Source organism: Capsicum annuum, chromosome 11 (assembly GCF_002878395.1).
Source record: "Capsicum annuum cultivar UCD-10X-F1 chromosome 11, UCD10Xv1.1, whole genome shotgun sequence".
Lineage (NCBI taxonomy): Eukaryota > Viridiplantae > Streptophyta > Magnoliopsida > Solanales > Solanaceae > Capsicum > Capsicum annuum.
In genome coordinates this window covers 233,253,987-233,316,610 of record NC_061121.1, presented here as the reverse complement: position 1 = coordinate 233,316,610, position 62,624 = coordinate 233,253,987, and the positions used below count along the sequence as shown (strand labels likewise).

The 62,624-nt window shown below is 36.1% G+C and overlaps 1 pseudogene; it reads right to left on the bottom strand.

Moving 5' to 3' along the window:
• Positions 1-13,271: 13,271 nt before the first annotated feature.
• Positions 13,272-54,510, bottom strand: LOC107846083 (annotated as a pseudogene).
• Between the last annotated feature and the right edge of the window lie 8,114 nt (positions 54,511-62,624).

Here is a 62,624-nt window from a genome sequence, read left to right as displayed (position 1 = left end):
TATGTAGAGTGAAGATTGGTAGTGATCACAATTTGGAAGGAGTTGGACAGTTTAAGGCAACGCAAACATCAGAAGGAATATCTGAAAAAAAAGAAAAACAACAATTAGGCTACCAATCTTAGCCACTCTGCATAATGTCAAGGCTGTAGTAGTGCTTAAAGAGTCCCTTTCTTCCTTTTCTCTCCATTCATTCAAGAGAAACAAACTTGCAAAATTATGAATCTTCAGTTAACTCTCTTAATCCTACGTATAGGCTAAAAACCAGTCATTATTTTGTTACAAATGTAATTTACCAAGAAATCTAACACACCTGATGTGAGGCAATTTCAGACATCCTAAAACGTTGCAGAAGAAATTACTCTCTCACCAAACACCATATATCACTGTACAAGGTATACAAATGTTGTAGGTTTTATATTTCATCAAGGGCTCATAGTTTCCTCATAGCTTGCGCAAATTGTAGACATGTTGAATAATGAAGCTATTCGGCCTTGATCCACTTGGTTGAGGGGAATCATGGTGTAAGACCCCGAAAAATACATTCATTATTTCACAACTTCTAAGGAACAAGAAACCCTAGGTGATTAATTCCAAGTCAAGAATCCAAGCTCTCCTTCCCCAATCTTCAAGAAATCATCCACACAGGTATAGAAAGTGTTCATCCAAGGATTCCTTTCATCCGTGGAGCTCAAGAAACCTTTTTCAAAATTCAAATCTTTGAATTCCATGTTGTGGGTTTGCTTGTACACTTGCCTATGTTGTGATACGATTTCCAAGTTTGAAACCTTATTGAATTCTCATAACATTATGTTAGTATGTGGATTGAAATCCTTAAAAATTAAAGTATTTGATATAGCCATCATGTGTATTAGTTGTCAAGTTATGCCCTAGAAAAGGGTTATGCCTTCCATGTGTTTGTTAAAATGCCTAAGTGAATAAGAATTGTGTTCTATGACCTATTTATGATCTACATGATGAACTCATGATGTAACCACATATTCAAATTAACTCCCATGCTAAAGCTATGACTTGTAATGATTTAGTGGAACACTCATAAGTATGGATTCGTGAAATTACGTTATGATAACATGCATTCCTATTCATGTGTAAGCTTATGACATGCAGATACTTTATGGAAATCCCCAATGATTGTACTATGAATTATTGACTATGGTTATGTGTCATGAAGTGTCATGTCTTGTCAGTTTCATGCTATTGAATCCTAGGGGTACTTGTACCCAACAATTTAGCTGTGTGCCTAGAGCCAGTGTCTTTTTTGCAGACACTTTCAATAAAGCCATGATCAGTAGAATTCAGTTAGTCATGTGACTCAGGAAAACTCAGTAAATTTAGTATCAGTTCAGTAATCTCAGTCATGTTAACAGATCCAGTAGTATTTCGTTAGTCAACAGAACTTAGTGAACTTAGTCCAGTCAATTTAGTATAATCTGTTCAGTATCTAATCAGATGGGAGTACGATTCAGCATCGGGTGAGCCGAAGGATGGGAACTCACATGCTAGTAGAGGGTGTGATTCTTAGAAGCGATCCTTCTGTTCCAGAACTACATAGCCAGCATAGGTTGAGACATCAAACCTGCTAGATGAGGGTTGATGAGGTGTCTTAACCTGTTAGATGAGGGCCCCACTTTTTTCCTTAGAGTACCTGTTAGATGAGGGATCACTCATAGCTTGTCTTTACTAGTGGCGCGGTATTGACACCCTTCTAATTAGGGTTACAGATTGGACCCCAACTTGGTTATCTTATTTGGGGCATGCCGGTTAGATAAATTCTCCTACAATTTTAGTTACAAAATCAGGACTATCAGATACAGTCACTCAGCTTAATAAAGAACTCAATAGTTCTTCAGATTCAGGACTATCAGATACAGTCATTCTGTTCAGTATAGAACTCAGCTTGTTCTATTAGAATCATGAGTGTCAGATATAATCACTCAGTTATCAGTTATGTTAGTTATTAGAAATCCATGATGTCATTATTTAGACTCAGTGTTCCAAATTCTCATATTTCAGTTATAGCCATATGTTGTCATGCATGTATTCTCATGCAGTCATATTCATATCTTCAGTCAGTTATTATTGTTCATGCATATAAACCCTTGCATTCAGCCTACCTTACTTGCATACCTGTACATTCAATCATACTGACGTATTTGCACTGTAGTGTATTATACTATAGGTTCAGAAGTACGAGCTTTAGAGCATCCTTAGTAGACTATACATTCAGTAGATAGACTAGCAGTGAGTCCTCATCATTCGAGGATATTCTATCATTTCAGTATTTTCAGTACTTAGTTATTTCAGTAATTGGAGTTAGTTGGGGACATGTCCTATCAACTCTTTATTCAGATAGTTTAGAGGCTTTTAGACTATATTATGTACAAACAGTTTTATTTCAGTTTTGGGGATTTTATACCCCATTCAAACATTGTTTGTTTTATCAGTTATGTTTTAGTATTGAACCTTATGGCAATTTCAGGCCATCTTTTGTATTATACAATCTTATGTTACAGTTTTTTTCAGCAGGTACCAGTCATGGGTTAGTTAGTGGTCCTTCAGGATTATTAGTATCGTGTAGCATTCGAGGCACCAAGATCGGGGTGTTACAAACTTGGTACCAGAGACTAAGGTTTAACAGTGTCCTAGGAAGTTTGAAAAGCCGCATCTAGTAGAGTCTTGTGCATGGGTGTATTGTGCGCCACATTTATGTACATGAGGCTATAAGATATTTTAGGAATAGTTTCCCTTCTTTCAGTATTCATGTCGTGCCAGTGAGCATGAGCTAAATTTAATCTCTCAGTCTACTTTATTTCTCCCTTATTGTTACAGAACATGCCTTTCAAAAGAAGAAACGAGAATCAGTCAGCCCCCCAGCCTGTCCAAGCAAATCCCTTGGATGAACATGTCTCTCATGCAGAGTTCAGAGCTACATTCACAACTCTTGCTAATTCAGTTTTTGCCTATAACGAACGTCCAGCTGTTATTTCGTCCAACCCGGTGGCCAACACTATAACAGCTAGAATTCGGGACTTCACCCGAATGAATTCTCTATTTTTTTTGGGTCTAAGTTAGACGAGGACCCTCAGGAATTCTTAAATCAGGTGCATAAGGTTATAGACATCATGGGGGTAACTTCTAGTGAGAATGCTGAGCTAGCATCATATCAGTTGTAGGATGAGGCTCACACTTGGTTTAAGCAGCAGAAATCAGAGAGGGTCGCAGATGCATGTCCCATAGAATGGGAGGAGTTCACTACTATTTTTATGGATAGATTATTTTCCCTAGATCTTAGATAAGCTAAGGTGTTAGAATTCATCAACCTCAGGCAGGGAAACATAACAGTGAAAGAGTATTCTTCTAAGTTTACTCAATTAGCTAGATATCCTCCTCATGTGGCGACAAATAACAAGGCTAAGATGAATAAGTTTGTTTCTAGGGTGAATGATAATATGGTCAAAGAGTGAAGGACCGCCATATTGATTAGTGAGATATACATAGCCTTATCCATGCTCAGCAGATTGAAGAGCAGAAGAATAAGAGAAAAAAGAAGCATAATAAGAGAGCAAAGATAGGTAGTTTCAACTTTGCTTATTATAAGTAAGAGGGTGGGAATCATTCTCAGTTTCACCCAAAGTCTTCAGTTTCAGCTCCTTCCTCAGCCAGTGCCCCAATGCCAAAATTCAGAGACGGCAACAGAGATAGGGCTCCAGGCCCTAAGTCTTAGGGTAGTGTTAGCAGTGCCCAAACCTATCCCCTTTGTCAAACTTGTGGCAAGAACCATTAGGGTACTTGTAGAGATGACAGTGATGTTTGCTTTGGATGTGGCAAATTAGGACGCAAAGTCAAAGATTGTCCCCAGGATCAGCGTAATTGCCCTCCAGCTCAGTTCGATCGCCCGAATCAGTAGGGTGCCTCTTCCAGTGCTACTAGTGGGAAACACCCAAATAGACTTTATGCTCTTCAGTCTTGATAGGATCAGGAAAATTCTTCTGATTTGGTCACTAGTACGTTATAGATCTTTCACTTGTATATTTATGCATTGCTAGATCCAGGAGCATTCTTGTCTTTTGTTACTCCTTATATAGCAGTTGATTTTGGAGTCAGTCCTGAAATTCTAGCGAAACCCTTTTCAGTATCTACTCCAGCGAGTAAAACTATCATATCCATATGGGAATATTAGAACTGTCCGATTATGATATCTCAGAAAGTCACTTCAGCAGACTTAGTCGAATTAGAGATGACTAATTTTATGTCATTATCGGCATAGATTGGCTTTATTCCTTCTATGCCACAGTCGACTGAAAAAACAGAATAATCCAGTTTCAATTTTTGAATGAACCTGTCCTAGAATAAAAGGGTAGCACTTCAGTGTTTAGAGGTCAGCTTGTTTTCTACCTACGGACTAGGAAAATGATATCTAAGGGATATATATATATTATCTTATTCATGTTAGGGGCTCTAGTTTCGAAACTCCCAGTATTGAATTAGTCCCAGTAGTAAATGAATATTTAGATATCTTTCCCGAAGATCTTCCAGGGATTCCTCCCAGTAGGGAACTAGACTTTGGCATTGATCTTCTTCTAGATACTCAGCCCATATCTATTCCTCCATATAGAATGGCACCAACCGAACTCAGAGAATTGAAATAGCAGTTGAAGGATCTCTTAGATAAGAGATTCATCAAACCCAGCGTGTCTCCGTAGGGTGCACCAATTCTATTCGTGCAAAAGAAAGATGGTTCTCTCATAATGTGCATAGACTATCATCAACTCAATAAGGTCATAGTTAAGATAAAGTATCCACTTCCCAGAATTGATGACTTGTTCGACCAAATTCAGGGTGCTAGCTATTTCTCTAAGATAGATCTCAAATTGGGCTATCATTATCTCAGAGTCAGAGAATGTGACATCCTGAAAACAACCTTCAGAACTCGAGATGGTCACTTCAAATTCTTAGTCATATCTTTTGGTCTTACCAATGCCCCAACAACTTTCACGGACTTGATGAATTTTGTGTTCAAGCAGTACTTAGACATGTTCATCATAGTCTTCATAGATGACATTCTTGTCTATTCTTACAGTGAGCATGATTATGCAGACCATCTCAAAATGGTATTATAAACTCTCAGAAATCATCAGTTATTTGCCAAATTCAGTAAGTGCAAATTTTGGCTAAGGTCAGTAGCATTTCTTGGTCATATTGTTTTCGGTGATGGCATTAAGATTGACCCTCAAAAGACTGAAGTAGTAAAAAACTGGCCCAGACTATCTCTCCATCAGATATCAGGAGTTTCTTGGGTTTGGCTGGCTATTATAGATAGTTTATTGAGGGATTTTCGTCTATTATATCCCCTATGTCCAGATTGACTCAGAAGAAAGTCAAATTCCAGTGGTCAGATTTATGCGAGAAGAGTTTTCAGGAGTTTAAGACTCGACTCACCTCAGTTCTAGTTCTGACTTTTCCAGAGGGTTCAGATAGGTTTGTCGTGTACTGTGATACATATAGAGTAGGTTTGGGTTGTGTACTCATGCATCATGGTAATATCATAGCCTACGCCTCCAGAAAACTTAATCCCCATAAGAAGAATTATCTGAATCATGATCATGAGTTAGCAGCCATAGTTTTTGCCTTAAAGATTTGGAGACATTACTTGTATGGGGTGCATGTAGATGTGTTCACAGATCACAAAAGCCTTCAGTATGTATTCTCTCAGAAAGATCTCAATCTTCATCAGAGAAGTTGGTTAGAGCTCTTGAAAGATTATGGCATATGTGTCCTTTATCATCCGGGCAAGGCCAATGTAGTGGCCGACGCTCTCGGTAGACTATCTATGGGAAGTGTTGCTCATATTGAGAAAGATAAACAGATGTTACCTGATTAGGTGTCCGCTTATTCAATTTAGCGAAAGGTAGTATATGGATTCAGAACTATTCAGAATCATCTCTAGTTTCTGAGGTGAGAGAGAAACAAGATAGAGATCCCAGCCTTATTAAGTTGAAAAAGTCAATTAGAGATCAAAAAGTAGAGGTTTTCTCCCAAGGGGAAGTGGTGTATTGCGTTGTTAGGGTCATTTGTATGTCCCAGGTGTAGATGACTTAAGGCAATAAATTCTTGTAGAAGCATATGGTGAAAATACTCTATTCATCCAGGGGACACTAAGATGTACTACGACTTGCGGGAGATCTATTGGTGGAGTGGGATGAGAAGAGATGTTGCAGAGTTTGTTGCTAAGTGCTGTATATGTCAGTATGTTAAGATAGAGCATCAGAAGCCTAGTGGGTCTATACAGGAGTTCAGTATTCCTACTTAGAAGTGGGAAGAAGTGAACATGGACATCGTGATGGGTTTACCTTGTACTCGTCGTCAGCGTGATTCAGTTTGGGTCATTATAGATAGAATGACCAAATCAGCCATTTCCTTCCAGTCCATACCTCTTATTCAGCCGAGGATTACGCCAAACTCTATATCAGTGAGTTGGTCAGATTACACGGTGTTTCGTTATCTATTATTACAGACAAAGGTACCCAGTTCACCTCTTATTTCTGGAAAGCATTCCAAAAGGGTCTTGGTACCCGAGTTCACCTCAGTACAACTTTTCATCCTCAGACAGATGGTTCAGTATAAAGGACTATTTAGACCTTGGAATATATGCTAAGGGCGTATGTAATTGATTTCAAGGGAAGTTGGGATGACCACTTGCCTTTAATTGAGTTTACATACAACAGCAACTATCATTTCAGTATTCAGATAGCTCTATTCGAAGCTCTTTATGGTAGGAGTTACAGACTCCTATAGGGTGGTTCGAAGTTAGTGAGGCTACATTAGTAGGGCATGACTTGGTTTTCAACACAATAGAGAAGGTTTAGCTAATCAGAGAAAGTCTTAAGACAGCTCAGAGTAGTCAAAAATCATACGCAGATGTGTGCGAAAAGGATCTTGAGTTTGATATAGGTGATTATGTGTACTTGAAAATCTCTCCCATGAAGGGAGTGAAGAGGTTCAGCAAGAAGGGAAAGCTTAATCCTCATATGTCGGTCCCTTCAAAATTCTAAGCCGCTTAAAAAAAGTAGCTTATGAGCTCGAATTGCCTTTTGATTTAGCTTCAGTCTATCCAGTCTTTCATGTCTCCTTGATTAAGAGGTGCATAGGTTATCCAACATTTATAGTCCCTATTGAGGGCATAGATATTCAGAACTTTCTCTCCTATGAGAAAATTCCAATCGGAATCCTTGACTATCAGATTCGTACACTGAGGAACAAAGAAATCCCTCTAGTCAAAGTTCTTTGGCAGAATTAGTCCATTGAGGGAGCTACTTGGGAAGTATAAATAGACATGCGAACCAAGTACCCTCACCTCTTCTCTGCTAATTCAGACTCAGCCCAAATGCCCTTGCATGTTCAGTCATATGTTTATGCATCATGTCAGTCACGCAATCATGCATCAGATATGCATTCTCACTATAAGAAACTCAGCTTATTAATAATTCCAGTCATGTATTCATGATTCAGTTACTCATTAATCAGATATGAACGTTCAGTATGATACATTCGGTTTATTAGTCATGATAGTCATGAAATTATGTTTCAGTTGTTCATGTTCAATATATACTTTGGTTTATCATTTCTCCCATATCAGCCAGTCTCATTCGAGGATGAATTCTCAAGGGGGAGATATTGTAAGACCCTACAAAATACTAAGCTTATATCAGTCCATTTATGCTCGTTAAGGGGTCCTATCTTAGAAAATTCTAGCTAAGTTTCCAGACTTAGTTTATTTTAGCCTTCGAAAGTTTGCAATCTTATTTTGCGACCTTAATATTCTTAAATATTCTATATTTTCCTAAATTCATAACCAGTAATGTCAGTAGGTGTTCCCGAACAAGTTTCAAATTTTTTGGAACTCATTTAGACCATGTTTGGAAGTCCAAAACAGTGGACCAAAGCGATCTTAGCGTGCCGCGTCGCCCATCGTGCACAATTATGGCATGACGCGTTGGGTATCACATCGATGCCATTGACGCACCGCGTCTCTTAATATGTCGGTGCCCAGTTTTTAGTCATTAAATGACCGCGTCCTTAAGGATAATTAGGTCATTTTCCCAGATCTTCATCCCTCTTTAAAAAAACATTTAACCTCTTTTTGCTAAATACATTCATTATTTCACAACTTCTCAAGAACAAGAAACCCTAGGTGATTAATTCCAAGTCAAGAATCCAAGCTCTCCTTCCCCAATCTTCAAGAAATCATCCAACCAGGTATGTAAAGTGTTCATCCAAGGAATCCTTTCTTCCTTGGAGCTCAAGAAACCTTTTTCAAAATTCAAATCTTTGAATTCCATGTTGTGGGTTTACTTGTACACTTGCCTATGTTGTGATACAATTTCCAAGTTTGAATCTTTATTGAATTCTCATGACATCATGTTAGTATGTGGATTGAAATCCTTAAAAATTGAAGTATTTGATATAGCCATCATGTATTAGTTGTCAAGTTATGCCCTAAAAAAGGGTTATGCCTTCCATGTGTTTGTTAAAAGGCCTAAGTGAATAAGAATTGTGTTCTATGACCTATTTATGATCTATATGATGAACTCGTGATGTAACCACTTGTACAAATTGACTCCTATGCTAAAGCTATGACTTGTAATAATTTAGTGGAAAGCTCATAAGTATGGATTCGTGAAATTACATTATGATAGAATGCGTTCCTATTCATGTGTAAGCTTATGACATGCAAATACTTTATGGAAATCCCCAATGATTGTACTATGAATTGTTTACTATGGTCATGTGTCATGAACTATCATGCCTTTTCAGTTTCATGCTATTGAGTCCTGGGGGTACTTGTACCCAAAAATTTAGCTGTGTGCCTAGAGCCAGTGTTAATTTTCCAGACACTCTCAGTCAATCCATGATCAGTAGAATTCAGTCAGTCATGTGACTCAGGAAAACTCAGTAAATTCAGTATCAGTTCAGTAATCTCAGTCATGTTAACAGATCGCAGTAGTATTCCGTCAGTCAACGGAACTCAGTGAACTCAGTCCAGTCAATTCGGTATAATCAGTTCAGTATCTAATCAGATGGGAGTAGGATTCAGCACCGGGTGAGCTGAAGGATGGGAACTCACCTGCTAGTAAAGGGTGTGATTCTTATAAGCGATCCTCCTATTTTATAACTACGTAGCAAGCTAGGTTGAGACATCAAACCTGTTAGATAAAGGATGATGAGGTGGCTTAACCTGTTAGATGAGGGTCTCACCATTCTCTTTGGAGTACCTATTAGATAAGGGATCACTCACGGCTTGTCCTTACCATTGACGCGGTATTGACACCTTTCTAATTGGGGTTACAAATTGGACCCTAACTCGGTTATCTTATTCGGGGCATGTCTTTTAGATGAATTCTCCCACAATTTCAGATACAGAATCAGAATTGTCAGATACAATCACTCATCTCAGTAAAGAACTCAGATAGTTCTTCAGATCTAGGACTGTCAAATACAGTTATTCAGTTCAGTACGAAACTCATCTAGTTCCATTAGAATTATGACTGTCAGATACAGTCACTCAGTTATCAGTTATGTCAGTTATCATAAATCCATGAGATCAATATTTAGACTCAATATTCTGAATTCTCATGTTTATGGTTACAGTGATATGTTCTCATGCAAGTATTCTCATGCAGTCATGTTCATATCCTCAGTCAGTTATTATTGTTCATACATATGAACCCTTGCATTCAGCCTACTTCACTTGTATACAAGTACATTCAATTGTACTGACATATTTTTGCTATGGTATTTTTATAATACCTTAAAATTCCATACTGAGACGTCACATGGTGCTTAGGGCTACACGTAGCCCCAAGATAACCCTCGGATCCAGACACTACCTCAAGGAACTTAATTCAATAATAGTCATGCATAATAAAGAGATATATCATATCGGGTTCAAGAGAGATATTGGAGAATACTAGACTGTAAAACCAAAATTTATTGAATGGCTGTACATACCAACTCACTAATCTGACAAAGGACCTATACATCAAAATCAAGGAGTCATTGGGACAAACCCCCAACTGACTCAAACAGTACTAAATTCCATAACAACCAAACAATATCACAAAAATATAGATACGGTCCTCGAACCATGAGGACCACCACTGAGGAAACATAGTTGAGGCACTCGAATATCTCTAACGCGGCTGCGGCTGAGTACCTGAACCTAAATTATGAGACAATGTAGCCCATAAGAAAATATGTGGGTCAGCACTTTGGAATGTATTGAGTATGTGAGGGTTTATGTAACAAAGTAAATATCATCATCAATTTTATGAAAACATGCATATGTACAATGATGGCTCACTTGTCTTGAGTTAGATTGACACATATTTTTCATGATCTCATAGTAAATAAATCATATGATAAAAATCTCAAAAAAATCATCATAAGTAACTCAACTCTTCAACTAAAGACTCGGAGTGACTCGGTAACTCAAGAAACTCAACTCTTATGGACATGGAAGGTTCTTATAACCGACATAAACCATGTGAGTACATGGAGTCTAACGTTTTTCCCTTCTAAGGATAGAAACCCACATTGGCGGAGCGTCGTACTCTTGCCAGGGAGTACAACCTTAATTTAGTGATCACAATCTCATACTCGGCCTCTGGCCCACAAATATCAATATCAATCCTATGGTGGCACGCAGTTTCGTGGGAAATACCATATTTCTCGCTCGGTGCTAAATACTACTCCCAAAACCAAGCTCATAACGCGTTAGAAAATCCACCACAACCATCACAAGGGTCTATCATGAAGACCAAATCAAATTTCTTTCTCATTTATCAAATCGTAATCAATTTGTGGATTCCTAACTTGACTCAAATCAAATCCATCTTTCTCAATATCAAAATGTATCAATTAATTAAATCATGACAACATCAATAACTTTGAGGAAATATCAAGACTCATTGTAACAACTCAATTTCATGAATCAATATACTCAATAATCCAATTTGTCATAAGGAAACTTAAAGCTTGACACAAATCTTGAAAGCACTTAAAACATCAACTCATGGTAGAAATATGAAATTCACAATATTAAATATCAAGTCGTAACTTGGGAATAGTAAAATAATCATGTATAAAAAAGCTTGAACAATTTATATTCTCATAATCTCATGATAAAGTAATTTGGGTATAAACCCACTTGCAAAATCATATGAATCCATAATAGAAATCAAAGCTTTGGGCACAAAAACGAAAGGATTACTCTTATTCAAAACCACACATACCCAAATCTTTGAAATTGGATGAATTATAGTGCTTGAGATACTATCCGCACTTGTAATAAGTGATTCTCGAACCCCACACTATGAGGAACTTGATTCTTGAAGAAATCTTGAAGATTTATGGATGATTTTTGGAAGATTAATGTTCTTGAATGAAACCCTAGATATTTTTCTTAAGAGAATTGGAAGAGAGAATGAAGAAATTAGGGTTTGAATAGGGATTCTCATATATATAGGGGCCTTCCAAAAGATGAAAAAAGACCAAAATACCCTTGCAAAAACGTCCATAAATTGCTGGAAAAAAATAGCTGACGACATTTGTGATAAGTCATCACGAAATGTCGTCACAAAAGGGTGGAATTTATGATTTTCTGCCTAAGGCTAACGAACTTTTGTGACAAGCCATCAGACTTGTGACAAGTCGTCACAAAATGTCATCACACAGCTTCCAGGCTGACACGCTGGAGTAAAATATACATAACTTTTTGCTCCAATATCGGATTTGGGTGAAATTGGTACCATTGGAAAGATAATTCAATTATCTATCTGTTGGTGGGTCATGAGCTTAAAACTCTCAGTGTAACAAGACATATGCTCATTTGAAGTTGACTATGCGAAAATGCTTCTCAAGAATTCAATCGGTAAGGGATGTTTTGATTCACCTAATCACTAGGACATCTTTGAGGCCTTAATACACACCACCCTTGTTCAGAAAACAACCAAAGCACTATAATTTATTTCTCATAAGCTTGAGTCGTGGTTGTACTATCGGTTAGAGTTCTCGGGGTATTACAGTTTTATACCATAGGTTTCAAAGGACGAGCTCCAGAGCATTCTTAGCAGACTAGACGTTCAACAGATAGACTAGTAGTGAGTCCTCATCATTCAAGGATATTCTATCATTTTAGTATCTTTAATACGTAGTTATTTCAGTAGTTTGAGTTAGTTGGGGATATTTCCCATCAACTTCTTATTCTGACAGTTTAGAGGCTTTTAGACTATATTATGTTCAGACAGTTTTATTTTAGTTTTGGGGATTTTATACCCCATTCAGACATTGTTTGTTTTATCAGTTATGTTTCAGTATTGAACCTTGCCATCTTTTGTATTATACAATCATATGTTACAATTTTTTTTTCAGCAGGTACCAGTCATGGGTTAGCTAATGGTCCTTCGAGATTGTTAGCACTATGTAGCATTCGGGGCACTAGGCTCGGGGCATTACACATGGGAACTCATAGTTGAACCTCTAGGGAACATCCCTAAGACAATTTGGTGTATGTCCCAAATCATAATTGGTTTATTTAAAATAAATTTGGTAGCCTCAAAGAGTTTGTAACAAAAAGTAAAACAAGGGTTAACAACACCAACAAAATACCAGTGTAGTGGGGGTCTGGGAAGGTAAATTATACACGGACCTTACCCATACCTCATAGAGGTAAAGAGGCCGTTTCCAATTAAAAAAAGGTTAATCAATTACAAATATGTGATTTTCAGTAACACTATCACTCGCAGAAAATGAAAAAATCTCTAACCCACTCCTAACAGTAGCAAAGTTTATCCAAATTATTGTCCACTTTTGACATCTCAACTCATGCCCATTGCTTTATTTCGACTAAAGAATACAACTCTAGAATGATAGAGATGTTTGAAAAGACCTTTGTTTTTATGCATCCATTGCTTCCAATTAATTCCATTCACACTGTTCCGAGAACAGTTTCTTCTTCTCCCTATGTATACTAGAAGCTATATTTGAATATGAAAGCAATCTAGTGTATGAACTGACATAAAAAAAGTTAAAACAACAATCAAAATAGTACGATGATCAATTATCGGGTTTCAACATTTAGTTTAAAATAGGAGCTTAATCTAGTACACAAAACAAATTTTGCATTTGATTAAAGACAACACAGGATAGGACAGGAAACTAACCAAAGTATGGATGATAAGTTTGTATGTACATAGTTAGTATGTAGGGAACTTTGGATCCACATTGTGAGCCCATGAATTTAAGTCCCCTATCATATCCTTAGCTGAACTGAACTCCAATTTGTAAAGCAGTTCAATAACCCTTTGTAAATCATTGCCTCTTCTGCATATTACAAACAGAGAAGCACTTGAATAACTTTTGGGTGTATTTTTCTTTGCCTCTTTTTCCAAGGCGACAGATATTTCAGGAAATCTATCTTTCCACGTGGATAGAGGTATGTTCATAGAGTTGGGAAGTAAACCAATCTTATAGTGATGAGCAGGTTGAACATCCACTGATACATATTCTTCTCCCTTCATCACTTTCTCGCTGTACTCTGTGCTGCTGATTTGAGCATCAGATGAAAGATAGTTCAATTTCAATGGACCCTGAAATAATAGATAGTTAGATGATGAGCCACACGTGAATACTTTCACTATGTCTTTAGTTATGTAAAGAAAAAAAGGACAACAAATATCAGATACGATTGAAATATTGTGAAGACGAAATGCACCGTCTATAGTGGAGTTTGAGTAAACTTTTCATAGTGGAAATTTAGAATGTCCTTGTTAATATTGCATAATCTCCACAAGCTTCGCATTGCAATGACCTTTCACGAAGTTTCACCTAAATTTATAAGTGATATGATGATTTGAGATGATGACTATACCAAAAGAATTGAGCAATGAATAAGATATGTTGTGGAACATAGGAAAACAGATATTTTTTTTGATAAATATTAAATTTTATTAAATAAAAGGCAAAATCTTGCCCGTATACAAAAAGCATATGAAAATAAAATGTTGAAAGTAGATATTCCACATAAGTTGTCGATACATGCAAGAGATTTTGGAAGTCCTGATTGAATAAAATATTTTAGGCTCCTTTATGTACAAGGCATGTTGCACAAAATAGATTAGATCAGTAGATATATGATATGGTAGTCTTTAAGAGTTTTAAGTGGAGAAAGACATGTATGGAAAGCATTTATAGACTATCAACTTCAAAAAATCTCTTTATTTTAATGTTTTGAGATATATTTTTTGCATTGAGTTATGAAGTTTAACTGTTTTCCAATCCGAAATACTATCCACAAAAAATAGTTGTCTACTCCAAAAAAATTAATTTTCAAGCCCATCTAAGTGTTACCTAAATTTGTTTTTAGCTAACAACGTAATTGGATGCAAAAAATGAAACCCGCAATTTTACAAAGAATAAAAGTGACAGTTAGTATGAGAAATTAGAATATCAAACATACAGTACGAAATCAACCTGACAAGGCATCCAAAAGAAACATTCTCCCAGAGAGTGATTCTCTAACCAAGCTAGCAACCTATATGGTCTCTAAGGCTTGAAGATATCCAATAACACCTGGAACTGAAGTAACGGGGAAAAGTAAAACTGAGAGAAGGATCTGAAGTAAATATTAAACTGGCAACACCTTATGTTTAAGACAATGTAAATCCTATAAATAATACACAAACATTAGTTCCACTCCAAAAAAATTTTCCAGGCTTGGCATGGCATCGATACATTCTTCTCCAAGTCTCTAAGGAAATTTCACACATAAGAGATATAATATGAGATAATCTAGGAATCCAGACACTTCTTGGAAAAGCAAAAGACATTATATGGTTATTTGGAGAGAACAACAACATACCAACTCCCAGTACATTACTGTCAGCACATCTCTAACAAGCATTTGTGGGTGGAGGACTTGGAAATAGGCACCGATAGCATGGACCTCCATTGTAACTGTAGGCTCTCAGCTATATAAACAATTCAGAACATAGAGTTACTAATCAATTTGAAGTTTTAGGGAAACACAACCATGGGAAAAGTATCTATAAGCATGAATAACAGCACATATATAGGGGAAATACGAAATAATCTGTAATACCCCATAAAATCCTAAGTCCAAAATTCAGCCCATTAGACTTTATAAGCTCCAAGACTTAGGAAATTTTGCTAAGTGTTCAACACTTAGTCTCATTTTAGAACTCCGAACTTCGAGAATTTATTTGACGACCTTTCCAACCTCTATTTTGGATTTTCAAGTTGCGTTGTGATCGGGGAAGTCAAGAGTACATCTCGGCAAAGTTTCAAAATTTCTTAGATAGCATAAGGGAAAGTTTGGATGTGCAAAACAGTAGCACCAAGCGATAAACCCGCGTCGCCCCAGCTAGAGCACTGCTCTAAGCCAGGCGTCGCCTAGTATATAGCGGTGGACTAAGTCAGGCATCGCTTGCTAACTCCGATGGGTGCCCAGTTTTCAGCATTTTAATTCCAAGCCTTGAGGGGTATTTTGGTCAATCCCCCACCCCTGTATATACTCTTAAACACGAGATTTGGCCATAATTCAGCAATATATACTCCTTTTCTTCAATTTCTCTTGAGAACTAAAGCTAGGGTTTTCATAGAAGCTCCAAGAATCAAGAGATTTCACCGTAGAACAACAATTCTCAGTCCAAAGTATGTATATTGTTCATCCACAGATTCCTTTCATCCGTGGAGTTCAAGAATAAATTTTTAAATATCATATTATGATTACTTATGTTGTTGGGTGTTGATGATCATGTTATTGGTGTTGAATGATTCCCAAGTTGGAATCTTTATGTGTTATGATGAATCTATAATATCATATGAGTTGAGAGCATGTAAATTTGGTTGTGCATAATGTCAACTTTGATGATTTACACCTATGACTAAGTAGTGCATGCAAGGTGTTTGATAAAATGCCTAGGATGATAGAATTCATATTTTATGTCTTAATAGTGCTAAATTGACAAGTCCATGCTCTATGCCTTATGATTTTACATATATTCCATGTTATGGGTATGCGTTGTTGTGATATGGAATGACTATGATATTAAGGCCATGCAAGTATACATACGTTGTATGCATTCCCTTCTATGTGATAGATTGTTGAGAAACATGCTTAGTATGAAATCCCCTACTTATGATATTGTGAATTGTGGACTCAAACCTTATGATCAAGTTAGTCATGTGTGCCAGTTTCCTTTTATCGAGTCCTGGGGGTACTTGTACCTGAAAAATATAACTTTATGCCTAGAGCTTATGTCATGCTTCACGATACTCTCAGTCAAGCTATGATCAATAGAACTCAGTTAGTTACATGACTTAGGAAAACTCAGTATGTTCAGTATCAATCTAGTCTTACTCAGTATGTTCAGTATCAATCTAGTCTTACTCAGTAATATCAGTAATCCCATGATATCAGTGCTCAGTCATAGCTCAGTAATACTCAATTCAGAACTCAGTAGCATTCTGTCAGCTAACAGAATTCAGTACTAATTTCAGCATTCGGCGAAACTCAGAAATCTCATCTCAGTTAATCAGTATTATCAGTACAGTTTAGATAATTAGTTTAGTGTCATTCAGTTGGAAGTAGGATTCAGCACCGAGTAAACCTAGGGAGGGGGGCACAGCCGTTCGATAGGACTGTGATCCCTAAAAGCAATCCCTATGTTCTAGAACTACGTAGCAAGAGTAGGTTATGAGATGTCACCCATTATATAAGGACTGATCTAAAGGATTACCTACTCGATAGGACTGACATCTTCAGGGGTCACCCATTCATTAGGACTGACTCCACAGCAGTTGTCTTTACCAGTGGCGCGGTACTGACACCCTTCTAGCTGGGGTATAGGTTGGACCCCGCACTAGTTCAGATTCGAGGCATGTCAGTTAGATAAATTCTCCCACAGTTACAGTCTCAGTAATAAAAAATCAGTCTCAGTCTCAGCTTATACTTCAGTTCGGTTATACAGAATTATGACCGTTAGATACAATCACCCAATTCAGTAAGGAACTTAGATAGTCCCATAGATTCAGAGATCACCCGCTATGTAGGAATGATCTCAGATACAGTTAACCATTAGCATCAGAACTAGTAGATTCAGAGATCACCCATTTGAAAGGACTGATCTCAGATATAATCAATTCAGATACAGTACGGAACTCAGATAGTTCCATTAGATTCAGGACCGTCAGATACGATTACTCATGTCATTAGTTATTTTAGTTATCAGAACTCATTTATCAATCATATTAGATATCAGTAAACTCATGTTGTTAGTATTCAGATTCAGAAGTTAGAATTACCACGAGTTTAGTTGCAGTTACATGTACATGTATGTATTCTCACGTTTATATCAGTTAGCATAGTTCATGCATTTAACCTTTTGCATTTAGCCAACCTCACTCGTATACTCAGTACATTCAGTCGTACTAACACATTTGCGCTATGGTGCTTTTTTTTATGTTACACCACAGGTTCATAGGCATAATTTCCAGAGCAACAATAGCGTGGCAGTAGTTTTTCCAGTATTCAGGGTTGCAGTGAGTCTTCTTCATTCGAGGGCGATATGACTATTAGTTAATTTCAGTTCAGTTTGTTAGACGGAGTTAGTTGGGGACATGTCTCATTAACTACTTATTTAGAGTATTCAGACAGTAGAGGCTTTCAGACGATTACAGTATTATCAGACTTAGACTTCAGTATTTCAGTATGGTTTGCGTATTGTGATACCACTCTATTCAGACGTTATTATTATTTAGACTATATTCAGTATTGAACCTTATGGCCTTTATGTTCATGTTTTCGCATTTTATGAGATATTATACAGTATACTGGTACAAATATCAGTCATGGGTTAGCTGGTGGTCCTTCGAGATTGCTAGCACCATGTAGCATTTCGGTTCAAAAAATCGGGGCGTTACATAATCAATTTGACGTCCTAACCTCCTTCTAGAAGAGAAGAAGATCAACAAAAATATCAAATTAAGTTGACTAACATATATTGGTTCAAAGGGATTTAAAGAGTGTATATTTTAAAGAAAATGCTTAGCTGTAGCCTTTTTTTTTCAGAGGCCGTTGTAGCATAAGTGCATTTTTTCCAATTGTGGGATACTAATATAATTACTTTTTTTGTTGGTGATGATTATAAGATTGGAAACTCATCCAAGTTAAAACTGGTGAAAATTGGGTTTAAAATTATAGAGTACAATTTTTAGGCTTTCCAAGACAAAATCCCCATTTACCTACTTTTTAATTTGCATTTAAACAAGAAATAAATGATAGAAATTGATGAAAAAGGTTAAAATAGGTGTTTAGCAGCTTACCCAAGCTTAAAACTGGAAAAAAATTCTCATAATCATGAAATTATAGAGTACAATTTTTAGGCTTTCCAAGACAAATCCCCATTTACCTACTTTTTAATTCGCATTTAAACAAGAAATAAATGATAGAAATTGATGAAAAAGGTTAAAATAGGTGTTTAGTAGCTTACCCAAGCTTAAAACTGGAAAAAATTTCTCATAATCATGAAACCCTATGCTACAAGTCTCAAAAATAGTGAAAGATGTAGAAAACAAGGTATCTATATTATCCAGACATCGTAGACATGACCACGTGTTGTATACGTGGTGCCTGACCTGATGGAAGGTAGAACGGTCACGATCTTATTACTACTTACATGAGTGTCGCGCACATGATGCTGATGTCATATATGTGACATTTTGGGCTGTACTGTTGAGTTATGAAAGCAACATTTGGTTTGCATAAGCGAGTACACTAGCTAAGAATTGTACACCATCTTACGTCGCAGACCCCTCAGGATTCATTCAAAATTCTATAAACACCAATGGAATATATGACCCCATAAAATTCGATGCTCCAGACTCAATAATGTTATCAAATTTCCAACAAATGTTGTTTTCAAAAAGTTGACCCCCGAAACCTAATTTCTCAACTTTCTAAACCGATGGTAGAAAGGAGATTTAATAGTCATAAAACCAAACCACCATGTTAACAACCTAAAATCAACATTCTGTATCTACTGGCATAGTCTGTTTTGCCATCTGACAAACATCAATGAATGTTGATCGAAGATAACTATGAGGATTTCCAAGCCACCAAAGCCCTAATTTTACATAAATCACACTAAAATGCATTGCGAACTATGCCAAGAATCCCCATACCCCATATATACCATAACGCAACCACTATGAGAGCTAAAATGGTCAAATCATAAAGGAATGACTATTTTTCATAAATCATCAAAAATCAGGTTGTTATATCATCTACTACTGAAAATTTAGTTCATCCTCAAACTAAAGGCAAGGGAAAATACCTAAATCAATAAAAAGTTGGGGGTAAAAACCATGCATGTCATACTCAACCTCCCAAATAGCCTCACCTACAAGTCGATGCTTTCACTGGACTTTAACTACTGGAATAACTCTAGAATGCAACCGCCTGATATCTCTAGCTATGATGGAGACAGAATCCTCAACAAAAGAAAATATCTTATCTAACTGGACTGAATCCCAATGAATTACATGAGACTCATTCAGAATGTAACGGTGAAGCATAAAAATATGAAAACAGAATAAGCAGCTAATAAAGATATGGGAAAATCCATCTCATATACCACATCACCTATAGTCCAAAGAATCTAAAATAGTCCAATATACCCGGGATAAAGCTTCACCCTCTTCCCAAACCTCACCGCACCCTTCATGCATGAAACTCAACGGAAAACACGATCACCCATAAAAACTTTAGGCATAAAGTCTATTATTTGTGGTGCACTTTTGCCTACTCTGAGTTTCTTGAAGTCTATCCTGAATAATCCAAACTATATCCAAAGACATAAAGAAAGTTTGTACCTCGAGGTCTAACCCAAAAACCTCCAACCACCCAAATAGATCCATATCAATACTGAAGTCTTAGCTATTATTATACGTAAACTCTAATGAGGCTAGATGTTGCTCCCATTGACCAATAAAGTCTGTCACACAAGTGTGGAGCATATCCTTCAAGAGCTGTATAGTCTGCTCGGACAGACCATTAGTCTAGGGGTGAAATGTTATTCTAATATCAACTTAAGTACCTAACTCATCCTGAAAGGTCTTCCAAAAGTGAGATGTGAACACCGAACGTTGGTCTGAGATGATACACCCTGGAATACCATAAAGACGCAAAATCTCATCAATATAACTATAAGCCAACTCTCAGCACTAAAAAAGACTTGAATTGGGATGAATTGGGTAGATATGGTCAACCAATCCATGATGACCCAAACTCTATTAGAATAATAAGAAGTACAAAGTAAACCAGTTACAAGGTGTATGGTAATCTATTCCCACTTCTACTCGAGAATAGATAACCTCTAAAGTGATTTGCTAGACCTCAAATTCTCATCTTTTACCTGATGGAAACATAGGCCACAAGCTACAAAATCTGCTAGATATCTCGTCAAACCACCCCACCAGTAATGCTGCCTCAAATAATGATATATTTTAGTCATTCCTACATGGATTGAATACCTAGAACAATAGGTCTCTTCAAAATCAATTTAATCTAATAACACACTCTCAATACACAAACTCGACCTTCAATCCTCAAAATGACATTTGAATCAAGTAAGTCTTACTTAGCCTCATTGCTCTACACCTAATCTCGTATCGATATCAAACTTGAATCATCAAATAGATGAGCCTGAATTTACTCCATTAAAGAAGACCTAGCCTCCACGAATGCCAAAACACACACACACATTAAAATATCAAGCCTAACTATCTGGTTAGCCAAAGACCGAACATCCAAGGCCAAAGTCCTCTCATGGGACAAAAGATATGCAAAAGTACCTATGCTATTAAACTTTCAGCTCAGGGTATCTGCAACTACATTAGCCTTTCCTGAATGATAGAGAATAGTCAAGCCATAATCCTTAAGCAACTCAAGCAAAAGAAGCTGCCTCAGATTAAAATCTCACTGGGTGAAAAACTACTGAAGTCCTTGAGGATCCAAGAAAATCTGACAATGGACTCCATACAAGAAGTTCCTCTACAACTTTAAAGAAAAAACAACCATGCTCACCTCCAAATCTTGGGTAAGGTAATTCTTTTCATGGGGCATCAACTGACAAGAAGCATACGTGATTATCTTACCCTCTTCCATTAACACATCACTTAATCTAATGCCTATAATATCACAAAATTTGGTAAAATCGATGCCTTCCTTAGTCAAAGTCAATATAGTAGAGGATGTCAATAGATCCTTGAGATTTTGAAAGCTTGCCTCACAAGAATCAGACCATTTAAATGAAATCTTTTTATAAGTCTACTTGGTCAACAGAGCTACAAAAGATAAAAAAACCCTTAACAAAACATTAGTGGTAAATTGACATGCTAATAAAACTCTGACTCTCAGTAGGCGAAGTAGGCCAAGCCTAATCACGAACCACCACAATATTCGTTGGATCAACAATAATACCTTTCTTAGTCACCACATGACCTAAGAAAGAGATAGACTGCAATAAAAACTCACACTCAGAGAACTTAGTATACAACTTCTCATCCCTTAATGTCTGAAGCATAAAAAGCAAATGCTCCTTATGATAGGTAGCACTCTTGGAATAAAACAAGATACCATATAAAAATACTACAATGAAGGGGTTGAGATATGGTCGAAATACTTGGTTCATCAACTCCATGAACGTGACTAGGGTTTGGTCAACCTAAACGACACACTAAGAATCATGAGAATTATACCAAGTCCAAAAGCCTATCTTCAAAATTTCCAAAGATCTAATCCTTGACTGGTGATACCCGAATCTCATATCAATTTTCAAAAACACTGAAACGCCTTGATGCTAGTCAAAAAAATTATCAATACGAGGAAGAGCATGTTTATTCTTGACCTTTACCTTATTTAATTGTCAATAATCAAGACACATACATATAAAACCATACTTTTTCTTTACAAATAATATAACCACACCCCAAAGTGATATACTAGGTTGAATAAATTCCTTATCCAATAACTCTTGCAATTGATCCTTAAATTCATTCAACTTTATTAGGGCTATCCTATAGGGATATAGAAATGGTCTTGGTGCATGATTCAACATTAATAGTAAAGTCAATATCATGATTCAGTGGAATAGTAGGCAAGTTCATGGGAAAGTCATTCACGAACTTATGAGCCATACGCTTAGAATCCCAAGTAAGAGGTATGGCAACTCTACTATCACGAATATGAGACAAATAAAATAAACATGCCCACTCAGCCAAACGACAAGGTGATATATATGATATAACTCTTTTGAAACCCAAATGAAGTGAACCACACCCTTCTAAGCTATAGAACACTCGGTGAAACTAAAGTCATGGTCTTTGTATAACAATCTAGGACAACATAGTAAGGAGCCAATTAATCCATACCCAAAATAATGTCTAAAACAACCATATCTAAAAAAATTAAATCTACCTAAGTCTCACATCTCACAAAAGTTACAACATAGGATTGGTACACGCGATCTAGTACTAAAGTGTCTTCTACCGAGTTAGATACATAAATAGGCATGGCAAGAGGCTCACAAGCATAATCAAAACCCAAACAAAAATATGCAAACACATAGGAGAAAGTCAATATAGAATTAAATTACACACATGCTAATTTGAAAAAAATAAGGACGATATCTGTGATAAAACCTTTGGAGGCCTCTGCCTCTAGTCTGAAGGGTATAACATAGCATTATATATGACCACAACCTAGCTAAACATCCCCACGGCTACTGTTATGGGCTCCACTACCTCTACCTCATTCACCTTTAGTAGAGCTCTCACCTCTCATAGCTGAAATAGAAGTAGCTCTGAACACATAACAAGGATGGTCCTTGGATAAGTGGCTAGTCTCATTACTCACATAACAACCTCAATGGCCTGAATTAGTTGAGAGAGGTATGACTAGACCGGAGTAGCCACTCGGTACTATTAAACTACAAAACCCACTCCCTGAACTCTAAGCTTAGGTGTATTTATATGACTAAGTACCATAATTTACCTATATTTTAGCTAATTTTTTAGAACAAAGTGCCTAGTTCTTATGTTTTTACTCTACTTTGATGTAATTGAGCTAACCAATGTATTAGCATGATTTTAGGTATTAATAAGGTAGATGGAGACATAATGGCACTATGAAATACAGTTGGCATATGACACAAGAGAAAGTAGTGGTCTGGGCCAAATGTGATGCTTAAAAACTATGTCCATGACTAATTTGTCATTAGAGTTAGTCCAGGGATTTAGAAGGCAATTATGAGAAAATAGAGTATTAAAAGACTTGATGCTGAATTTTTATTCATTTTATTGAATTCTGTATCATTATGAGGTAGAGGAGTGGCGACTTAGAGAGAAAGGAGGAGCAACTTGATCTTGTTCACGTACTATTCCACCAAGACAATTTTTTTTACGTTTTGGTATGACGAACACTATTATTTTGACTCCTTCTTTGTTCATGAGTAGCTAAGATTATTTGTTAGGGTTATGGAAATCTTGTAGTATATTATCTATTTCTATGGGTTTTGAATTCATTATGTGTTGATTTACTTACATCATACTCTCTTTGTTATGATTGAATTCTCGTAGTTGCAAACATAGAGGATGTGCCTTAAAATACAACTTATTCGAAAGAAAGGTTGATGTTCAGAAAAGAGAGTAGTGACAAGAAAATAGGATTTCCAACCCCTATTTCATATGTTAGTGCCTTAACAGGATTAACTACTTAGAGATTTCATATTGTTTTCGTAAACACTTTTGATTCGAGAGAATTGAAGTGAATTAATCCTTGATAGTTGAGAAACACTAGGATTATGTTATTGAAAAAAATATGTTTCTCTATAAGCATGAAGCATGTATGAATTCATAAAGCCCATAGTTAGATAGTATTGAAAACTACAAGGTGGACATAACCCTAGCTTGCTATTTCTCTGGATTCAAATACTACACATATCTCATCTTGTTAATCTAAAACTACAAATTTGTTAATTACCAAAACCCCCATTTTATCTGTTTGTATCATTTGTTTGAATTCAACTTGTAGCTATAGTTTCGAACTAGTTTAATCGCCACTCACATTGTTCCCTGTGGATTCAACCCCGACTCCAAAGTTGGGTAAATATATTGATGACGACCACCTTTCACTAATTTGAGGTGTAAGTTAAGCGTTTTTAAAAATGGTGTCATTGTCGGAGAAAAAATTGGCATATTAAGTTTGTTTGGAATTTTAACTTACTTGCTTGAATTCAAACTAGTAAATATTAGTCTAGTTTATTTATTTTTATTTTTATTTTCTTTTATTGTTATTGTTCTCACACCTTTCTTGAGATGACAACCTAGATAGATGATTTTTGGCGTAATGATGATTGTTATGACGATTCTTGTAATTATTGTGAGGGATCACATTATGAGGCATATTGTCCATATTTTGATGGAGCTTTTACATGGTGTTCATCTTGTGGTCAAACTGATTATTCTAAGGAAATGTGTGCTGCCACGATTTAAGTAGACAAATTGATGAAATACATTTTAGAGAATCAAGAACAGTTGTGGGCAGAGCTGAAAGAGTTACCACTGCCATCATGTCAATAATGGCTAAACGAAGAAGAATATGATGAGCACATTTGCCAATTTATGGACAAAACACAAGAATCGTAGCCACTCGATTGTCATCTTGAACTTGAGACTAATATTAAAAAGGTGAATAAAAGTGAGTGTGTAGCAGATAGTGTAAATTTTGAAGTAGAATCAGTTGGACCTCACTCGAAGCATTTTTCCACATTATCTTTAGATGATATCTTGTCTGTGGAATCATCTAAAATAGTGGAAGATTGTGAAGATTAGGAACAAAAACCCTACATTCTTTATTTTACACTTGATAAGCAACATAAAAACACACCTCACTTTAAGGCTAAATTGTTTACCATGCTAAATCCATTATTTGGCTTCTTAATCTTTATACCACCACCCTATGAGCGAGGTAAAAAGATAGATGCTAAGTTGGGGGTGAAATTCATATCCTCAAGGTGAAGGAAAAAGTTGATTTGGGTCGTGCCGCGATATTAAATCAGGCGTTGCATGGGAGGCAACCCATGATTTTATTTTCATCTTATCATGTTAAATAAAAATGAAAAATAAGAGTCGAGCCACGACCAAAACTATGGCGCTTGGTGGGACGCAACCTATCCTTCTAATCATTTTTAGTTGTTTTTGGTTAAGTGTAGGTTCATGAAGTGCTAAGGAGATGAATGGTACCAAATTTGGTTTGGAATTGAGCTATGTCAACGGTGGTAAGTTTAGGAGTACTAGGAGCATTACAGGTAAGTTGGAGTAGCCAATTGTTAAGGCTCGAGTCATGATTCATATTAGAGTTGTGCCCCAAACTATATTAATCCGACCCCAAAAGTTTCACTGTGCGACTTACTTTTTGTGACTTTTATGGAGGTCTGTGGTGGTAGCGTAATGATCGGGCCTATAGGCTCGATCCTAGAGCCCACTACTGACCTCGATGGGGGTGTAGGGGTGAAGCCCCCATGATATGGACCTTTCCCACTACCTCATATGAAAAATGTTATGCATAGTGCTGGATTTTAAGTGTATTATTGGGTGTGGCGCTCAATTTCACTTGAATCTTGCTTGATAAGGGCATTATTTTGCACTTAGCATAGGTGCATTGCTTCATACCAGGAAAAACGAAGGCATGTGTGCGTCATACACCCTTATGTGTGCGACCAAGAGTACGCCGCACATCCCATCACACATGCTCACTGGACCAACTAGGCGATGAACAATGTGCCACACACCTTGACGTGTGCGATATGTAGTGCATCTCCCACTTCTCCGCATAGGCTCACTGTCCCAACTGTGCGACAACATATGTGATGCACACTTTGAAGTGTGTGATAAGATATGCATCGCACACCTTTAAAATGTTAGCCTTAAATCCGACTTTAAATTGGGTCCACCCAACCCAAATTTCATCCTTTAAATAGCCATAGCACCCTAAATCCCCAAATTTTCTCTTACTTCACCACAAAACTATGCCTTCAACATACTCTTTGTCCCACAAGCTCCTTCACCACTTTTAAAACCCAAGAACATCCACTCACTTTCTTCAATTTTTATCTTCAAGGTAAGTGTTCTTTTCTTAATCCTTAGGTGTTGTGACTTTATGTTGTAGTTATTAATTGATCTCTTGAGGATTATGAATTAAATTCTTGCCATGGCTATGTTGTGAAAGTGATGGTGTTTTGTATATCTTGATATGGTTGAAAGTATAGGCTATGATTTTATTCAAAAAGTGTTTCATTGAAATAGAATTGGGGAAATTGAAATGATTGAATTGTATTGTGACTAATGTGGTGTATTATGTTATAGTGTACATCGGCGAAGTCGAGTACCCGATAAAAACACTTAATTAGTTTATACTAACAAATTTAATATAGGGGTGGTGACTTCACCCACCCCATCTTAATTATAGTTAGTTTGATGATGTGTGGCTGACATAGATGGTATGGACGATATGATGAATACAGGAAACATGGCTCCGAGGATGATCTCAATGCAGGTGGCATGACTCCTAATATGTATAACGAGTACTACTAGCCAGGTTCTTTATCTTGTTATTTACACTGGGGACAGTGTTTTGCTTAAGTGTGGGGTGGCTAGTTGCTTTACTACTTATTTTGTAAGAAAATAGTACCTTCTCCTCAGTATACTTCTGTGATAGGATTAGTTATTTTGTTTCTTGCTAGATACGTGTTTAATTTAGTCATAGTTAGGTGTTTTTCTCAATGATGGATGAATGAAGACCGTCTTAAGGGAAAATTAGTCATTTGTTGCATGTAACTGGTCTTGTGGATCACATGACATTATAACATAAGTATTTGATGGATCAATACATCTGAAACACCTAGGCTCTAGTTGTGACTCTTGTTGTGATGATTGGTTTTATTTGAATTCATTTAATTATTGGGTCGAGAATCTATAAGGATCCTAATTAAGTTGACCATGTGCAATGAGTATGTAAGATTTTTGTATATTTCTTGTTGTAATTGATGCTAGAACTTGCCTGGTGTGTGTGTAAAGCCAAATAAAGATTGTGAGTTTAGGAGATGATTTAGGCATTTCTTTGATAGCCACTGTTCATACCTTCTTTTTACCTACCTTTGCATATTATCTTAGCTAGCCCCGTTGAGCCTTTAGCTTGTTCTTTATTAGCCTCATATGTATCCTAATCCATTCTTTAATTTCTCGTAATTTGATCCAAAATCTCCTAAGCGCTGTAATATAAAATGAGTTTGAAAAAAAGGGTGAAATTGATGCCCCAAAGTCTAGTTATTGGCATGCGAAATTGGTGTGGATGGGAGTAGCGAGATTTGTTGAAAAAGTTTCAAATTTTAGCCCGGGCGTGTTACAATGAACCTAGTTTGGCCCTGGTCCTTCTTGGACATTGCACACTTTAACTAAGACAAATAGCTTAAGTTGAGGGTGGCTATCATAGGGATGTGTAACGTAAAATGGGTATAAAAAAAAAAATTTTGAAAGAGTTGCATACTCCCACCATAGTGTATCAATTGAGTTTAATGAGATGGGGTGAAAATGAAAGATTTGGGTAGATAAAAGTAGTGTAAATCAGTTGTTAGAAATTGGTCATTAGTTGCATGATGTAGTGTATTAAAGCGCTTAGGGAAGATAGTCACTATTTCTGGCCAAAATAGTCCTACCTATTCCTTTAGCCTGCATTAGAACCCATAAAAGACCTATTTTATCCTAATCTTAGCATTATGATATTAGTGGAGCATTACACTAAGGGCAAGCATATGGTCATCAGTTGTACTTTGAGAATTCTTTGTGAGAGTGAGTGCAACTTCTTATACCCATATTGTTAGGAATTGCCTGATTGTGAGTGATTATGGGTAATTTTCTTGTTGTGAGGGCACATGGTTGATGAAGGTTTGGTAATTTATATGATTTCTTTGCTTAAACGGTATGTATGAATTTGCCAACTTAATGAGTCTATTCTTGAGGGTAGATTGTCTCTAGTAATGATTCATGAATCTACTTCTTGTTCATAATTATTGTGTGAGCCTATTTGAGCAATTTTTTTATCTGTAGGTGTTAAGACTTGTGTAGTATGCATAAATGAATAAGTTGTTTGAGGACGAACAAAGCTTTAAGTGTGGGGTGGTGATCTTGGGTGTATTTATACACCTAAGCACCATAATTTACCCATATTTTAGTTAATTTTTTAGAATAAAGTGCCTAGTTCTTATGTTTTTACTCTACTTTGATGTAATTAAGCTAACCAATGTATTAGCATGATTTCAGGTATTAATGAGATAGATGGAGACATAATGGCACTATGAAATACAGTTGGCATATGACACAAGAGAAAGTAGTGGTCTGGGCCAAATGTGATGCTTAAAAACTATGTTCATGACTAATTTGTCATTTAGAGTTAGTCCAGGGATTTAGAAGGCAATTATGAGAAAATAGATTATTAAAAGACTTGATGCTGAATTTTTATTCATTTTATTGAATTCTGTATTATTTTGAGAGAGAGGAGTGGCGGCTTAGAGAGAAAGGAGGAGCAACTTCATCTCGTTCACGTACTATTCCATCAAGACGATTTTTTTGACGTTTTGGTATGATGAACACTATTATTTTGACTCCTTCTTTGTTCATGAGTAGCTAAGCTTATTTGTTAGGGTTATGGAAATCTTGTAGTATATTATCTATTTCTATGGGTTTTGAATTCATTATGTGTTGATTTACTTATATCATACTCTCTTTGTTATGATTGAATTTTCGTGGTTGCAAACATTGAGGATGTGCCTTAAAACACAACTTATTCGAAAGAAAGGTTGATGTTCGAAAAAGAGAGTAGTGACAAGAAAATAGGATTTCCAACCCCTATTTAATATGTTAGTGCCTTAACAGGATTAACTACTTGGAGTTTTCATATTGTTTTCGTAAACACTTTTGATTCGAGAGAACTGAAGTGAATTAATCCTTGATAGTTGAGAAACACTAGGATTATGTTATTGAAAAAAATATGTTTCTCTATAAGCATGATGCATGTATGAATTCGTAAAGCCCATAGTTAGATAGTATTGAAAACTACAAGGTGGACATAACCCCAGCTTGCTATTTCTCTGGATTCAAATACTACACATATCTCATCTTGTTAATCTGAAACTACAAATTTGTTAATTACCAAAACCCCTATTTTATCTGTTTGCATCATTTGTTTGAATTCAACTTGTATCTATAGTTTCGAACTAGTTTAATCGCCACTCACATTGTTCCCTATGGATTAGACCCCTACTCCAAAGTTGGGTAAATATATTGAAGACGACCGCCTTACACTAATTTGAGGTGTAAGTTAAGCGTTATCAAACTCTACAAGGCTACATAAATAAGTCTACCATGATATCTACAGAAACCTCTAGAATCCCTGCTTTGAGAAGTGTAACCTCTAAACTCTCCCAGACGTTGCAACCCTTTGGTTTACTCCTTGATATGCTCAAATAATACCATCAATCATCTTAGAATGATCCACTATACTTTGAAATAATACTTCAAACACTACCATTTGAGATGTAGCCAGCTGAAGAGAAATATTCACCCCTTTCATGAAATTTTGAATCTTCTCAAGTTTTATGGCAATGTTGGCATAAGAATATATAAACAAGGAATGGAAGTACACCTCGTAATCTGTAACTAACATGGAGCCCTGCTCCAGGTGATCAAACTCAACCTTTTTCTAATATCTTAGAGTGTGAGGCACAAACTTCTCCAAAAAAGACTTAGAAAATTGATCCTTAGTTATCTCAGGAGAATTGAGAGGTTTACAACTAATAAGTGACCTCCACTAATCTCTAGTGGCATCCCTTAATTGATAAGTGGTATACGTAACACCATGCTACTCAAGAGAACCCAGGTTATACAACTTTTCATGATAGTCGATCAAGAACTCATAGGCATCTTTTCATATAGCTCTACTGAACCTAGGAGGACCTAAATGAGTGAACCTCATAAACCTTTTTTAATCCTCAAAAGACATAATTACACTCATAATAAGATAAGGTATAATGAATCTAGCTGGTGAGATTCTACCTAAAAAGGCAACATAGATAAAGGAGGAACTCCCTACCTCAGAATATCGTACTCAAACACTTGTTATAAGGGAGGAATAACACTCAGAATCTATCTAGTATCACAAGAATAATTAGGTATTATAGGAGGATCCACTCTCGAGAATAGAGGAACACCATAAGTAGACCCTGGCATAGATGGAGGTACAATACTCAGAGCTAGGGGAATACAACACACACTCAAAAGAGCATCCTCTAAATGGGTAAATAAGTAAATTAATAGCCCCTCAAAGACTGGGTAGAAGAACTTGGTATAACCAAAGTAGGACCCATGTCTCTTATATTCTCAAACAAAGCTTAGGGAAGAGTCATTTAGCTCTATTTCTATATGGGGAAGATCCACATGTCTATCTACTAACTCAAGCCCATCCAAGATTTGCAACTCGCTCTCTAGATGGGCTATCTCCTCAGATAAAGGCTCAAAATCTCTAACCTCATGAGATCTAGTCCTCACCATTTGCCCAAAAAGAGTGAAATATGACTTAGAACATAAGGTATGAATAAAATCCATATGATAGAGAAAAAAATAATAGAAATATCCTAAAGACATCTTAAAGCCTCTTGAAGATAGATACAAACATCTATGTACCGATCTGCGAGACAATATTAGACACCCAATTCTTATACTATTAAGACCAATTAACCTAGATCTGATATAAATTTTTCATGACCCAAATACAAAGGGTCATGATGGCAATTGTCGCAACAAGCCTTGACAAGTAAGCTTATCACCCAAACTGCTATGGAAAAGAAAGAAATACCAAAACCTAAGGTAAGGCTTTTAGAATAAAACCAAACAACACATATACAATAATAGAGTAAAGATACGTGACTAAGATACTATAAATATCCTAAATTATGGTGTCATAGTGTTAGAACAAACTAAATATATCTCAAAATAAAATATATAACTGAAGTGACCCATTTGGGATATTTTTTTATTCTAGATGATGTGCCTATAATGTGTATTTATATGCTTTATTTTCTGCTTTCCTCAAGTATCCTATGTTACATAATGATTACAAATGAATCATACTTTCTGTGTAGATCCAGGCATGAGTGGGCCATATGATAGTTGATTCGGGTAGTGTTTGGAAAATTTTTGAAATAGCGGTCATCCTATGCTTGCAGAGTTGATCTACCACTTCTTCTTGTTTAGTTTATGTATTATTTTTATATTCAGAGCTATATTATATTCCTTTTGGACTATCGGTTATATATTTTGATTTTGAGATATATTTAGTCAGTTCTTACACTATGACACAAGAATTTAGGATATTTATAGTATCTTTGTCATGTATATTTATGCTATTATTGTATATGTATGGTTTGGCTTTATTTTAGAAGCCTTACCTTAGGTTTTGGTATTTTTCCCTGTTTATAACAATTTGGGTGAAAGGATTACTTGTCAAAAGCATAATGCGATATGTGCCATCATAACCCTTGATTTTTGGGTATTGAAAAATTACCATTAGTTCAACAAAGTTCATTGGTTTTATCAGTGTAACAATAGGATGTTTAGTAGAGTATCATGGATCGATACGTAGACATCTATTTCCATCTTCTAAAGACTAGAATAAACTCCCTTATTTTTTCCTTATTATGAGGATTCTTTCTTACCTGATGTTTTAAATCATATTTCACACTATTCTATGTAGATGGTGTGACTAGATCCTATGAGGTTACAAACTTTAAGCCATTATTTAAGGAGAGAGCTCAGTCTATAGTGCGAGTTATGTGTCACAAACTATCCCAAGGTAGTGGACATGCATGAGGATCTACCCAATTGGGGGCTTTCCCCTAATCCACAGGTTGATTGTACTAGAGATATGAGAACTACTCAAGTTATGTATAGTTCTTCTACCCTAGTCTTGGAGGTGTTATTAATTTGTTTGCTGACCTATTAGGAGGGTTATTCCTTTGGGTGCACCTAGTGTTCCTCCATCTTTGAGTATTATACCTCTATTTATGATATAGTCTGCCTTTAGTGTTCCTCTAGTTCTGAGTATGTATCCTTTAATGGCACTTATATCTATATATGGTGCTCGACAGACTCTGAGTGTGGTTCTTTCTTTTGTGCCAACAACTGAGTGTGGTATTTTGAGATCAGGATTTCAGCCTTTATATATGTTACCCCCTCAGGTGGTAGCTCAACCATCAAGATTCACTATACCTCCTATTATTATGAGTGCAGTTATGTCTTCTGAGGATTAGAGAAGGTTTAAAAGATTTATTTATTTGGGTCAATTCAAATTTAGTGATGTTGTAGGAGAGGATGCCCTTGATTTCTTGATTGATTATTGTGAGAAGTTGCATAAACTTGGTTTATTTAAGTTTCATAGGGTTGCATACACTACTTAAAAGAGTTAGATGTAATTAGGGATTGGTGGAGGTAAATTTTTTGTTCCAGACCTCTTGGTTTGTTAGAGATGTCATGGGATCAATTTTCTAAGACCCTTTGGACATGTTTGCAGAATATAGTTTAAGGAATCAGATGAGAGATAAGTTTGATCACTTGGAGAGGGATCCATGACTGTTTAAAAGTATGAAACATACTTTATTTCCTTGCCTAGATCTTTTTATTCTTTTATTACAACTAAGTTTAATTAGATTCAGTAGTTTGTGAAAGGGTTGGATATTTTTCTTGAGATTGATAATACTTAGATGGTAGTTCTAAGGGCATCGTTTTAGAGTATAGTGTATTATGCTAAGATAATTGAGTTTATTGTTTGAGTGTCTAAGGGAGGTGCTAAGAGTGTGTGGCGTCAGGGCGAGTTTAGAGGTCACATTCCTCAAGAAAGAGATTCTATAGGTTTCCATGGGTATCATGTAGACCTATACAAGAAGACTTATAGGATTTAGGTTGTGTGTTTTCAGGTTCAGCAACTTTGGGTGGTCATTCTTGCTCAGTCGTACCTCCCCTACTGAGTTAGGCGACAAGGTTTGCTTTATCTATGATAAGGCTTGCCATTTGGCCAAAAAATGTCCCTATTGTGTCTTCAGGCCTAATTTTATATAGGTGGTGATAGGTAGAGGTAGTATTTCCTGTAGTGGTGATTGCAGGGATACTTAGTCAGGTGGTGGACATGGATAGAGCTATGCTATACCTACAAGACCAGCGATAGAGGATTCTAACGTTGTTATCACATATATCATCCTAATTTATTTTAGATCTGTATTGGTGTTCTGTGATCCATGATCAACTTTATCCTATGTGTCTGCATATTTTACTTCAGGTTTGATTCTACTAGTGCGACTATTCCCATGACTATTTGTGTATTTTTTCCTATAATAGACTATCTAGTGCTGGATTGGGTGTATCGATCTTGTGTTGTGACCCTTGCTTGGTGTGATACTTAGGTTAATATGATATCATAGATATGGTAGATTTTGATGTCATCTTTGGTATGGGTTGGTTAGCTCCTTACCATATTGTACTAGACTTTTATGCTAAGACCATGATCATAGCTTTGTCGGGTGCACCAAGGATAGATTTTAAGGGAGTTCTTTATTCGGGTCCCAATAGAGTTATAACTTTCCCTCAACCTCATAATTTGTTGAGAGAGGACATTTGTCGTATTTGGCCCATATCCATGACACTTGTATTTCTTCACCTCCTTTATTGGATTTTATTCATATTGTCCATTAGTTCATGAATGTTTGACCTATGTATATGCCAGGTATGCCTCTGAATCAGGATATTTACTTTCCTATATATATTGAGTAGGGCACCAAGCCTATTGTTATTCTTCCTTATAAGATGGCCCCTATAGAGTTAAAAAAATAAATGATTAGGTATAAAAGTTATTGGATAAGGTATTTATTATACCTAGTATATTACCTTGGGGTGCGCCTGTCTTGTTTGTAAAGACAAACAATGGGCCTAAGCATTAATGTATGGATTATTTGCAGTTGAACAAGGTAGATGTTAAGAATAATTATCATCTTCCTCATATTATTGATTTATTCTATCATCTTTAGGGTGCTTTGGTGTTTTTGAAGATTCATTTGAGATTTGGGTATCACTAGTTGAGGATTAGAGCTTCATGTATCCCAAAGACAATATTTAAAACTTGGTACAATTATTCTTATTTCTTCATTATGTCCTTTAGGACGACCAATGCCCCAGCTACATTCATGGAGTTGATGAATCATGTATTTTAATAGTATCTAAACTCTTTTGTCATTGCTTATATGGATGATATCTTGGTTTATTAAATGAGTAAGGCGGATCATTAGGATTATATGTGGATTGTACTCCAAAGATTGAGGGATAAAAAGTTGTATGCTAAGTTCTCCAAGTGAGAGTTTTTGTTGGAGTATATTTCTTTTGTTGGGTCCTGTGGTAACCAAAGAGGGTATTATGATCGATTTATACAAGTTTACAGAGGTTTGTGATTGGGCTATTCCTACTTATCCTATTGAGGATGGGATTTTTGTTTAGTTTAGTAGGTTATTATTGATTCTTTGTTAAGGGTTTTTCATCTATTGCAGCTCTGTTGACCAAGTTGACTTAGAAGAAGATTTCCTTTTAATAGTTTGATACTTGCTAGGAGAGCTTTTATAAGCTCAAGGATTTATTAGCATCAGCTCATATCTTGACTTTGCAACAGAGAACGTGGATTTTACCAAATTTTGTGATACTTCTTGTGTTGTGTTAGGTATTGTGTTAATGTAGAAGTGTAAGGTGATTATGTATGTTTCTCATTAGTTGAAGCCCCATGAGAGGAATTACCCTACCCATGTTTTGGAGTTTTGTACGGTTGTATTTGCTTTGAAGTTGTGGAGGCACAACTTGTATGGACTCCATTGTGAAATTTTCTAAGATCACCGTAGCCTTCAATATTTTTTAACCATGCAAGATATTGATATGAGAAAGTATCATTGGTTTGAGTTTCTTAAGGACTATGACCTGACTATTCTCTATCATCCAAGAAAGGCTAATGGGGTTATGGATGCCTTGAGCCAAAAGTCGTCTAGTATGGGTAGCTTGGTTCATCTTTTGACCTTGGAGAGGCCTTTGGCCTTAAAGGTTTAGTCTTTGGCTATCCAGATAGTTAGGCTTGATATTTTGACACGTGAGTATGTTTTGGATTTTGTGGAGGCTAGGTCATTCTTGATGGAACGGATTTGGGCTCATAAGTTTGATGATGTTGGGTTGAGAGTAACCCAAACTTCTTCTACTCCTCCATCTCCAGAAGAGCTAAGAAGAAGAATAACCTCATCTTCAAAACTATCTATTAATGCTACTGAGCAAGATCTAAAAAGTGCAGTGAAATTGTTGGCTCATATAGTTACTGGATGATATGCCCAAATTATACCTATCTTACGAAAGAGTAAGTGGTCGTTGTCAAATATATAACCTAACTAGGTAGGGGTCGAAACCCACAGGGAATATGGTGCTAATCAAGTCTATTTGTGAATAAACTGACTAATAGGTAGTGGTTTCCTTTAATTAAGGGGTTTGTATTAATCAAACAATTGTTAAAGTTTTGACTTACTTTAGAACTCAAAGCTAAAATTTCAATGGTTCAAATCAATGATAGCGAGGAACTAGAGTTATGATCACTATAATCATTAACCTTTCATTGAATAATAGTTGTAGTATTGGATTGTCTGGATTTGTGGGAAACACCAAATTATCAGTATCGAAAGTCCATTTAAGTGTTTCTCAACCTACCTAGATGTTGTGTTCCCTAATTCTCTCGAACTTAGGAAAACCTTATATTCATACTTATTTTATCTCTAGTTTATTAATCTTGTTACAGCATTAATCATTAGATGGAAAATTAACCTTCCCAATTCCTCATTGATAATTCACTACCTTTAGTTTATTTGTCAGTTCGAGCAAACAAACATAAGGCTAGACTATTGTTTGCAACCAATAGAAAATAATCATTACAAAGAAATTATCAAGATGTTCCCACAAACCCTAACCAACTATTAAATCAATGAAGGAATAATTATAGATCCTACAACTCTAGTTGTGGGTTTTAGTTCCACATGAGAAAGAAAGAGATACAAACAACTGTATTCATAATTCATAGCAATTAAACTTACAAAATATGAAGTCTGAGGTTGATGCCCTTCCAAGTTCAAGAGGAATATCCCACAACTCAATCAAGAATTGAAAATTGAATACAAAGTTAAGATACCCAAAGAAGTAAACTATCCTTTTGAATAAGTTCAAGATACTCCATAAAATCCTAAAAGCTGCAATATATATTTGTAACTTAAAGGAAGTTTAAAATTAAAAATTCAAATTTTCACTTCTTTAGCTAACGACATTTGTGACGGCTTATCAGGAGTCTCATGACTTGTCAGGAAATATCATCAACACCTCTTCAAATTCCATGTTTGCTGCCTTCGGCTGAAGACAAATCCAGACATCTTATCAGGAAGTTGACGACATATCAGACGATGTCGTCAACTCTTCACTATAGCTTCTACACACTGCCTTAGGCTGATGGTATTGTTGACGACTTATCTATATATTGACGGCTTATCAGAAAATGTCATCCATTCTACACTCTAAATCCTATGCACTGTCATTGGCGGATCATATTCCTGACAACTATTCACAAAGTTGATGACTTATCAGACAAGTTATCAGTTGTTCTCTTCAAAATCAACTGCTTTCACCAAAAATAAGGACAAAATCACATCAAACATAATTAATAACAACACTAGTTACTTAAGAACTTACAATTATTTCAAGTTAAAAGTCGTAAATGTGCTAACAGAAGGCTAGCACATCAACACCCTCAACTTAAAACCATTGCTTGTCCTCAAGAAACTATATAACACCATACTACAATGCTTAACCAAGAGAAACATAAGATACCTACGACAATTGATTATCAATTTTAGCTCAAAACACATTACCCTTTCTAATTTCAATCACTTTCAAACTAACTTTTGTATATTAATAAAGATCAACAACGTGACACAAAGGAATTAAGATATGGGATCAGATTATCAACAATAACTATGCATATGTACAAGTTATACTACCCAAACAAGTAAGCAGCTATCAATGCAACCGACGTGCCCTTACAACCAAGAAGTACCTCTTTACTCATATAGGAACTCAAGCACATAAATGCTGGTGACGGTTAATAGAAACTCACTCTCGAAAAGAAGTTCCAGTCAATGTATGCCAAATACCATAAGCTTTACCTTATTTTCATTACCGAGGCTTTCAGACAGTTAAGATAGGATCACTATAGGACTTTTCTTCAATTTGTAATGTAGGCTTAGGCATGGTATGATATGCAAGGATATTTAAAGTGACTAAGCCTCCTTAGCACTATACTATTTTTGGGGTCTCACTTAAAAACCTTTAACTTATTTCTCCTTTTCTTTATAAATGCAAATTCAGGCTGAATGCGGTTCTTTAGTCTTTTATTTTACCATTTTCATCAGTCAGGCTAAATGTGGTCCTTTAGTCATTCATTTTCTCTTTTTCACAATTTCTCTTTTCTTATTCTTTTTCTACCACACCCAACCTTGCATTTTTTTCTTATTTTACCCTTTTTCATACTTACTTTTTATCATGCAACCCTATGATATCCACCCTCAACTTAGGCAATTTGCCTAAGTCAAAGTGCACAATGCCCAAGGAGGACCAGGGCCAAAACAGGTTGATTATGATACAAGTGGGAAGGTGATAGGTATAAAAAAGAATAAAGGCATTCAGGCTCAAATCGAGGATCAAGGGATATTATTCAAACATGGAAGGTCATTTAGGCTAAAAGTAGACTAATATAAAAAATAGCCGGTGATCCTTGCCTAACCACATTACTATAACCAAGGAAAGACCAACTCGGCAAGTTTTAGATTTAACACACAACAGAAACTAGGAAGTATCTCACAAACACATGGCACAAAGGTACAACACAAGCTACTACATATCCAGTTTATGCTATTGTTAGTAATGATTATCATGTCCCTAATACCAATGCCATAAAAAGATTACAGTAGTCGCATATAGATACATATCACGCAGTTACAAAATAGACAATTGGAGAGCTATTTATCATTCTCAAAAATAAACAAAAAGTATGTCAACTACCCCAGATTCTTATTTTTCTCCCAATTAACCACAACACATCACAAAACATAACATAGTGTGCCTAAAAATACTAGCTCTACTAGGAACAAGACTCCAAAAAAAAGAAACACGACAACAAAAACCCCAAGAGGACATCAACACCCACAAGTAGTCTCACCCTCAACTTAAAATCATGTATTGCCCTCAATGCATCAAACAAAAACAAGAGAGTTAGAAACATACCTATGGCACCATAGGTGCAGAGATCTGACATCAATCATATAATACAAATACAAATAATAAAATGCCTTGGGTTGCCTCCCAAGCAGCGCCTGATTTAATGTCGCGGCACGACTAGGTTATCTTAACCACTCAAAATTAATCAAGATACCTTAAAAGTGATTCATCCCTAATCTTGCTGGTGCATCTTTCCCATCTTCATATAATACATCAATAATTGAGAAAACACTTATCGTTTTTTTCTATTTCATAGATAGATGCATTTCAAAACTAACTTCTTTCTCGTTAAGCCTAAACTTTAACTTATTCAGCTCTATGACAACTAACACTCTCCCTGTTTTTTAGAACGGTCTGCCCAAACTTATGGGCACTTCGAAGTCTACATCCCAATCAAGGATCACAAAGTCAGATGGGAATTTAAAATTAGCCACCTTTACAAGTACATCAAGTAGCATACCAATCGGCCTTTTCTCAGACCTGTCTACCAAAACTAGTCTCATGTTGGTGGGTGTGGGGTTTCCCAAGCCCAAATTTTTATAAATAGCTAGCAGCATCAGATTAATGCTCGCTCCCAGATCACATAGGGCCTTAAAAATTTTTAGCAATCCAATCATTCAAGGAATAGTAAATGCTCCTGGGTCTTCCTTCTTTTACACCAAGGACCGTGTAGAAATAACACTACAACGATTGAGATTATCCACCGGTTCATAGCTCACTATTCTTTTCTTAGTCAAAAGATCCTTCATAAATTTAGCATATCCAGGCATTTGCTCAAGTGCCTCTACCAAAGGCGCATTTACTGTCAACTGCTTCCACATTGCCATGAATTTACTAAACTTCTTGTCATCGGCCTTCTTCTTCAATCTCTGAGGAAAAAGAGGTGGTGGTTTTGGAAGAGTGTTCAGCACTACTTCATTTTTTTTCTTTCCCATTTTCTAACTCATCACTATATTGATGATTAGAACGGGTATCAAAGTCATCCATCTTTTCAGACTCCGCTGGATTACTTTCCTCTGTCTCACAATCTTCTCCAACCACATATTGGCTCACAGTTTTGCCCACAGAAGGTCCTGGTAATATCTTACCAATCCAAGTGGTAATTTCCATAGAAGTACCATCATTCTGAGGATTCTAAACTGTGTCACTAGGCAATACTCCACTTTTTCTTTAATTCAATGCTTCTAAAAGTTGGCTCATCTGCTGCTGCTGCTCTAACTATTTGATTGAAGTTGAGTGTGATTTTACAAACTGACTTAATGATGAAAAGTCACTTTTCATTATTGTCATACCTATATTAGTGGCCTCTACTCCTTTTAGCAACCTCTCTTTTATGTCCTTCATGGATATTTTGTCTGAGCTAGTAGCAGAATTGTCTCGATTACCAGGGGGCACATAAAGTCAACTCCGGTCAGTCTTATTCTTCCAAGTCCATTGGTCACGATCACCATAACATGACTTATCCTGATAAGTCCGACCTTGATTCCCTTAGCTACTACCTCTAAAACTAACCTGGTTATTGAGATAGTTTGTTTCTCTTCAAAATCAGAATCAACCCGTCCTTGGGACTTAATGGCATTGCTCAGGAGTCATACCAACAGAAATAGTAGGGGTTGCTACCACAGAATCCCTGGTTTGCCAAGCTCTACTCTGTTTGGTCATTCGATCAAGCATCTCAGAAGCCTCTTCAAAAGTAAGATCGACAAATAATCCCCCTGCAGTATTGTCAACAACTGGCTTCATAATAGTGTTCAACGCTTGATAAAGAGTCTCCATCAGATAAATATTCATCATATTATGGTTCGGGCACTGCATCAGCTTTTTTTTAAATCTCTCCTATATTTTATAAAAGGCTTCAGTTGGGAGCTATCTAAATTGGCAAATATCAACCCTCAGTTGTACCCTCTTGGAGGGAAGGAAGAACCTTGTAGAACCTTTCTAGGAAAGTATCTTTCAACTTCCTCCAGTTGGTTATAGAATCGAGCTTCAGCTCGTTAAGCCACAATGTTGCCTCCCCATACAGAGACAATGGAAATAAATGCAGGTGGATATCATTCTATCCCACTCTCGAGTTATTAAAGGACTTGCGTATAGTAATAAAGTTCACTAAATGCATATTGGGATCATCTCCCGGGGGTCTACCGAACAACCCCTTTAGATGAAGAAGTTGAATCATTGTACTGGTAATATTTAACTTTGCTCCTAGTGCCAGAGGTGGAGAAATAATAACTCTTGTTGTACTTGATCCATCCATTTCATCCCCATGATCATCAATTTTATACTGCACCAGTTGGTGGTCTTGTCTTTCTTTGAATGGGCGATTCTTGTTTAAATTTCTATTAACTGGTGCCAGTATATCTTCTGCACACCTACGATTTCCCAGCCCCAATAGTTCATCATCTCCCAGGTCCTCTCCATCATGATTAGGTACCCAACCTAGGTTATCTATATTTTGTTGATTTAACTGAGTTCTAGCAGAGACGGCTAGTCTTCCTGCTTCTTCCACATCTGCTATTCTACCAATCAACTGAGGTTCCATATGTATAGGTAATAATGGTTCACCTAAACTCCGTGTACTTGGAATGCGCAATAACTACCCTGCAAAGAAAAAAAACAACAAATAAACATAAAACCAGGAAACTTACTACGAGTCAATTATCACAGATATACTGAATTTACAATCGTATTCCCCAGCAATGGCACCAAAATTTTATATGCCAAAATTATAGCTCTCTTATGAGAGAGTAAGCTATCATTGTCAAATATATATAACCCAACTAGGCTAGTGTCGAATCCCACAGAGAATATGGTTTTTGAGGTCCTCTTCATCAAGATTAGGTACCCGAACTAGGTTATCTATATTTTGTTGATTTAACTAAGTTCTAGCTAAGGCGGCTAGTCATCCTGCTTCTTGCGAGTCTACCATTCTACCGATCAACTGAGGTTCTGAATGTATAGGTAATAATGGTTCACCCAAACTCCAAGTACTTGGCATGCTCAATAACTACTCTGCAAAGAACAAATACAATAAATAAACATAAAACTAGGAACTTACTATGAGTCAATTATCACAGATATGCTCAATTTATAATGGTATTCCCTAGCAACGGCTCTAAAATTTAATATGCCCAAATTACACCTCTCTTACGAGAGAGTAAGCGGTCGTTGTAAAATATATAACCCAACTAGTTTGGGGTCGAATTCCACAGGGAATATAGTGTTAATCAAGTCTATTCTTGAATAAACTGACTAATAGGTAATGGTTTCCTTTAATTTTGGGGGTTTGTATCAATCAAACAATTGTTAAAGTTTTGACTTACTTTAGAACTCAAAGCTAATATTTCAATGGTTCAATTAAATGATAGAGAGGAACTAGAGTTATGATCACAATGAATATCAACCTCTCATTGAATAATATTTGTAGTATTGGATTGTCATGACTTGTAGGAAACACCAAATTATCAATATCGACAGTCCATCTAAGTGTTTCTCAACCTACCTAGATGTTGAGTTCCCTAATTCTCTCTAACTTAGGAAAACCTTTATTTCATATTGATTTTTTCTCGAGTAGATTAATCTTGTTACAACATTAATCATTAGATGGAAAATTAAATTTTCCAAATCCTCATTGATAATTCACTTCCTTTAGTTTATTTCACAATTCGAGCAAACAAACATAAGGTTAGATCTATTATTTGCAACCAATAGAAAACAATCATTACAAAGGAATTATCAAGATATTCCCACAATCACTCAAACCCTAACCAACTATTAAATCAATGAAGGAATAATCATAGATCCCACAACTCAAGTCGTGGGTTTTTGTTCCGTATGAGAAAGAAAGAGATAGCAACAATTATATTCATCATTCAAAGCAATTTAACTTACAAAAGACGAAGTCTGAGGTTGATGCTCTTCCAAGTTAAGAAGAATATCCCACAACTCAATCAAGAATCTAAAATTGAATTTAAAGTTAAGAGACCCAAATAAGTAAACTTGCCTTTTGAATAAGTTTAAGATACTCCATAAAACCCTAAAAGCTCCTATATATATCCGTAACTTAAAGGAATTTCGAAATTAAAAATTTGGATTTTTGTTCCTTTAGCTGACGACATTTGTGATGGCTTATCAGGAGTTTGATGACTTATCAAAAAATATCATCAACTCCTCTTCAAATTCCATGTTTGCTGCCTTCAGCTGATGGCAAGGACTGATAACTTATTAGGAAGTTGACAATATATCAGACAATGTCGTCAACTCTTTACTATAGCTTCTACATAATATCTTAGGCTGACGGTATTCTTGATGGCTTATTAGTATTTTTATGGCGTATCAAAAAATGTTGTCACTTCTCCACTCTAAATCCTATGCACTGTCTTTGTCGAATGATATTCCTGATGGCTATTCACAAATTTGATGACTCATCAAACAAGTTGTCAACTGTGCTCTTCAAAACTCAACTGTTTTTACGAAAAATCATCCTTCTTGACATAGCTTTTATATATTTCCATGCATATCGACTTCTTCACAAAATCACATGAAATATAATAAAAAAACAACACTATTTACTTAAGAACATACAATTATTTCAAGTTAAAAGTCTTAAATGTGCTAACAAAAGGCTAGCACATCACTGGAAAGGCTCAAGGACAAGCTATTCCTACTGCAGTTTCTAGTGGTGTAGATAGGGCAGCTAGCCTTCGAACACAAAATTTTCTTAAATTAGATCCTCCCACATTCACCGGATTAGATCTTAATGATGACCCATAGGATTTTATTGTTCAAATCCAAAGGACTATAGATATTATGCATGTGTTAGGTAAAGAGACATTTGAGCTAGCAACATATAAATTCAGAGGGGAGGACATATTTTGGTATGAAGAATGGAAGCGATCTAGGGATATCGATGCATCTTCAACTACTTAAAAGATTTCAAAGAAGAATTTATTAATAATTATCTTTCATCCATTCTGAAATTATTTCCAAGGGAATATAAGTATGAAGGAGTACAACCTCTGGTTTAACTCTTTGTCTTGGTATGCTCCTAATGTAGAAGCTACTATTGATAATAAAGTTCAACGATAAGTGGATATACTAGATCCATATCTGGTTAGATATTATACTATTATATCCATGAATAAAGACATAGATATATCAAGGATACAAGTTTTTACATAACAAATGGAGGATCAGAGGCTAAGAAAAAGAACACAAGAATTGGAAAAAGGGTATTCCAAGAGGGCCAGATCTATGGGGCAGTTTATGGAATACCAAGGAGAGTTTAGCCCTTGGTTTTCTAATAGAAAGCCTAGGTTATTATCTTCTTATTCTGTAGCTAGTGCTCCATCACAGTTTCAAGGGTCTAAGGGCAATCAGTTTAAGGAAAAAAGTGAGAGTCAGAGTTCTTGAGCAATAGTGTATCAAGAGCAAAAGGGTATGATCAAATTAATGCCTCCTATATAGCCATGTAAACAATATGGAAAGCTTTATTTGGGTGAATTAGTTTGGAGCAAATGCTTGCTTTTGGTGTGGTACGTCGGGCATATAATGAAAGAATGCCTATAAAGAGGCTTAAGTGATATGGCATGACCTACTGGATTAGCCATTGCATCATTATAATCATCATCAGTGCCTTATTCAAGTAGGGGTGTACAACCTATAGGTCATAGAATAGGTGCTAAAGGAGCAACTAGCTCTACTGGAGTTTAGAATAGTACATATTCTTTACCGAATCAATAAATTTAAAGGCTTTTTCAGATGTGGTTATAGGTACATTGTCCATCTTTTCACATTATGTATTTTCATTAATTTATATGGGTTCTACATTATCATATGTCACCCCATGGTTTTTTGGAAAGTTCAAAAGACCATCGGAATTACTAGTTAAGATATTTGAAGTGTCTAAGTCGGTTGGTGAACCTATTATAGCTAAGAGAGTGTATCAAAATTGTGTAATAACTATTTGTGGTCATGGTACAATGAATGACCTTGTTGAGTTATAAATGGTAGATTTTGATGTTATAATGGGTATGGATTGGTTGGCTACATGTTATGCCACCGTATATTGCCGAACTAAGAAGGTGTATTTCCATTTTCAAAGGGAGGCAGTCCTTTAATGAAAGGGTAATATTAGTGCCCCAAGAGGTGAATCTATTTCTTATTTGAAGGAAAAAAGGATGATTTCCAAAGGTTACATATATCATCTAGTTAGAGTGAAGGATACAGATGCGGAGTCACCAACTCTTCAAACTATTTTTGTAGTAAATAAGTTTCCTGAAGATCTTTCAGGTTTGCCTCCAGAACGAGAAGTAGAGTTTGGTATTGATGTGATTCCAGGTACATAAGAAATCTTAATACTACATATAGAATAGAACCAGCAGAATTATGCAAGTTGAAAGAAAAATTAAAAGACTTTCTAGAAAAGGGATTCAAAAGGCCTAGTATGTCTCCTTGGAGTGCACCAGTGTTATTTGTACGTAAGAAGGATGGTTCTTTGAGAATGAGTAGTGACTACCGACAACTGAATAAGGTGAATATTAAGAACAAATATCCCCTTCTAAAAATTTATGGCTTATTTGACTAGTTACAAGAAACCAAGTGCTTTACAAAGATTGATTTGAGATCAGGTTACCTCCAAATGAGGGTCAAAGAGAAGGACATAGCCAATATAGACTTTTGAAGGACATATCCAAGACATCCTTTTGAACATTGTACAATCATTACGAGTTTCTAGTCATGTCCTTTGGGCTAACTAATGCACCCATAGCTTTTATGGATTTAATGAATAAGGTGTCAAGCCATTTTTAGATGTGTTTGTGATAGTTTTTATAGATAATACTTTGGTTTATTTGAGATCAAATGAGGACCATGCCAGTCACTTATGACAAGTGTTACAGATTCTTTGTGATCACAAGCTATATGCAATGTTCACTAAATGTGAGTTTTGGTTAAAATATGTGGCATTCGTGAGTCATATTGTATCTAATGAAGTAATAAAGGTTGATATTCAAAAGATAGAAGCTGTGAATAATTGGTCAAGACCTTCAACACCTATGGAGATTGTGTTTTCTTTAATTTATGCACCTTTAACAAAGCTAACACAAAACGTCCACGTTTTAATGGAATGATTCATGTGAAAGGAGTTTCCAAGATCTGAAGAATAAGTTGACTTCTACACCCGTATTAGTACTTCTAGAAGACACAAAAGGGTTTGCAGTGTATTGTGATACTTCAAGAATTGGCTTATGATATGTATTGATGAAGCATGGTAAAATAATAGCATATTCCTTAAGACAATTGCGACCACATGAGAAAAATTATCCAACGCATGATCTTGAGCTAGCAATGGTTATATTTACCTTAAAGATATGACGCCACTATTTGTATAGTATTTATGTTGATATACATACTGACCACAAGAGACTACAATATATCTCTAGCCACAAGGATCTAAACTTGAGGCAGCGATGTGGTAGCTGATGTGTTAAGTTATAAGGCTATGGTGGGTACTTATGGAAATTCAATGAAAAGACAATGGATGACCAAAGATCTACACCAACTAGCCAATTTGGGGGTTCTCCTTCTTGAAACTCTAGATAAGGGGCTTATTGTGCGTAATACGGTAGAATCTTCATTAGTATCTAAAGTGATAGAGAAGCAATATGTAGATCCTATTCTATTACATCTTAAGGAAAATGTATAATATGGTGTAACAAAGGCATTTGAACTTACCCAAGAAGGAGTACTTCGGTGTCAAAATAGATTATGTGTTCCTAATGTTGATGGCCTAAGAAAGAGGGTTATGATAGAGGAATATCATTCAAGGTATTCCATTCATTCGGGGTCAACTAAAATATATCTGGATTTGATAGGAATATATTGGTGGGGTAACCTGAAGAAGAACATTGTAGAATTTGTAGTCGAATGTCCAAATTATCAAAGAATTAAAGTAGAGTACCAAAAGCTTAGGTGTTATATGCAATATATAGACCTTCCAATTTGGAAGTGGGATATGATCAACATCAAATTTGCCACTGGTTTTCCTTGTATATATCAAAAGTATGATTCCATATGGGTGATAGTTGATAGGCTTACCAAATCAGCACACTTCCTACCGGGGATCTTATATGGGTGATAGTTGATAAGCTATCACCCATATAGGTGATAGTTGATAAGCTACACGAAGTGTTAATCTCTTTTCTATTAGAAAGGGGATCTCAATTTACTGCAAATTTTTGAAAGTCATTTCAGAGAAATTTGTGAACACAAGTGAAGTTAAGCATAGATTTTCACCCTCACATAGATAGAAAAGTAAAACGTACTATTCAAACACTTGAAGATATGCTACAAGCTTATGCATTAGACTTTAAAGGTAGTTGGGATGATCATTTGCCTCTCATCGAGTTTGCTTACAACAATAGCTATCATTCAAGTATCAAAATAGTTCCATATGAAGCTTTGTATGGAAGAAAATATAGATCACCAATTGGATGGTTTAAAGTGGGTGAAACTACCTTCTTCAAGCTAGATCTTGTTCATTAAGCTATGGAAAAGGTTAAAGTGATCCAACAATGACTAGAAATAGCCCAAAGTCAACACAAGTCATATGTGGATATTAGATAAAGAGGGCTAGAGTTTGCTATTGGCGATTGGTATTCTTGAAGGTCTCACCAATGAAAGGGGTAATGAGATTTGGTAAAAAGAAGAAACTATGTCCACATTATATAGGCCCATATAAGATTATTCAGAGGTTTGTCCAAGTCACATATGAGTAAGAGCTTCCCCAAGAGCTCTCAATGGTCCACCAGTGTTTCATGACTTAGTGCTTCAAAAGTGCATTGGAGATCTATCTCATATTAATCCTACTGAAGAAGTGCAAGTTACAGAAGATATTACCTATTAAGAAATACCTATTGCTATTCTAGATTGACAAGTTAATATGTGAAGGAATAAAGAAATAGCTTTTGTAAAAGTACTCTGGAGAAACCATAAAATAGAAGAGATTACATGGTAAGCTGAAGAAGAGATGAAATCTAAGTACCCCCATTTGTTCGAATACGAAGAGAAAGTCCAAGATTAGAGCAATAACAAGTAAGTATATATATATATATATATAAGTACTATGTGATTACAGGAATATTAACCTTAGGCTAGAACTTGTTTTGGTTGGGCAATTATGCTAACAATTGATGAGGATGTAAAACCCTATAGTTTTGGTTGTACTTGTTCTAATTATATGAGACTTGGTATAGCCTTGTGGTATAAATAATAGATGATATTTGATATTTAAGTATTGATGGTGTAGATGGAGTTCTAGATATTGCCCGTACATTTTGATGTGACACAACCAAGTTAACATCAATACAACTATTTAAACTTGGGATAATAAGATAGTATTTGAATATAAAGTTTAAAGTGACCTAGTATATACATGTTTTAAGTTAGATTAAAGGGATTAAGAATTGAAAATGGAATATTTTGTTATGGTGCTTGCTTGACTTATTTAAGCTTGTAGGTGAGTCACCTTTTATTTAAGCTTGTAGGTGAGTCACCTACTTTGACATTTTGACAAACCTAAGAACTAAGTAGGTGAATCACCTACTAATACTCGCTTGACCAGCTTATTGGGACAACTACACTACAACCTACTTGAATTAATTCTGACCCAAATTAAAGGAGAGAAAAATAGGAGAATAAGCAGTAAACGCCCAATAGTTTTAGATCCACAAAGGCCCAATATAATAGGAAAATTGGTGTATTAACAACTTGAAAAAGTATGTCCCAAAACTGGTAAATAAAGTTGGCCAAGATCAGATCCCTTTAAATGGGTTGAAATCATCTCATTTAGCTCATTTTAACTAAGACAAATAATACAGCTTTGTAGGTATTCTCTCTTACTCTTTCTTAGCTATGCAACATCCCTATAATTCCACTTGGGTTCTTGGGATTTACCTTTCCTCCAAGATAAAGGTAAGTGAAAAAGTCATGATCTTATCTTAAGGAAACTATGAGAATTATATTCTTCATGATTAAATTATATGATAGCCCTCTATAAATTTTGTAGTTACATTGTTCTTAGTTATTAAGGGATTTCTCTTTTCTATTTTGGTTTTTGTATGAAGGGATTAAGTTATAGAAGAAATACACATTAAGAGACAAAACTACCATAGAAACTACGGTATGGTTATTGTCCATTTTTTCCCTCATCCTATATACATGTATTGGTAGAAGATTGCACATATATTAATGTTATGAACTCATGGGATGGCGAGTTAAATATTTGGTTTCTATGTTAAAGGACATTTAGGATGGTTTGTGGACTGTTTTGTGTGTATATGTTAAGGGATTCCATGTTGATGTTGGTGAAAGGTATGATTTGTTCGTATTGAAATATAGAGGAATGGTGTGGTGGTACATCACCGAGCTACTTGTTGTACACGTTTACTCATTATATTTTGTATACCATTTTGGATGTTGTAATGAAGTCAAAGGCTTTTTTGGGGGATCTTTAATGAGTTTGTATGTATATGGATATAATTGGTGGAGAAAATGGATAAAATAACACCCTTGATTGGTAAATTAAGATCTTACTGCCCGACTACTGTTTTGGTGAAGTTAAGTTGCCGAAATGTTTTGGTTGGTTGCTAATATTAGTTTACCATATATTTTATTGTACAAGAGCAATCTAAAAGGCGGGAAGTCAAGTTGGGTTAGTATCGGAGTTGTACGACCAGGTATGTAATGCTACTTTATGTCGTATTCTTTGGAATGAAATCTAGCACTTTTGGTACAATGTAAGCTTATAAATCTTTCCTATAGCAAGTAATACCTAATAGCATAATATGATCTCCCATCTAGCTAAAAAACTTGTTCCTGCTTCCTAATGTATTAAAATACATCACCACATGCCTATTATTTAGTCTGCATTTTTACATTCACTATTAAGTCTCAAGAGTTCTTAGTTAAGTCAAAGAAGATCCGTACATTATTTTCAGCTCCTGAACAGTTCATTCGTGTAGAATCTATTCCATACCTCTATGTCATTGTATAAATGTTTATTTACATATCTCTTATTGGTAGATTATTGTTCAAAGGTACCAAGATGTTATGACCAACAAAGTAATAATCTCAAAGGCTAAATTAACTAAGTAACGCAAATCTTAATTAAACGGGTGGTAGCTTAAGGGCATAAGCCTAGAATGGGTCGATTCGGATACCCTATATATGGGTGGTAGCTTAGGGGCATAAGTCTAGCATGGGCCAATCCCGATTTGTCTATTTACCACTGATCATCTGGTTATTTTTATTGTATGGCTTACAAAGATTGTAAATTAAGAAGGGTAAAAAGGAAGAAATGAATGTAATATACCTCATCCCACAAGTATATATATAGGTGGTTGGTCTACGAGCACTATTTATAAACTTATATCTGATATCTATTAAGTTGTTATATCATGTGTTGTTACCTTCAGCCTTACATATTTCGTACATATTTTCATACTGACGCCCCTTAAGGACGACCTGTATTTCATGATTCAGGCACAGGTGCTTTAGATAATACACCTTCTCAATAAGAGCCCAGGATATCTTGCGGCTATTGGTGAGCTCCAGATTGATTAGGGGCTTTCCTAGTCTGTTTTATATATTTTGGTATTATATCGAAGTTAAGACTATGGCAGGGGTTTGTCCCGACCTTAACTAGGTGTCTATGTATCTTTTAGAGGCTTTGTAGACAAATGTAAAGTCAAGTATGATATTGTCTTATCATTTTGATATTATGGCCCCAACGGCCAAGTCTGATATATATAATTTTGGTCTTGTCATTTCTTTCTTATCAGTGCATTATATCCATGTATGGCTAAACCTTTGGTTTTTATAGTTACATACATATGAAGTACAAGGTTATGGATTGGTTCTGTTGGGCCTTCACGGCTATGGGTGCCTGTCCGCCCCAATAAGATTTGTGGCCTGACAACCAACACCGCCCATACCAGGCTATAGTAGTTCCACAAAGCCTTTAACTGAAAGTAAAAGAATATCAGGTTGGGATATGCCCCCTACCATAGCAAAAATCAATGTCTATAAAATGACCAAAGTATGTAAAAACATACATGACATGAAATGGAGCCTTCTGGAGTATGGAAGCTCACCACTTCAATCCAATTGAGCTGATCTCGAGCCTGATCACTATGCAGGAAGAGTAGAATTGACAATTCCTACATCGTGTAGGGATACAACTACCCAAAGATAGGTTAGCAGGTGAACTCTACAAGTACTCAGGATAAAGATAAAATAATGCAAACCTTTAAAACCAAGTAAACCAACTATATGCATTCACAACCATATATACAAATATATAACCATGCTGGGAAAAGGAACCGGGTTTAGCATGCCTTTAAAACCATAAACCTGCGTATGTGTAGCTTAACCATCCAGGAGCTACCTACTGGCTATATTGGTCTAGTGTAACCCCCTAAACAAGCCCCAAAACGTGCAACAGCACAAACCGGGATAGCATAGGAGTAGAGGATTTGTAAGCACTCTTCGATCTCCATGATACATATGTACAAGTTTACTTAAGGGATTCCCGTGTACCCTGTAAGTATAATATATGGTCGCGATGACTAACCCTCATGTCGGCAAACATGAGTTTTTAGTGTTCGTCCATTGGAGTCACACCTTCATAGTTAGCTATCACACCTTATTGCCCAATTAAAACCATTACCACATAACCAAACCACCATTCCATTTATTATTAACCAAGTCTATAAGTAGTGATATCTTCATACCGATTATAGATTGCAAGCAATGTCCCTATCCATCCTTTTTAAGAAGAAGGGATTCCTGGGTACTCATAGATTACATTATTAAGTTGACTTGGAGTTATCCCATGTACCCCATAAGTGATCATTATTATGTTTGCTTGGGGGATTTCTTTGTACCCAACAAGGCTTTAAATTAGATAAACCATGACCACCAATAAACCACTCTAAACCATTTAAACCATTCAGGGTTCCATTACCAAGTTATACCATGCATAGTTTAATGAAAGTCCATTAATTTAACCAAAACATTCTCATAGACATTTTATCAAACAAGTTGAGGGCATAGTGTTTCCAATGCCAAAACCATGTACCAATTAACTATTCGCATGCAGCCAAATGTCTAAACCACCACTAAAACATGTAAATCCATAATTAAAACATGTGTACACCATAACCAAGCATTTATAACCAAGACCCCTAACATATATTTGTAAACCTAAAACCATACAAAAATTATGCCATGAAAAAAATTCATAAAACATGCCTTTAGTTGGAACTAACAATGTGGGAGGAGTACATGCCTTAGATTATGAAAATGATGGAGAGAAATCACCCTTGTATGCCCCAAGTTGATCCTATTAAAGAAACCCTAGCCTCCGTTGACCCAAGAGCCTTTGAAAGAATTTGAGAGTGTTTCTTTGTGTTGAAGATTAGAATATTAAGGTAAATAATATCCCCAAAAGTGATATAAGTCGTGGGGCCTTAAGATGTTAAGAGGGGAAATGTCCAGATTACCCTCAACTTAAACTATTTAAAATTCCTACAGGATGGTACGTCCACCATATACAAATCGTACTTTACCATACGAGTTGTACCCACCACTCGTACCCTAGGCCTTCACTTGGGCCCCAATACTGTCGATCATAAGACCACCTAATCCAAACAATACCTAGCCATATAATTAGTACAATTAAATCGTACCTTAGGTGGAATTATAAGGAGTTGAACACTGTCCAACATACGTGTTGGACTATACGACTCATACCCTATCCTCAAGACTCATGGTGAGCCACTTGTACTGAGATCCATGTTATGTTACTAAGTTTTTGATTAAGTGAAGGAAAACCCAAACCAATGAACCTTCACCAACTATACGACTCATACCCAACTAGTCGTACCCATTCTAAAAACTTAACCACACGACACAACACAATATCGAACAACATACGACTGGGTCACCTGACTCGTACCTTATCATATGACTAGTACACCTTAGTCGTATGATATCCAAAAGCAAAAAATTGAGAAATTTTTCTAAAGGTCAAAACCTAGGGTGTTTCAGTCTCCCCCACTAGGATCATTCATCCTCGAATGACGGATAAGGTAGTACAAGCATGAGTTACACTCCAACATAACCATTCCAACCTTTAACTATGTTAGAAAACAAAGATGCAAGGAAATCAACCTTCCTTAAACCAAGTTAAAATATGAAGATATTATTAAGAACACATACCTTCCACAAGAATATCGGAAGCAGAAACCAAATGCGGATACTTGGACTTTGTGTCCTCTTCAACTTCCCAAGTAGCTTCTTACACCTTATGGCTCCACCATAGAACCTTAATCGAAGCTATATCCTTGGTCTGCAACTAATGAACCTGTCGATCAAAGATTTCAACTTGGATCTCTTTATGAGATAGAGAATCTGAGATACTCAATCCTTCCAAATGAACAACCGATAAAGTATCACCTATACATGTTTTAAACATAGAGACATTGAATATCGGATGAATGGAGCTCAAACTAGAAGGAAATTCAAATTCATACACTATATTACCAACCCTTCACAAAACCATAGAAAGACCAACATACTAGGGACTGAACTTCCCCCTTTTCCCAAACCACATTAATCCCTTCATTGGAGACATCTTTATGAATACCCTATCCCCAACCTCAAACTCCAAGTCCCTACACCTTACAATCGCATAGGACTTTTGTTTACTTCAGGCAGCCTTAAGCCTATCCTGAATTGCCTTTATCTTCTCTATAGCATGATAAACTAGATACGAACCAAACATACCCTTCTCAACAAGCTCGAACCACCCAATAGGAGATCTATACGTCCTACCATATAATGCCTTAAAAAAGACTATCTAAATGCTAGAATGATAGCTATTGTTGTAAGAAAACTCTACAAGAGGTAGATGCTCAACCCAATTATCACTATAATCAATCATACATGCATGAAGCATATCCTCTATGTCTGAATAGTCCTTTCTTCTTGCCTATCCATATGCGGGTGAAAAGCAGTACTCAATCTAACCTTAGTACCTAACCCTAATTGAAATGACTACATAAGTGAGATGAAAATGCACACCACTATTAGATATAATGAAAATAGGTACCCTATGCAGCTTCATAATCTCATAAAGATACAACCTCACATAATAATCTATCGGAATGTTAGTCCTCACTAGCAAAAAGTGAGCGGACTTTGTCATCCTGTCCGTGATAACCCAAACCAAATAAAATTAATTCTAAGACCGAGGAAGACAGGTAACGAAATCCATGTTTATTACTTACTATTTCTATTTAGGCAATTCAATTTCATGATACAAGCCTCCAGGTTTCATGTGCTAAACTTTCAATCATTGACACACAAAATATTTGGCCACAAAATTAGCCATATCCTTTTTCATAAAATTCCACCAATACATGTACTTGATATCATCATACATTTCATCAAACTGAGATGAACAATAGAGTTCGATTCATATGCCTCATCCAATACCCTTTCTCGCAAGCCATCAATATCATGAACACATAACCTCTCTTGGTACTTTAAGGTACTATCACCACTGATCTCAAATACTATTACCTTTTTCTCACCTACATCACCTCTAATTTTGATCAAAACTGGAGATAACATTTGTTTCACCTTGATATCTGCACCAAGATACAACCAAACCACTTCCCATACCAATACACCACCCTTCTTAAAGTCCAAATAACAAACTCCAAGATTAGCCAAGAGGTGAATATCCGTAGCCAACTCCCGCCTCTCTTTATCCACATGATCTAAACTTTCCATGGATAACGTGCTAAAAGCATCAGCAATAATATTAGCCTCACCCAAATGGTAGTGAAGACTCATGTCATAGTCCTTAAGAAGCTCAAGCAATCTTCTCTGCCTGAGGTTAAGCTCTTTCAGAGCAAAAACATATTGCAAACTTTTATGATTCGAGAATATGTCCATGTACACTCCATAAGAATAGTGCCACCATATTTTTAATGGAAATAACATAGCTAAGAATTCTAGATAATGAGTTAGATAATTCCTCTCATGCACCTTTAACTGCCTAGAAGCATAGGCAATAACCTTACCATGCGGCATCAGAACATAACCAAGTCCCACCCGAGATACATCACAGTAAACCACAAACCCCTTATTGCCTTAAAGTAAGGTCAAAACTGGAGATAAAGTTAGCTTATCCTTTTGCTTATCAAAACATCCCTCACAAGCATCCGACTAAGAGAACTTTATCTTATTCTGAGTCAACTTAGTCAATGGGGCAGCTATCATCATAAAACTCTCCACAAACCTCCGAAAGTACCCGGCTAAACCTACGAAGATCCAAATACCGATTAGAATCATAGGTCTAGGTCACTTCTTAACCACCACCACCTTTTGTGAATCCACCATGATCAACTCACTAGAAATAATATGACCAAAAAAAGTGACAACATTTAACCAGAATTCATATTCTGAGAATTTGGCATACAACAGCTGCTCTTTCAAGGTCTTTAACACCACATGGAGGTGATTGAAATGATTTACCTCACTCTTAGAGTACACCAACATGTCATCAATGAACATAATGACAAATAGATTCGGACATTACAAAATTTGCTATTTATAAAATATATAAATATCGTCAAGGTATTGGTCAAACCAAATGAAATAACCAAGAACTCAAAGTTCCCATACCGAGTATAGAATGTTATCTTAGGGATATCTATCTCCCTAATCTTCAGTTGATTATACCCGGACCAAAGATCTATCTTTGAAAAAAATTTAACATCTTTCAACTTGTTAAACAAGTTATCAAATCTAGAAAGAGGATACTTGTTATTAACCATCACCTTGTTCAGCTGCAGAAAGCTAATATAAATATGAAGGGAACTATATTTTTACATAAAAAACACCGGTGCACCCCATGGGGACACACTAGGACGGATGAAACCCTTATCCAAAAGATTCTTAAGTTTCTCCTTGAGTTCCTTTAACTCAATCAGAGCCTTTCTATAGGCAGAAATAGATATTAGACGAGTGTCCGGAATAAAATCAATCCCAAACTCAATCTTCCTATCCTGAGAAACACCAAGAAGATCATTTAGAAAGACCTCAGGCAACTTATTCACCACCAAAACTGAATGCAAAAAAGAACCTTTATAGTTAGAATCTTTAACCCAGACCAAATGATAAAAGAACCCTTTTGATATTAACCTCCAAGATCTAAGATTTGATATAAACGTCCCCTTAGGAACTAGGCAACCACTCTCCCATTCAATAACTGGTTCACCATGGAACTTAATGGCAACCTTATGGGTCCCATAATCTAATAATGTTTAGCACGAGTGTAACCAATCCATCCCCAAAATGACTTCAAAATCTACCATATCTAATTCAAACAAATCCACTAATGCCTTTTTACTAAAAACAGATACCAGACACCCTCTATAGTTATTTTTCGAACCATAGAGTCATCTACCAGGGTGGAAACAGTAAAAGTATCCAAAATAACCTCAAGATCAAAACCAAAAAACACAACCATAAATAGGGTCATATCAAAGAAGTGGACCCCAAATCAAGCAAATAATGCACGTCACGAGAAAAAAGTTGTAACGTACCAGTCACGACATTAGGCCATACTTCAGAATCCTATTAGGCAGCAAGATCATGTAACCTACTTTGATTTGTGCCTGCACCAATAGCAAAAATAGATACAGAAGCACCACCCTATAGTGCAGGAGAAGATGAAGACGCAACCAGAACCTTATTCACTCTCGAATCAAACTTACTAACTTAAAAATTTATATGCATATGGCCTAGATGATAATATTTAAAGTACCTGCCTCTCTTCTCATCACAGAAACCCCTAATGTAACCAACCATAGAACCTGTAAGAAAGATATGATGAGGCTGGATGAGCCCCACTAGCCTAGATTTTAGGCACCCTATGTCAGAAAGTTGTCGCCACTCAGCTGACACTTATCACCTGACTGCTTCGAGTAAGGAGCACTAGTTGTGGAGAAAGATCCAAAACTCATACACTTTTTTATTGGCCAGTTACCACCATCCCGACCACATTGTTGTTACCTACCCTGCTCAGAGAACCTAAACTTCTTACTCTACTTTACCCATATCTCATCATTTTTCCTCTTTTATTTCTTGATAATTCTAAACTCACTCCCTTATTTGAGGGGTAAGGTAATCATTGTCAATAACCCAACTAGATTTGAGGTCGAATCCATAAGGAGCAAATATAAATTTTAAGTCCTATCGGTGCTCTATTTACTAAAAGGTTATCCTAAATGGTAATAATATGACATGTAAAGTAAAATGGGGGGCAGGTTCAATTTGGGATTGGTTTGTAATGATTTTCGACTAACAATGAACGAATGTAATACTTTTGATTTAAAATTAAGATTTAAGGAGATCTTGGGAGTATGTCTACCTAAAGGCAATACATGTGGGTTGATGATGCTTTAGCAGGAATCTTAGTTGTTAAATAAAGGATAGGATTGGTCGAATGCCATTTTGGTCAATCTTTAAATAAAACCACAATGATTTCACCCATTGGCTCTTTCGAGCACCTAACCAGTGTGCAATTTGTAATCACCCAAAACCTCAATTAAACATCCCTATTTCTAGGATGATGCTCTTGGCATGATTTACATTCCAAATGCACTTATTTCTAAGATTGAAAAAATAAGTAAGCCATAGGCTCAATTGTCCACCATTGCTTTGCCCCCCTATAACTCTCTTCCAAAGATATTATGGGTTACCTCAAGTTTACCTTCATCCCTCTTTCAAGGATGATAAAGAGTTTTTAGAGTTTGGGGTTTTTGCTTATCAAACCTATTTGGATATTTGGGGTTTTCACCCATAAATTCCAACTCATAAATTCAAGAAATGGTTGAATCCATACTCAACAACTAAGAATCATGCAAACACAACAACGCCTACACACAATTACACTTTAGTTCAACATAATCCTAAGACTACAAAAATTAGCTACTCATGAAATAGGGGAAAGGACTGTTACCAAGTAATTCTTCCATGGTACCTATAATAATAGAAGCTAAATAATCTTCGATTCCACACTTCAATTTCACCAAGTTCCTCTTGGAATAATAACTACAATAACTATGAACATTTAATTTTTCACCCAAAATACTAGGGTTCTAGAGAAGTCTTAAATCATCTATCTGAATTGGCCATAATGCCCCTACACATTTATCCCACTAATCCGTGACCATGGAGCAATGACTGTGATCACGCAACCGTGATTACATCTATTATTGAGCAATTGTCCTATTTTGGCCACCTTGATAAACTGCAATCGTGTTCCTCCGACGGTGATCGTGTTACCCGAGACTTCATATATTCTTTTATTAGCTGACTGCGATCGCAGTGCTTGGACCACAACTGTGGTAACCGAGGTTATTTCTACTATGAGCTATTGGTAGAACTTTCTTGATTCCTTTTGGTCATTTCAAGATCCGATTCATATATTTTTGTCCCCTCAACTCTATTCCTACAAGAAGTGAATATTAATGCCTTTAATAACAATTATGTCTCGTTAAAGCTTTTGATTGTCCTCAAGCAACAATACCCCTTACTATGAGATGATAAACATTTATGCCCAATCATTATGCCGTAAAGCTCACAATGAATTTGACTTTATTCATCACCACAATTAGGATCATTTCACATATGCTAAGCTATTTTTCCTACTCCCCTTATACTAAAATGCAATATCTAAGGATGCAGAAGACTTTAAAGAGCAACCAAGTAACAAAACCAATACTCTAGGATTGGCTTCCTTTTGACCATAATTAAGCTATACTCTTTTTGTCTCGTTGTTTAGGAGATGACACAATCACCCACCTCAACTAGTTCACATGACATCCTCACAAAAAAAGAATTCCATACACCCAACTACCAAATATGCAACAAGATATTTAAGTGCAAAAACTCTCTCTCCCACAAAAGAAATCTCTATGTAACAAATGTCATACCATAGGCTTGCCCCTATATTTAATCGCCACTACAAAGAAAGTAAATGGTCAGAGATATCATAGGACTTTCTAAGCTTGTATCAAATATTTGGGTTAGGGTAGGATAGCATTTGGGGAACAACATGGTTACACTCCTTCCTGAATATTTACGTCACCCTCCTCAATCTATTTTTTTGACTATGGGCAACTCTTCCTTGTTTTGTCTCTTTTATCATGCTTAATTTTTTATTTTGTTGCTCACCCATTTCTTTCATTTGTTTTTCTTATAATTTTCATGCTTTTTTTCCTTTATTGGATCCTTTCTTTTTCTATTCCTTTATTTTCAACACTTAGGCTTATTCGGTATATCACTTACCCTTTGTAGCACTAAATTTCCTACCATTAATTATCACAGCCCCCAACTTAGTCTTTTAACTGCAAATTGAATTTTCAAGTTCAAGGAGGGAATGGTTCAAAAGAGGGATAAAAATAATGGTTCACAACTTGTAATAAGTTTGCTAACAAAAGGTCCAAAGGCTCAATGTGGGTAACTAGGCATTACAATTATGCAAGGGTAGGCCTTTTAGGCTAGAGTGGGTTCCAAAGTGACAAAGATGGCCTAAGATCACTTTTCCAACCAACTACAATCAAAATTAGCTTTGAAATACTAATAGGGCAAGTTCTAGATAACACAATTATAGAAGAGACAAATGCAAATAGCTCACCACATATGGCATGTAAAATTCGTCAAGGGAGCTCAATTGTCCCTCCTGCTAAAGACCAGATTGGAGTATTTATTTTTGTTCACAAGTCTAAAATTAATGAAGCCATACAAAGAGAAAAAGTCTTGCTACAACATTGCTCACGTCTATGCTCTTGATTTTTTCAAAAATTTTGGATGGAGAGGGATTCTCGTTTTTCCATTAGCTTGATGCATAATTTTCTCAACTATGGCTACAACCGAAGACTTAGTCTTACATCTTAGCTCAAAATAGGCAAACTAAACATATGTCTACTGTAACACCCCAATTTTTTTAATCAAAATACCACACAGTACTAGTAATCTCGAAGGACCACCAGCTATCCCATGACTGGTATTTGTACTTGTATACTGCATAATATAACATGAAAATATGGAAACATGCACACAAAGGTCAAAAGGTTCAACTGAATAAAATATATCATCCATGCGGGGTATCGAATACCCAAAACAACTAAAAACAACTAAAATCTGAATCAAATCTGAAAGCCTCCAAGTACTATCTAAATAAGGAGCTAAAGGAACATGTCTCCAACTAACTCCATAACTAAAAACAATGAAGGAAATAATATCATACTGTCCTCAAATAAAGAGGACTCATTGCAACTCTGCGTACTGAAGTACTACTGCTACTGTTGCTACTGATCTGGGGCTCGTGTCTCTGAACCTATGGTGTAACATAAAAAGAAAGCATCATAGCTCGAATACGTCAATACAATTGAAAGTAATGAGCATATGAGTGAGGTAGGCTAAATGCAAAGGGTTTATATTCATAAGCAATGCTAACTAACAGACTAATATGAATATGAGAAAGGTCATGATAGCATAAAGACTGATTTTCTATACTGATAACATGGTTTTTTGATATATAACATAACTGATAAATGAGTTTTGAAAACTTATAACATAAATGATTGCATCTAACAGTCCTAAATCTGATGGAACTATCTGAGTTTAGTACTGTATCTGAGTTGACTGTATCTGACAGTCCAGATAGTCTAAAATTTGAAGAACTATTTGAGTTCTTTTACTGGGATTGAGATTGAAATTGTGTGAAATAGTTATTAACCGGCATGCCCTATGTATGATAATATAGCTAAGGTGGGGTCCAATCGCTACCCTAATTGGAAGGGTGTCAATGTTGCGCCACTGGTAAAGACAAGTTGTGGGTAACCCTCATCTGACAATGTCTACATAAGAGAATGGTGAGGCCCTTATCTAACAGTGCTTATCCACTTCATCAACCCTCATCTAACAGTGTTGATGTCTCAACCTATGCTGGCTACATAGTTCTGGAATGCAAGTATGACTGTTAAGAATCACACCCTAATCTGACAGTGTGTATTCCCATCCTTGGGTTCACTTGGTGCTAATTTCTACTCAATCTAAAAAGATTGAACATGATTAACTAACTATACATGGACTGAGTTTACTGAATTTCATTGACTGATGAAATACTACTGATAACTGACTGAGATCATGAGATTTCTGAGATTTCTGAGATTTCCTGAGTCACATGACTGACTGAGTTTTATGGAATCTGGCTTGACTGAGGTTAATGTGGAAACATGACTTGGCTTTAGGCACACAGCTATATTTTCCGGGTACAAGTAGCCCCAGGACTCGATGAAAGGAAACTGACACACATGACTTTCTTGAATACATGATCAATATCAACCATCCATAATATCATAACTTTGGGGATTGCATAAAGTACATAGTTATCATGCATCTTATACTTACATAGGATTTTCAAAAAAACATAGCATCATCTCCTAAGTCTAGTTCATGAGCAATCCAACAACATGTATAAGACACATTATCAACATGGAAGTCATTGGAACATAGGGGCATATCATGAATCCTTCACTTAGTCACAATTTAGCTATATTGCATAATTTCTAGTCCTTTAGGCTTTTTAGAAAATACCTTACATGCACTACTTAGTCATAGGTGTAAATCATCAAAGTTCACATCATGCACAACCAAATTTACATGTTTTCAACTTGTATGATACCATAGATTCATAATAACACGTAAAGATTCTAACTTGGGAATCATTCAACACCAACAATATGATCATCAACATCGAACAACATAAACAATCATAATATAATATTTAAAGCATGATTATTGGACTCCACAGATGAAGAGGAACCGTGTATGAACACTATGCATACGTTAGATTAGGAATTTGTGAAGTTAGCGGTAAAATCGACTTGAATTTTGAAACCCCCCATTGAACCCTAGACTTGTTCTTGATGGTTCTTGAGAGAATTTCAGCAAAGAATATTTTGAACTTAAATTACGTGTTTATGACTATATATAGTGTGTAGAAATTACCCATTTTACCCTTAAAATTGCGTAAGCTAAAAGCTGGAAAATACTCAGGGGCGGAATGGACCTTGCATCATATGGTCCAGTGCACCGAAATGGATCATGCGTCATATGGTCTAGTGCTCTGTAATAGAGTGTACGACGCGTGGATATCGCATGATTCCACTGGTTTGAAATCCAAACATGCCCTAAACGTGCTTCGAAAGTTTCAAAACTCACCCGAGATGTACCCTTGACTCCCCCGATCACAACGCGACTTGAAAATCCAAAAATGGAGGTCCAGGGGTTGTCAAATAAATTCCCAAAGTTTGGAGGTCTAAAATGATGCTAAGTGTTGAACACTTAGCAAAATCTTCTAAGTCATGAAGCTTGTAAAGCCTAATGAGCTGAATTTTAGACTTAGGATTTTACGGGGTATTACAATATCTTCTTCTTGGGAACATTCATCCTCAAATAAGACTCACTGAGAGGGGAAACAAAACTAAACATGAATGACTGACCCATGATCTCATGACTAACATGACTGATGAACTGAATATGGCATACTGAACATGCGTATCTGACGCATGTGTAACTGATTTTTTAATTCATGACTGATATTTCTGATAATTGAGTTCTCATAAAGAGAATACATGTCTGATGCATAAATATATAATTGAACTAACACATAAATGCATGACTAAATATGCAACGGTATGTAGTAAAAAGTTTGTAATGAAGTTCTGAATCATGAACTAAGTAATCTTAAGGAGAACTGTTACCTTGAGTTGGATCTGAGTTAGGGGTAAAGAGGTGAGGATACTTGGTTTGCATATCTGCTTCTGCTTCCCAAGTAGCTCTCTCAATCAACTGATTTCACAAAAGACCTTTGACTAGAGGGACCTCTT